Here is a 72,089-nt window from a genome sequence, read left to right as displayed (position 1 = left end):
ACAGTTTATATTTGCTCTCCTTTTTTTCTATTTATAATTAGTTATGTTTTTATTTTCATTTTTTTTGGTTCTCCTCCCTATGAGAGAATTAATTCTTCATCCTTACCTCTTGCCCCACAACCTTCAGTGCCTTTCTATGGGGTGGGTTTATTTTCTTGCTCTGTTGTTACCAACTTTGGCCACATGGCTTGCTTTGGTTAATGAAATTTGAGTGGAGGTTACATGTGCCACAAAGAAACATTAAAAGGCTTTTTTCACCCTCCTGTTATGTTACAAAAATGACATGTCTCAAATGGAGCCTTGGCCTTCAGTCTCAATCCTGGAATGAAAAAGTTATGCTGGGTAAAGCCATGGTCGATTCATAGCCAATCAGTCAATATTTAATGTGAGAGATAAAGTAGGATCCTGAGATTTGGGGATATTTTATAACTACAGCATTGTCTAATGAAAGATAATACATAGGTCTGCACATATTTCCCTCTGGTACTATTAAAGTAAACATCTTAAGGTCAGGCACTATGTCCCATTTATTTTTTGTATTTCAAACTTCTTGATCAATTTCTGATACATAAGAGGTACTCAATGTTTTATGAATAAATGGAGTTTTATTACATAATGCTGTAGCTGTAATGTCTGATGATTCATATCTTTTAATGGTTTAGAATCAGAATAAAGTTACAGCGATATAGAAAAACAACAGATTTGCAGTGGTCTCTTATTGTTCATGAAGGATACATTCCAAAACCCCCAGTGGATGCCTGAAACATAGATAGTACTGAACCCTATATGTACTGTGTTTTTTCCTGTACATACATACTTAAGATAAAGTTTAATTTATAAATCAGGCACAGTGACAGATTATTGATAATAATAAACCAAAACAACTATAACAATATCAGAATGACACCCAATTTAAAACTTATACATTATTTATTCCTTTCTGAAAATTGTTATTTAATATTTTCAGATCACAGTCTACCATAGGTAGCTGAAACCATGGACAGAGAAGCTGTGGATAAGGGGGACTCCTGTATAAAACAGAATAAGAATGTTGCACAGATGCATCCAGGGGCAATAAAATTATTCACAGGATGTTCTGGTCATCTGCAAGTTGAAAAGAAGTCAATTGTAAATTTTTCGATGGGGGTTGAAGAATAAGAGGAGTAGAACTTAAACTTCGAGGTCGAGATAAATTGGGTCCAGTAAAAATCATTAGTCTCTTTCTGATCAATCTAGATGGATTTATAGAGGATGTGGATTTTTAGGGGTCATCTGCAGAACAAAGAGATATATGGTTGTGTTAATAAGAGGCAGAAGGGTTCACATAGTTTTAATGTGGAAAATAAGATATTTTACACATTTTGGTATTACACACAAATGTAAAATGAATAAGGTAAAATAAGATCATGTAATATATTTTTTATCTTTTTCTAGAGGTATTTCACTGCTTATTTTCTAGGTTCAGTACTCCAGCAGAAATGTATTATCAAATATTAATTTAAAAATAAAATTATAGTCTGGGAGCGGTGGCTCACGCCTGTAATCCCAGCACTTTGGGAGGCTGAGGCGGGCAGATCACGAGGTCAGGAGATGGAGACCATCCTGGCTGACACGGTGAAACCCCGTCTCACTAAAAATACAAAAAAAAAAAAAAAAAAATTAGCTGGGCGTGGTGGCAGGCACCTGTAGTCCCAGCTACTCGGGAGGCTGAGGCAGGAGAATGGCGTGAGCCCATTCTTGGCCGAGTTTGCAGTGAGCTGAGATTGCGTCACTGCTCTCCAGCCTGTGCAACAGAGCAAGACTCTATCTCAAAAGTCAAAATAAGTTATAAATCAAGCTTCAATTTTTTAATAAAAAGTATGCACATTTGTTTTTCTCGAAGATTTTTCTAAAGTTGTCTATCTGTATTTTACTTTGTAGTTTATGTATTATCTTTTGGAAAACTGGGGCTCTGTTGTTTAGAGCAGTCAAATGTCCAAATTAAGTAAATATGCTCTCATCTGCTTCTATTTTATTCACTGATTTCAATGATTGATTTAAACTATAATCACTGAAATGTTTGAAATAATGTAGGCATGTACTTATAAGCACTCAATAGAGGATCTGTTCAGTGTGTAGTTTCGCAGATTTCACACTGGGAAACTGTTGTGAAACTTACTAAGAGACATATGTGATGAAAGCTGGAGTAGAGAATGTATTTGTAGTTAAGCCAAACACAGTCTCACCTATGAGCTTAGTTCTCACTCATTTGGGACTGTGCTAAATCAGAATCAAGGCAGTCTGCATGAAGAGTATTGATTTTCATTTTAGGGACTATTGCATGACTTACCAAACTGATAAGAAAAATCATTAGGAAGTGATATAATATGCTCTTAAGAGTCCACTTGTGGAAGTTCCATAGATGGAAAATCATATCTCATGCTTAGCCAACATAACATCATGCTGCATTCCAACAGGCATTAGAGAAGAATCTCTGGGACTTTGATGAAAATCTGCTAGTCATATTTGTAGATACAATCATGTCACTCTGGGCAGAATGAACTGTTTACATATAGACATTTATTTAGAAGTTCTCAAAATTTAACTCCTTTAATCTGCTTGAAAATCTGTATTTTCTTTGCCCAACCACACACCACAATAATTATTTCTGTAGGTGAACTAACTCCTACTCTATATATTTGATGATTTCTAGGCTGAGTAGTATTTACGTGAATTTTAGGAAATCTGGATTTCTTCACGATACACAGCATGGATCATCTGTGATTTGTTTAATAATGTATCATTTGATGCACATATTTCATGCATTGTTTCTCACAACTGTGTTTTTTATGGGTTAAAGTTAGGCTTTGAGACAAAAGAACATTGAAATATGTGAAAAGCGTCATTTCTATTATGGAGGATAATGAGCCACTCTGGTATGTATAGGCATTAAAAATTCATCTGAAAATTTGCTATTGGTTTATATCTCCAAAAGCACCATGGGGGCAATTATGGAATCCTACACATTTCACATTATATTCAATATCTTTATGCCAGATTTTTTAACAAAAAAGAATTAATAGGGAATATAAATTAAATGCAGTAGAGAATATTGCTTCTACTGAAGGAAAAAAGCAAAAACTAAAACACTATTTGTATATTATTAGTGAACTTTTCTCATTGCTCTTATTGTATTAGATATTTCTATTTACTGTCTTCTGAAAAAAAATCTGTTGAATTTTTCTCACACTGAAGTTTCCAAATTTGTTGTTATTTATACAAACATATAAATAAATAAACAAAAACAACAAAACTATATCAGGGTGCTGGACCCCATGTAATGATTGGCCAAAGTAAAACAAACTGACGAAAACTATTTCAAGTATTACATATTATCTGTGATAGGACACAATTTTAGCATCTAAAAAATTGTTGAAATTATCTCATGTTAAATATTAGCATATAATGTACAGGACAGCTAGAAAGTAATTAAATTTCATATAGAAAATTCATATTTAAAATTGTGTTTCCTTTTCGTTTTATATGTGTATGGGGGGTGCACAAAATTGTTAAATTCTTTAAAATGTAAGTTGTTTTAATCAAGTAAGAAGCTTAATCCTATAAAACAAAAAGTAACTAGAGATTTTTTTTAAGTTAGTGAACATTTTCTCATGCAGTACTCAGCCTAGAAGTCATTCTTTCATTGCTAAAAATCAAAGTCGTTTGTACTACACCATGCGCATTTTACAAAACCCTCCACACACAGAAACACATGCACACACACACAGACATACAGTGGGCCAGCAGTTTTGTAAACGTCACACTTGGAAATTGTGGAGCACCTCATGTTCCAATCTTTCTACCAATCTATTCAGTAGCATCCCCTCAAAATAAAGTGAAACACTAAAACAACAAACAATGTAATTACCGTTAAACAATAATTTCATGATAAATCTTTATAATACCTAGGGGACTTGGAGCAATTGCTAGTAGAGAGTTAAGATTTCTTGACTACCAGTGAATCATCATTGATGGAAGGAACTGACCAGATCAATGTAGCATATGGATTGGCCTGGGGCACAGAAAACAAGCAGTGAGTGATGAAAGTGCAGGGTGTTAATGGAAGGAAAGGACAATGACCACATGTTTCCTTTAATGCCCCTGACTAGGGGCTCACTCATATTTTAGAGAGGAGAATTACAACATAACATCTGAAAACCACTCTTGTTCTATGTATATATTATTTATGGGCAATATGATGTACTGCTTAAATACTGTTTTGAAATCAGTGAGGCCTGAGTTTAATTTTGGTTCTGCTATTTACAGTTGTGCAAACTAGAGTACTTATTGCCTCTACACCCTCTTTTCCTTATTGGATGAATTGGCAATAGTAAAATAAACCACACAGCTAGGGTTCATGTACCTCAAACCAGCTCAGGTACACAGCACGTGTACCTGGCTCCTTAAGTGCCCCCAGTCATCCTAGTCATCTTAAGAGATCTAGCTCTTCAGCAAACTGTTTATAATTCATGACATAATTCTATTGCATGAGGTTGATTTTATTTCTAAATCTATTTTTTCCATTTGTGTGGTTGTTGTTATATTATGAGGACTCAAGTTAAATGAACTTCTTGTATTTTTTAAAGAAAGGTAGCTGAACCAAGTAGAAATAAATAATAGGTTAACAATTCCACTTCCCAAATGTAGCAGGAAGAGCACAACTTCCTCAGACCTATTTTTAATATGCCACCGATTATATAATGTGTATATTTTATTTATAAAATACACACAGTCATTTCCAACCTGAGTATCATCTGAATTCAGATTGATGTCAAATGGATATCCTTTACATTCCATATTTCTTATTGACTACATTACAAATCATGCAAATTTAGTCCTAAAGGTATCAATATTATAATTAACTACACAGTTGAACTGTCTTATTGGCTTCAGATTTTTTTAAGACAAAGAATAGAGCAGAATAAACAGACAACCTTCTGATAACTTTTTGTAAACCAAAATAGAGTTGGAAATGGCAGGAGTCCAAACTCATCACACTGGAGATCACACAGATGGGGAGATAAAATTTGCCCCCGTGAGCCCCTTGACAATGCTCAGCATTTTGTTCAGAATCTCAGGTAAGCCACCTGCATGCTGATGACATCACAAAAATAAAGGCCAAGGGCTGATTACTGGCTGGGTGCTCTTTATTATCATATATCAGGTGTCACCTGCAATTTCATGTCTCTGGCAATGCGACAGAATCCATCTGTCATCCCTCCCGTGGATCTTAGTACATTTTCTCTGCTCTTTGGAAACAAGCTCTTACATTGTGTGGGAGTAGTAAGGAGCTGGCCCATTTTCTGAGACTGTCTGTGAAATAAATAAGACAACAGTTAAAGAAAACAAGCTGATGTTTTCTACCCAGTGCCAGCAAAGGAAATGTCCTGTTTCTCTATAGTATTAGTATATCAAACTATGCCTGGTTCAGGACTGCAGGGATGTTGTTGACATGTCCCAGTGTGAGCCCAGACACTCAATGAAGCAGAGACCTTTACACACAGGGGTGTGTAAAAATGCAATTGTATCATAACAAAGCCCGAGAAGCTTTCCTAGTGACACACCTTCTAAGACAGGCTTCAAACAAGACATACTTTATTGGAAGAATTCTGGGTGTTTCACTTTTTATGCACAAGCACCTAAAGAATGGGGGGTGGGGGACGGTAAAACTTACCTTAAGTACAAATTCAGATTCAGATTCTGAATTCCCATTCAGATTCACTGTACTAGAGAGGTACAGAACAGGACCTCTTTCTGCAAAATTTGCCCTGTCCCCACAAAGCCTCCCTTAATAAGCTCATCTGTATACTCAAAGAAAAAAGGCCAAGATACAGAGTTCATGAAATTTCAGATTCTGGAAATGTTCTACTAATGGCTAATTTAAAAGGAAAAATCAGAAGCAAACTACATAGCAGTATGTAGGAAAAAAGAAAACTTCTGTATACAAAAATAGTGCTTTGTAGCCTCTGAACAAACAGGAGTTAATAAATAAAAGGAACCACTGGAATAACGTGGGATGAGTTTTCTATGATTTTTAATTGGGATACCATTAAACACTTTAATAGAAACAGATTTTACATGCTTTTCAAAGTGTGAGAATAGGAGGGAGCCTTGTCTATTCACAGTAAAGGATGATGAGCTCTACTTGGGTGCAGGAGAGAATGTTCATGCAGCAGTCACACTGGAGATAAAGCACCGTTTCCTTTTACAGAGAGTCACATGCTGAAATGCAGAAAGTTATGATTTATCCAGATGAGTTGAAAACTGTTGAGCAAGTTCTGGGATTTCTTCACCATATTGGGCAAGCTGGAGAACTTATTATCAACTAAGTTTTGTCATAGTAGGTAAAAACACACTTTTTATTAAAAGTAATTCAGAATGTGCGGTGGACTCCTCAATTCTGAATTAAAGTGGAAAGTTATGGAGTTGATATTCCAATACATGCCCCATTACAATAGTCTTCACTCTGTAAGAAACTTTAAGTCTCTTTCAATGTCAATTACCAGGCAGGGTTTCCAAACCTGGCATTTGTCACAATTATATTTGAACTTGTTTCTGGTTCATTGGTGGGTTGTCTGAAACTACTCAGATGGTGAAATCCAAGGCGGAAAGAAAAGGTAAGGTGAGGACTACAAAAGATCAAAGGGACTGTTTCACTAAGGTTCTAGTTTCTAGAGCCTATATGACAAAAAATAAATCCTAAGGAGGAGAAGCTCTGGTGTAAGATGTCATAATGAAACATTCAGATTGGAAACAAAACTAATGCTTCAGAGAAACAAAAGTGAAAATCTATTATGGAGATATATTTTTAATTATTAGTAACCAATCTCTTATTTGAACCAGACTGACCATGGTCACTGGTGGCACGTTTTGTCTCTTAATGATGGATTTGATTTTGGATAATAGTAATTTTTTTTGGTATCCCATTTTCTCTTCTTTCACAAAATTCAATATTTTTAAAATAAATGAATGTAGTATTTAAGAACACAGTATTTTGGACTCTAGGCCTCTGATCATTAAAATAGATCCTCTTTTATCTGCCCTGACACTCATGTCCACCATGTGGTATACTGGGGAGAAAAGGGGGGAGGGGCAATGTTGTTGTATTCACTTACTTAAGAACACACACCTGAATCATTATATATTAAAGGTTTGGGCCGGGCGCGGTGGCTCAAGCCTGTAATCCCAGCACTTTGGGAGGCCGAGACGGGCGGATCACGAGGTCAGGAGATCGAGACCCTCCTGGCTAACACGGTGAAACCCCATCTCTACTAAAAAATACAAAAAAACTAGCCGGGCGTGGTGGCGGGCGTCTGTAGTCCCAGCTACCCGGGAGGCTGAGGCAGGAGAATGGCGTAAACCCGGGAGGCGGAGCTTGCAGTGAGCTGAGATCCGGCCACTGCACTCCAGCCTGGGCGACAGAGCGAGACTCCGTCTCAAAATAAAATAAAATAAAAGTTTGGATTTTTCATATGTGAATTCTCAAAAGCATGGTTGTCAGAGATTTTGCAGTATATCCATGTGTGATGAAAATACAATATTTATACGTAGTGCATCTAGGGCTTGTTTCCCCAACCCCCAGCCTAGTTAGAGAAAGTTTTCACGAATCACAACAAAGCCATTAGTTTCTCACTACCAGTGCGAGTGCTAGAAGCCTAAACCCCTCTCTGCCTTTGGCCTGCTCCCAGTATCCCAGGGCAGTGTGCTCCTGGCACGTCTTTGAAATCCATCCCTGTAACTTCCTGCTTTTGTCAGCACTGTGAATTGTGCAGCACCAGGCCCAGCTTAGGATCTCAGCACTGGGGGTCCATGGGAGAATTCTTCACTTCTACTTGTTTTCTATGGCTGCTTTGGGTTACTGTCACCACGTTCGAGATTGCTGCTGTACACTATCAAGGAAACTTTTGTTTTGCCTTGAATTCAGAAACTTCCTGAACTTCCAAGATGATGGCACCATCTTTTCCATGCTAGGGAAAAATAGGGCAGCCTCTTTTTTAACCAAGCATTATTATTTACATGACTCATTCAGGGACGGGACTGTTTATTGAAACAGAGCTAGGGCTACCTCTCCTTGGCTTGGCTGAAGCAAAGTGTAAGAGCTTAGAGACCCCACATTGGCAAAGACATTGGATTTAGTCACTCAAGTTGTTTTCCACTCCCTTCATCCCTCCACCATTCTGGATCAAGATTTCTCCCATCTTGTATCTTGGATTTGACCTCACGTCTACCCTTTAAAAGAGACAGAGAAAAGGAGAGACTTTTATAGACTTAAAAAGAGGGAAGGCAATTGTTTTCCTCTAAGAGCATTAACCTTCAAAGCTGATTACCACTTTCAGCTGTAAATCATTTTTTTTCTCAAGAGTAGATGTTACTTTACTAGTGTCTATTTTTTCCTCTGTTGTTTTCTGCAGTTGTGAGGTGGAATTCAAAGCATATATCATACTGTATGTTACCTTAGTAAAGAAGTCATATTTATTAATTAGCTATGGTACTGCCGGTTTTAATACTATAAGTAGAGCGACTACTTTAAAAAGTATTAACACATTTATACATATTACAAAATAATATATTTTGTCATTTTATTGAGTAAATAGAAACAAAAATGCTATTCATTTTTTATGGTACCCATGAATAAGAGTCTATGTCCTTTTGGCCCAGCAATTTCACTTTTAGAAATCTATCTTACAGGCATAGTCACATAAGTGGACATAGATAATATATTAAAAAATTCTCATTGTGATATCATCTGCATAAAAATGAAATATTAGGCAGCCTAATGGATAATACAGGGTAGACCTATAGATCTATACATGCTTTCTTAGAAAGAAGTTTAAGAAATATTATTTGCAAAAAAAAATTGCAAAACCTTTAGTGTCATGATTCCATTTGTGTAAGAAAAGTATGAACACAAATACACTTACATATATGTAGAATATTTCTAAAACCGTATGTATATAAGATGTGTTCTAACATTCTTATAAATGGTACTGGATAAATAGGGAAGACCACATTTACTTTTATTTCTACACTGCTTAAATACTTTATTATGGCCTTGTACAATTTAATAATAAACATTAATTAAATAAAAACATAATAATCTCAATTCAGTAAATGCTGTAGTAAAACACTGGGAAATCTCCCTATTTCAAGGCACTCTAGAGAAGAACATTTTGTTTTGTATGATATACCTCTGGTCGAGTAAGTTAATTTATTTCATTCACTTGTGATAAATGTGAATGTAGAGAGGTTACCTAATAGATATTAGGCTGGTGAAAAAGTAATTGCGGTTTTTGCCATTTTTTTTTTTTAATGGCCCGCAATTACTTTTGCATCAACCTAATATTATAATATCAGTGGTTTTCAAACTCTTCTATCTGGGATGCCTCTTAGAATTCCCCCAGTCCTTTCTCTTACCTGTAAGTCACCTTCTCCCTTACCCAGCTATGATTTTTCCCCAATCAAACCTTTTTAAAGATCACAGAAATTGCTAAACAAAGGGAAAAAAATGCTAACGTGGGGGGAAAAGATTGTGAACACAAGCTGGATTTTGCTTCTGCCCCCACATTTGAATCATGTTGCGATTACTTGCCAGTTGCCCCCAGATCCCAGAACTGACCTTGATCTGAACCAGGAGGAGATTTTACTTGAGTCCTACTTCTGAAACTCTGTCCCTCACCCATTGTTACCTTTGAAAACAACGTTCCCATCTTGCTGCTAGCCCCAGGCCAGATTTCTGCTTTGGTTGCTGTTGTGTAGATTTCTTTCTAATGCCCACCCAGGTATCCAGGTTTCCTTTAGGACTGAGGTCCTGCCTTCCTCTACCCAATCCCCAGGCACCAGATTTCTATTCCAATGACTAGGGTCTTATTTCCTGTCAACAAGTTTCCAGACACTACAGGTCTGCCTCCTGTCTTTCAAGGCATCCATTAATCACCTGTTGTACTCTGCTTATCGATTGAGATATTTAATGCATGGTCTGAACCCATCTGCTACCAACTGATCTGTGACACTCTCTCATTTACTTATTCATTCATTTATTTGTTTAATAAATATGTATCGAATGCTCACCACGTGCCAAACACTATGTAACACAGGGGAATTTATTGTGAACCAGACTCTCCTGTTGTCAAGGAAACTAATTTTCTTGTCATATTGATCATCAAGAACAATAACTTATTTTCCTTCCCTTTCCCCTTCCCCTTCTGACTTTTCCCTTTCTACCTCTTCTTTCTCTTTCTCCTCCTCCTTCTTCCTCTTTCTGTTGCAACAGAATTATATTTTTTCATCTGCAGTCTAACAGAACTCCAAATAAAAGTAAAGGCTAGAGTCAGATTGTGAGTCCACTCTGTTCCTCCTCAATTTCAAGTCTGTCCTGTAGCATTCTAGGGATCCCTGAGTTAATGTTCCCTGGATCTTATGTGTTTTCTGCCAGACTCAGTTTCCATTCCTGCAGGGCCTCTTCCGGGTTCCTGGCCCACTGCAACGGTCTTGATTTAACTCTCTGCCTGTATCCACACCAACCTTAAGTTCCTGCTACTCATATCCAGTCATTCCTGGCTGAATCCAAACATGTGGCATCCAGGTCAGAATAGGAAATTAAGAAGGATTTAACATAACATCAAGAAAAAAATGTGCTTAATGTCTCGAATTTAGACAAATTTTGCAAGTGGACGGGGTGCAAGAAGCTCGTAGTTTTAGAATTGACTCATACTCTCACTCCTGGTATCAAACCTGAGTCAAATTTTGGCATATGCTTCCGTTATTTTAAAAATACAAGTATAAGAATGTTTTTTCTTCAATCAAGAACACAGAGGTTAAAAAATATGTAATCAAATGCAACAATGATCCAAAATTCTATTCTAGGGAACATTTTTGTGTATTCTCTTCTCTTTTACATTTTTCAAAAACATACTGAAAAATATAAAAGATAAACGAAAATGCTTTTTCTATTATAATGCTTATCTCTCAGTCATTACTCTTTTTCTCCCTTGAAACAACCTTAAGAGATCTCTTAAGAAAAACATAATATCCTCGTCAGGCCCAACAAAAGAGAAATAAAAGCTGTAGCAATGGCTTGCCACTGGCTGGGGTAAAGAAAAATGAAAGCTCTTCATCACAGCTCAGCTGTTTTAAACATCACCCTCTTTCTTATATTTCCATTACACCCTTGGGTTGCCTGAGTCAGGACAAGGTAGTCTCCAGAGAAACTTCAACTTTTGGGGGAATGGGTACCACAATCTGGAATGGTAGTATATTTGTCTTTTTTTTTTTTTTTTTTTTCCGACAAAGCTTTGTCTAACATCTGAGTCTGAGACTAGAAATAAAAAAAAATCCGTAAATGTAAAATGAAAGTTCCTTTTGATTGCTTGAACATTATTTTCTTCTATTTTCTAGTTATTTTCTGAGAAATGGTTGCCACTCTGAAAGTAATTCTGAGTTTAAACTATTAAAGCCTTGCCAATAAAGGAAGACAAGGTAAAAAATTCAATTTCCAATTAATATTCGTAGTAATTGTGGTATAATTTTGGATGCTTCTAGTAAATGGGGAACATAATCACAAAGATTAATGAGGGTTAGCAAAGGTGGAAAATCCAGATGCTGGCCACATTCCCATTCTCTAAGTTACAATGAAAATAGCAGAGAAATATGAAAGTAAATATGATAATTAATAGAAAGGTCATACTCAGTGTCCAACTTTGAATTTATTTTTTAAAGGTGATAAACTTCTAAATATGTTCTTAGAATTTAGAAGATAATTCAATCATAGACAAGCTTATAGAACATTTGTTTTTTCTATTTGGCAGTGAGCTAGGTGCCCAGAGATGCTGGATAAGAAGAGGGCCCTGTTTCCTAATCTCAGGTTGCTTATAATCTATACAGGGAATGAAAACCTATACATACGTATTGAATGTTATTGATCAAGACAATACAATGCAAGTAAAGCCCTAAGTTGGGTGGAATGAACATAAATTCCTCAAGTCCTGGGCCCAGAACTCATCTAACAGAACTTGGACTGCCTTTAGATAAATGGTGACAAATATATGTTTAAAAGAATGAATTATGATAGCATGGAAAATAATGAAGATTGGGGAATTAATTGGAAGTGAACTGTTATAAAAAGGAAGAGTAAGTAAACAGGATAAAGAGAGAAACATATTCCTGGGAAATAATCCAAAAATACAGACATGGATTCATAGGTAGAGCACAGACCAGCCTGATTCAAATGGAATTGTGCTTATTTTTGTTTCAAAAAAATGTAATACTGTGGATTATATTTTATAGGTGCTGACAGTATAGAAATAACCAAAGAAAGCTCTGCTTAGGTTAAGGTACCCCTGCTGCACCCTCACCAGTGGGTACTTAGCAAGGAGCTTTGAAAATAAGGTTGAAAAGGCATGGTAAATTCAAACGAAAGAATCTTCAAATTCCAAACCAAGAGTTGATGTTCCATTTAATCTGATCTTTTTAACAATGGAAATATTTTGTCAGCATGATAGAAACATAATGAAAGATGATGAATATAATTTCTAAAACATTAGAATGATAAGAAAATAAGGAAAGAATGACTACTGCCATGCCTACCTTAGATATACAGTTAATATTCTTACAATTTTGGTTCACATACTTGGGTCATATTACAAACACTGAAACATATATGGCACTCACTGTGTCTATTCAGTACATACTTCCTGTGTGAACTGTGTAATCCAGGAAAGCAATGAATATTTCAAACAGGAAATGTAGACTGTCTTCCATTGGCACACTGCTCCATGTGGATTAACATCTGAGTAGTTTCATACAGCACCTGAACCCATTATTTTGCTACTCAGTCACCTTAATAGGCGTTGCAAGAATAAGACAAATGGTCACTAAAGCACTTTGGATGGATGGTACATTGGTATTCCATGAATGCAAAGCCTTCTTATTTTGATCAGAAATTATCATTTGAAGCAATCTCTGGTTTTACTTTACACTTGTTTGGTAGGCAACAAAGCTTGCTGAAGTCACTTGCTGTAATAAGAATGCTTCAGTTTCTTCATCTCTAAATTGCTACATTAAAAGAAAAGTAGAAAACTTTCCAGGTTCTCAGGGTTATGACATAAAATAGCAAATTTTATTCTATCAAAATTATTTTGAAAAAATAGAGACAGAAGCAATATTCCATGGAAAGGAATTAACAGATGTAATTAATATAATAGATTATACACACACCATCTAAATTGGTGCCTCTCCTTGATAGTCACACGTAAATCCTGGGATGGCTAAAGTGAGAACTGGAGCAATGCTACAGTCCATGGACTTACAGGCCTATGTAGCTCTTCCTGTCTATTCATGATTGGTAGTCCCTGTGCCTGGCATTAGCAGGTACTCAAGAGCATGTGGCGTTATCACAATATTGGTGGTGTTAGGGAAAGACATAGCAAATTAGGAAAATTTACAGATGGGCCTGATACTCCAGATTATCAGCACACTTGTGTTGTTGTTAAATAAAATATTCTCCAACTGTTTCCGTAGCTCTTTTGCATTACTGTTAAAGAAAAGGGTATTCTATAGGCTCCATTTTAAGCCCAGCTATTATAATGACAGTGGTTTATTCTATTTTAAAGGTCAATTAAAAGTGACAGATGACACTATACTGAAAATATTAATTCATAAAACAAATTATTTAAAATTAAGCGACTTTTTTTTCTTTATCCATTTTCCAACTTCTAATGAGGTTTACTTGAAATTTGTTATAATTCTGTTTTTCTTCTTCTTCAAAGAATAGTCACAGCCAGGTATGATTTAAAAAGAGATATTAATAACTTCAAAGATGTAATGGGTTTCCTTTTACATCTAGGTAAGCTGAAGGCATATTTTCCCAACCTCTCTCATGTCCCTCTTCAATATTACTGAGGTTTTAAAAAATACAACAGGAAGATAAATTGATCTGAATCCTATGAAATCCACTTTACTTCAAATCTATAAGTTTTTATGGTAGACCAGTTCAACAACAAGAAAAATTTAGTCTCGCACCTGGAAAAAAATTCAATTTTGTGGCGCACTATTGACTAGAGCTGTGTAACCAACGGCAGTGGTAATTTGGATTTCAATATATGTAAATAAAGGTGCTACAAAGATTTTATAGCATAGTTGGGTGTATCCCTTCTTATATCTCTGAAACATAAACATGGTAGCTCTTCCTGCTGTACCTTTTGTTTTGCCACCAACCCTGAATAAAAGAGTTTCTAAGTTGAGTAGTGGTTTCCTTTGAAGTAGTCATGATAGATAAATCTTACCTTCAAAACTGATCAGGGCTCTCCTTGGTCATTCAATAGTTATCAAGAGTACAGTCTTTTCTTGGCAAGTGTGGACAGAAGGACATTGATCTTCAGATGGCAAGGGTTAGTTATTCTCTGCAAGCTCCTATTTTTTTCTTACTATGACTTTCAAAATTAATGAAAAACTGACATGCAGAATGAAATCTCTGATACTAAATCTTTTACTGTGGGCAAAACTATGGAAATGTATATTACTTCTCATGATAAGTAGAAAAAGTATACATATATATCATACATACATTTGATATATATATCAAATATATACTTTATCTCTTTATGTCTGATGGGTCTCACATTTTAAAATGGAGAAATTTTCTTTTAATTCTGTGACTCCTTTCAAAATTGATGTTTAAAGAAATTAATATGGGGCCTGGGTGCGGTGGCTCACACCTGTAATCCCAGCACTTTGGGTGGCTGAAGCGGGCAGATCACGAGGTCAAGAGATCGAGACTATCCTGGCAAACATGGGGAAATCCTGTCTCTACTAAAAATACAAAAATTAGCTGGGTGTGGTGGCGCGCGCCTGTAGTCCCAATTAGTCTGGAGGTGAGGCAGGAGAATCACTTGAACCCGGGAGGCGGAGGTTGCAGTGAGCTGAGATCACGCCGCTGCACACCAGCCTGGCGACAGAGTGCAATGCCATCTCAAAAAATAAAATAAAATAAAATAATAAGTTAATATGGAGAAAAATACTCCAGTAAATAATCCTGTAGTATCAGGTAGCTATTACTTTTCTTGGGTAAGAATAAGTTATGTTTTTACCTTTGAATCACACATTGTTTTAGATTTTTAGAGAGTTTTGCTATCAAGTATCCTGCATTTGAAATACTATTTAATTATGATTTGCTTCCTTGGGGATTATATCATCATGTGATTTAATTTGGTATCTACCCTAAGGGAGAACATATTTCAATTATAAAATATTTCCTCCAGAAACAATAATGACTCAATGATTTATTTCAGGATGCTGTTATTAAATGGTTTATTCAACTAGAATTTGAATGAAATTGAGTTTTAAAATATAGCATGAGTACCCCCAAATGCATGAGAAATAAACACAAGTGCTTTGGGGCTCAAACATAAAAATTACATTTATATATTTTTCAGTCTTTTTATAATACTTCAATTATTATATCTTAGGAAAAGAACTTGCTGAGAGCTATGAAACATTTATATTATTATCTCTTCAAAAAGTTCATTTTTGGACAAGTATCATTTGGATAGGGATTAACTTAATCAGAGATTTTGAATCTTCTCTACTTTAATTTTAATCTCTTTTTAAAAAATATGTCTGAATCTTTAAAAGACCTAAACCTGTAGTCACAAAGCACTGCTTCAAAAAAGGAAAAAAAAAAAAAAAAAAAAAAAAGAAAAAAGAAAAAAAAAGAAGGGAAAGTTTTTAAAGCAGCCACCGGCTGTAAGAGAGATAGTGCAGGCAGCAGATTTGTGACAGAGTGGAGCATGAAACCCATCAGCTGATGAGTGAAAATCCCTGGTTTCTAATTAATCGAGGTACACAGGCCAAGGGATGAAGAGGATCAGGGAAATGAAATCAGGAAAAAGATACCATCAGTCATTTCTGCGGCCCATTGTCATACTTCAGAATCTGCTGTAATGAATCACTCAGGCATTCCACAGATACATTCAAATGGTGAAGAAAATTCATTGTCCGGTGAAGAGCGTTTGATAAAAATCTTTCTTTTCCCCCCTCTTTGTCAGAAGCCTATGATCAGAAAAGGAAATCCAGACAGCACAACAGGTGTGCTTTTTGCAAGCCTGGTGAAATCTGCAAATGAACCAAGTATGGAAGAATTTTTTGTATTAATTTTTTCTCCAAAATGTGTGTGGGGAGGGTGGTGGGATGGAGCATTCAGTAAAGGGGGGTTTTGTCATTAAAAAGGATTGCAAAAAAGTGTAAGATTAAGAGAAGCAGGGGAATCTCTTCCTGCATGGAGAAATGAATGTTCCTGTAACATCTTAACTAGGGAAATAAGGGACAACATTGGGAACTATAGTAATAGTTTATTTAATTGAATGTATGAAGAAAGACATTTCCTTTGAAGGGCAATTAGTCCAATCAAGAAAGCATTATGCATTACATCCTGGCTGTGATCGGAAAAGAAAAACCTCATCCACAAAGTCAGACATGCTCTTAGGCCCATGGTGTCTGAGGTTTCCTAGAGAACGGCCTTCCTTTAAAGTCAGTGAGAGTTGCCCACGATGAATGCTCATTTCAGCCTGAAGGTTTTGTTCAAAGGTTTCCTAATTCAGGCAGGCCTGCATTCCTTCTGGGTGAGAGCTCACTTTTGTGGTGGCCATGTATTTTAATGGAGAAAATATTCATCGTGGCACCTAAGACACAGTGTCTGTGTATTTAGACTAGGCAGCAGCATTGTGACCCAGAACAATCCCTGGGAGCAGCTCCAAGTGCTGTCTGGCATTAGGTGACATGCAAAGATAATTGTTTTCAAATAATCAGGTACTATACTGAGACATATAAGGATGGCTGATTCATTTTAAATTTAATTACTATAATATAGGGTTTTGCTGTCTATATTATCAATCACCAAGACACTTTGGAGTTGATAATATTAAAATTGTAACAATAATGAGGATTCTACTTCATGATGAAAATAATTTTAATCATGGGTAGATTACAAATCCATTTACAGTTACGGTTACTGAGAATTCTATTATCTACCTTCTCTTGTAAAAGATGTTAAGACATGTTTTCAGGAAAGTATAAAAGATTATAGAAGTATGCTGCATCTATAAAGTTTCAGCACAGGCTTTCAGAAAACCTTGAGAAGTCTTCCAAATTATCAAGACTTATGGGGCGTGATGTAGGGCAGAGAAGACAGCTGTGACGACAGGTGGATGTAAAGCCTTCTGTCTTTCTGGCTCCTGTTTGCTTTATTCTTTCAATCAAGAATTATTTTTGAGAACCCTCTACGTAACAGGCACTGGGCTAGGTGCTGGGGAGGCAGGAGACCAAGCAGCATGGTTCCTGCCCCATGTTGCTCATAGCCTAGTTTGCTTTGATGACTGACTGCCCTAGTCTTGAAGATATTTGGTGCTTTAAAGGGACTTCAATGCAGGGCAATGAATGAACCTAGCCAGAATGGTCCTCAACTCTGGCTGCACATTAGAATCTCCTGGGAAGTTAAAAAAATTATATATCTGGGGTGTGGCTTAGGCATAAGTATTTTTAAAAAGCTTCCCAGAGGATTCTATTGTGCAGCCAGGGTTAAAAAAAAAAAAAACACTGGACCACCCAGCGAGAACCACATCTAAAGAACCACCTGTCGCTCTGGATATTAACTGAGATGAGTCTCTGCTCATCTTGTAAGCCTGGAGTACGTTGTTTTCTAGTGTCTAACTGAATTGAACTAGCTCTTAATATTTTGATCGTAGAAGAATATAAGTTTCTCACGAGTCCAAGAGTTCAGTAATTTATTTTGCTAAGAAAACAAAACTTTACATAATAGTTTAGGGTCATCTTGGGAAGCTAGCTCTGACTATCTGTCTCCTTCTAATATAAAAAATCACCAGATTCGGTCTGATAATTGGTCCTGGCAAGAATTATTCATCACTGCTCATGGATTATTCAGTATCATTTATTCATTCATTTTAATGTTTCTCTTTTGACACAGGGTCTTGCTCTGTTGCCTAGGATGGAGTGCAGTGGTAGAATCATAGCTCACTGTAACCTGGAACTTCTTGGCTCAAGCAATCCTCTTGCCTCAGGCTCCCAAGTAGCTCAGACTACAGAGACATGCCACCACCCCTGGCTAGTTTTTTTATTATTTATTTTTTGTGGAGACAGGTCTTGTATGTTGCCTAGGCTGGTTTGGAACTTCTGGCTTCAAGCGATCCTCCTGCCTCAGCCTTCCAAAGTGCTGGCATTATAGGCATAAGCCACAGCACCCAGCTCCTCAGTATCTTTAATTTAGGAACTTCAAAGGGGGTAGGTTTTATCATAGTAGGAGTGCACTTAAGAAGCTAGGTCAAAGAGATGCTAAATACGTTTTCTGGGGACTAAATGGTAGGAAGGTGGTAGAAATTAAATAGTAATGGATGGCCAAATTATCCCAGCTGTATTCCCCTGATTTGTGTGGCTGTGCTCCAAAATCCCTAGAAAATTATATTCTGCTCTGAGAAATCTGCGGTTTCCTTATGCACTTGGATAACTCTTGGTGTAGGGATATACACTTGAATTATTTTCTATAGGTTCCTATATATATTTAATATCTTACATGTATACATTTATACAATAACTAGACATAAAAATTATAATTTTGACTGTCACAATGATAATGTTCTCTTCCTCATATTTTTATTCTCTTGTTCTCTTTAGTGGGATTTTCTGTCTTTTCTTTCCCTTTCTTCACCCTTAACCCAACCCCCATTTGAGTATTTTTTTTTCTGATTTTATTTTCCCTCCGCTCTCAGAAACTAACAAAGTCCCTAATCATAAATATCTCTAAACATTTGCTCGATCCTTTACTCAGTGTTTGTGTTTGATAATATTCATATATACCAGAGTATGTGTGTCCACATGCATAGACATGGAAATAATTAGTTTTAAAAAATCAGTCTATTATCGTCACTGTCACTTAAAACATTCCCACAAGCGTGTAAACTGCGCCCCACACTGGTTCCCTGCTTTGGTGGAACTCTATGAATAAATTACATTTCTAGAGTCTGCCAGCTTTCTAATTCAGTTTACTGCACTTTGGAACAACATCTTTCCTTCATGTGTTGTATAATTTTTGTCTTTCCAGCTTTACATTTATCTTTCTGTTTCTCTAGCTCACCAATAACTTTTCAGTAAGAAATGGCCTCTCTCATGGCCAGAGAGCTTCTTCGGGCTTATGTCTGTAATTAGGTCAAATTATTTGAGTGACAATTACAACAGCAAAACCTACTTCAACGGCATTCAGTCAGGAGTATCATTATTTAACATATGTGTTTACATTTTAGTTTTCAGAATTAGAAATCACATGAATGCAAATGTAAGATTCAATTTGATTTTCTTTAAAGCAATAAACTAGGTTTATTGTAGTCTTTTGGCATTTAGAGAAATACAAGGCATTGAGCTGTCAGATTTTACAATGACAATACAGAATTGTGAATTCTGATTTTGAGGCGCAAACACTGCAATCATTAACTTACGTTTATAAAACGAGTTGGCAAAGGGAATAGAAACAAAAAGTTGTAGATAAGTTAAATGATTTGAGAAGATAGCACGGCCGTTTCACAGCCACCATTTTAATCCAGTCACTTTGCAAAACGAAGGCTATTTGGACATGTTTCATCAACAATGAAACTGACCAGATAGTCCACAGGTGATCAGTTCCAAAGCCTCGCCTGGAGTCAGCCCTCCAAATATTTATCATATATGTATGTATGTTTGCTTGGATCATGATAAGGTACCAATTTGGGATTTTTGGAAACCGAGCTAGAATGCCACCTGAGACATCTCTCTGATTTGGACTGGGTTCAGAAGCAAAGTGCCTGAGAGGCCAAAAGAGAAAGAGACGGTGAGCAGGAGAGCAAGCCGGAATGGACAGCCCGTGTCGCCAGCTCTAATATCCCAGTGCAATTATTTTGTGGACATCCACTCTTTGCCTGCACAGGAGATAGGGCTATAAGTGTATGTTATTTTTTAATTACAAGGGGGTAGAAAAAATCCTGATGATGGGCTGGAAGGTGCCATTGCATTGTTATTTTTTCCTCTCCCTTCGTTTGCTGATTATGTGAGCCGGGCTCCTTTGCTAGCCGATGATAAGCAGAATTTCCATGTTCTCTGCATAATTAATCCATCTCTGCCTCTCTTCATGCCAACTCGCCCGTTATCGCCGGCACATGCCTGAATTGCAAAAGAATCCGCTCTTCAATTGGAACTTATTGATATTCTAAGAAAAAAAAAAGAGAGAAGGGGGAAAAAACTGAAAATCCTTAAGTTTAAGCCGCAGATTTTTAAATGGATTAATTTCGCTGCAATCGCAGCCATCTAAGGCGGGAAGGCAGGCAGAGCAAATTGAAAGCGTCTCCATGTTTGCAGAATTGGGTCCAGAACGCTGAAATGTACTGGCACAGCTCTCTTTTAAAGTCAGAAAATTACCATTCATTTACATCACATGAAATACTTTTTTATGCTAGAAATATTCAAGAGACGTTCTTTAAATGCCTGCTAATGCTTGATAACATTTCTAACTTTCAACGTTTTGCTAGACTTTGATATGACATGATAGGAATGCCTTCCAGTAGAGAATATTATATCTCTCTTTATCACATATTAGATTACATCATCTTTTTCTTAATCATTCCCAAGTAGTCTTTAAACAATGAAGTCTGTCATTGGCTGTGTAGGATTTTGTGTGCTGATGGAGGTCAAGGTTACTCAGTTATTTTTTGAGTCTACCTACAAATGAAATGTTTGTTTTTGTTTAATCTTTCTTCTTCAAATGCCTAGAGACCTTGGGCAAAAATAATAACAATATAATAATCATAATATTTTCTCAGTAGTCATTGTTTTGACTATTTTCCTCAGTCTTACGATAAACTCTTATTTTTTAGAGACTTGCTTCCTTCTCATTTTAACTTGTAAATAGTTACACTTTGAAATCCCCTTTGACTTAGAAAAGGGTCAGTAGTGGGAGTCATTCCACCAAGTGTGCAGTTCAAAAAATCACAAATATAGCAGCTTTCACTTTCAGGATTCTTGCAATTTCCAAGTAGAATTAATAAATCTTGCTTAGTTGTTAATGTCTTCTTTTAAAATTTTGAAATAAATATATTCTGTGCTAATTCTCTAACTCCTGGAATAGAACACTGGCCAGCACTGAAAGTCTTCTTAATAGTCTAGTTTAGCTTCAGCAGTGCGTTCTTCCTGCGGTTAGATGCTCACAAATCTGCAGTTTATGCTGGTCTGCATGACAAGGCTGATGTGCTTTCTTAGCTTGGAGAAGAGTTGCTAATATTGACCAGGATAGAAAATGTGCATTTGAATATCTAAAAATATTCACCATTAAGTAGTTTTTATTCATTTTGAATTCAGCAGAACTTCAAAAGGGAAAATAATAATAATTTTTAAAATACCAACTAAGTCGGGTGATGCATTTCCTAGGGAAAATGAAGCAGGAAGCAGTGATATTCTTTGAAGACATTTGTTTCAGTTACAAAACAAGGATCTCCATAACTACAGGTCATCTTAACATAAAATATTGGCATTGATGTGCAAAGGTAAGCAATTAAATATTGACATTGTAGTTTTTCCTCAGAAACAAACCAAAACAAATAAAGAGGTAAGAAACACATTTAAGAGGAAAATATTTTGTAGTAATAATAAAATAATTTTAAAAATGACGATTACTATAAACATGAGAACAATCAAATCATATGATTTTAAGTTAATCATCTTAATTGTAAAATCTTACATAATTCCTAGGCTACCTAGGCTTGTAAATGGAGTAAACTGCTAGTTGCACATTGAGTAATTTTGTATAGTCAGCTAAACAGTTTAAACCAATTTTAAAAAAGAAATGAAAAATGACCCTTCTTAAAATAGATGTAGCAAAAACATTTCAACCATAAATAACGATTTCACTGACCTTGTATACTCAACCATTTCATTTAAAGGCATGAATTAAAAGGACTTGAAAATTGCAGGTATATTTAGGGAAAGGAAACTTCTCCTGGGTATTCTGTTTTGAAAAGGAAAATTTTGATATAAAACTCAAATATGCTACAGTATGCATTTAGTTCATATTTTCAACATTCTATATAAGATAGTTATAAATATGTCAATTGTAAATTTGTTTTCATAAAAATTATATTTTATACTTATGCTCTGATCCCCAATCATTGGTGTTTTATCTATACATAATTAATAGCTGTAACGTAGTTCATGTGGTTTAACACAAATTTTTTCTTGTGACATATGAGTTATGCTGTTTTCACTATTATATTCTAAATTCACTGAGTATTTTAAATAAATATAATGTATCACATTCCTAATTATGACCATATGTGCAGATCAGAGCAAGAAGAGTGATGCAAATGGTTCTGAGATGTTCTGTGTCAGATGACAGGCTAAGTCAAACAGCAGTGATTCACTATGAAGTGGTGACTACAAATACGATATGAATTAGCTATTTCACTGAAAAAACTAAGACACTGACATGGATTCATAAATGATGAACTGACATAATAGAAACAATTAAATGGGGTTTTTTCTTTTAAATTTAAGGATGAATTGAAAAGTGAAGAAGGCTATTACAAATGGTTTCCTTGGTGTCAAAAATTACTAAATAGTTCTTTTTTTGACATTAGGAAAATGAGTGACAGGCCTTTATTTGTATTGTGCATGATGGATGGATTCCTTCATCACCCCTGTTCTCCTTCCTCTTTTCTTTGTAATTGGATGAAATTTACCACCTCCAAGTTGGCTTTTTTCTCATCAGATGCCACCATATTCTAAAACTTAAACCTCTCCTACACTTGCAAAGAGTCAGACGTGTCAATTGCATGTTTCTCACAGATGTAGAGATATCATGTACATCTTCAAAAATGAAATATTTAATGATTCTTTCTCTATCCATCGCGTTTTCTTGCTCTAACTCCACGAGATTTAAACTTACTCAGTCCTGGAGAAAACATACTTGAACGCTTTTCCCCTTTCTGTTAATTGCTCTCAGGTCAGGTGGTTCTTTTGATAAGGAAAAAAGGTTCAAAGCGCTTTTAATTGTTCATATTTTGTGCGAAACTCTCCAATATATTGTTCCTCACAACAGCTTCCCAAAAGCTGTCACCATGGGTCACTGAATATTGGCATTCATCAATCTAGAGTAGCCATTGAGAATCTTCTATTTATCCTTACACTGCTCTGGGCACCAAAGAGGGATCATAATTTTGTTACTTACCTAAATGTGTTAAGTGGTCTTTCCTGGGCAACAGTTTGCTGTAAAATGTCCACATTTTGGTTAACTCTAACAAGATACATTCTATTAGTATCCAGTTACTCTTTCATATGAATCTAGAGTTCATTTCTTTGAAGATACTTGCAGACATTTTCCAAATTGGTAATTCTCAAGTATAAACAGCTTAACCATATCTTTGATATCAGGTACCCAAAATTTTACATGTGTAGTGTAGACACCTATATTTAAAAATAGTTGAATTAGAGTCTCTCAGGGAACATCAAGTTGTGCTTGAAAAAAAAGGGCAACTGGAACAAAAACGCCTTCCCAGATACCTGGACTGGAGAATGATACTTAAACCAAATAACGTTCCCCTATCTTCAAAATCTCCCTAGAAAATCTTCCACAGCCTTTTATGTAATAACTGCAGTCTTTATTAATCAAAAGAAGTTTAGGTGTTTTCTCTACTAAGGAAATAACTAAAGAAAAACAACTGTTGTTTCTAATTGCGACTGATCATACATCATCTTTATGATGTTAATAATAGAGCTTGATTTCCTCACTTTTGTAATTACAAAAATAATACTGACATCCAGGAGTTACGATAATAGTATATTTCCTGAAGCATTGTCATGAAGTTAGTATTCTTATGTGTTGACATTTGGTCATTATTTTATAAGAGACTACTACTGGAAGAAGAGAGGGGACTGAAAAAAAGATTTGTGTGTGTGTGTGTCTGTGTGTGTGTATTGTATCTTACATATGTTAGGTATTTCTATTCAAACACTTGGTAGTAATAAAATTTAATTTTTTTTATTTTTCTCAGGTTCTTAAATAACCACTGTAATCTTCTAAAATAGTCTCTCTATATTTAATGCAAATCTCATAAAAGATTTAAAAATTAGAGGAGAAATAATTTGTTGACACTGCTGCTTTCATATAAAATGACATACAGTCATCAAAACTTCTGGTTCTTAATTTGTAACCTCTATAGCAGCAGACTGGAAATAGGGATCAAAACTATGATTTTGGAGTACAGGTAAATAGTTAATTTAAATCATATATATTTTATGAATATAATTTTGAAAGATAGGAGAAGGAATTATTAAGGAAAACTTAATATAGTGTTTAAAAAGATGTGTCACTCTGAAGTCCAGAATTAAAAAAAAAGTTAAATCATTTTTATTTTCTAAAATGTTCATTTATATTTTAGAAAAGTATACATTTAAATAAACACTTATCCTGTGTAAAAATAAAAGCAAAACTAATGCATGGTTTTTGTTTTTAAAAATACTTCAGCTGAAAAATTAAAATTGTATATATTTATGGTATACAACATGATGTTATGAAATATGCATATACTGTGGAATGGCTACATCAAGCTAATTAACATATACATCACTTCATATGTTTATTTTTTGTGGTGCGAACACTTAAAATCTACTCTTTTAGCAATTTTCAAATACGTAATATGTTGTTGTTAACTATAGTCACCAGGATATAAAATAGATCTCTTGAACTTATTCCTCCTGTTTAACTGAAATTTTGTACCCTTTGCCCAATCTCTCCCAATCCCAAGGTTCCTAACCCCAGCCCCAGATAGCCACCATTCTATTCTCTGCTTCTATGAGTTAAAGTTTTTTTGGATTCCACATGTAAGTCAGATCATGTGATATTTCTTTCAATGCCTGGGTTATTTCACTTAACGTCCTCCAGGTGTATCCATATTGTCACAAATGACAAGATCTCCTTTGTTTTTTAAGGCTGAATAGTATATATATATATATAATTTTCTTGATCTAATTTCAAATGCATCTTTTTGTTGTTGTTGTTTTAACTTTTATTTTCATTCTAGGTTCAGGGGTATACCTGCAGGTTTGTTATATGGGTAAATTGCATGTCACAGGGGTTTGGTGTACAGATTATTTCATTACCCACATAATAAGCATAGTACCTGACAGGTAGTTTTTCAGTCCTTACCCTCCTCCCACTCTCTACCATCAAGTAGGCCTCAGTGTCTGTCATTTTCTTCTTTGTGTCCATATGTAGTCAATGTTTAGCTCCACTTATAAGCTAGAACATGCGGCATTTGGTTTTCTGTTCCTGTTAGTTCCCTTATCTATCTCTGTCCATGTTGCTGCAAAACACAACAAATGCATGCTTTTATTTGTAAATACTTGATTCACATGCAATGAAGGGCTTATTAAGGAAATGATCAATTAAGATTCCTCTAGTTCTTGGTTTGTATTATTATTTTTATAACTGATTATATCACATATTATTATTAAGCACTTATTGGTCCAGATTATTATAAACATTGATTACATTCTTAGAAACCTCTTGGTATTAGGACCCACATCAGAAACCACTATTTTCTTAAAAATATGTAACTAAAACATAATAGATTTTTTATTTTAAATGTTTATGATAAAACAATTGAAATATTAATAACTTATTTAATGAACAACTACCATGTGGAAATCTCTGTGAAGATAGATAATTATTTATAATCTAATTATACCATAGGAAGAATATGATAATTTCCAAGTTCCATGACAACACAAATTAATTCCAACTTCAATGATATGTGTTACTCTGAAATACTATGGAATTTGCATCCCATTTCCACCTCACTCTATATTTGTCTCTGGGTTTTATTGAGTCTGACTTGAAAGAGATGGACCACTCACCAACATTTGAGTCTCTTTGGTCCATCCACAAACATCATCCCAATGACATTGTGAAAATAAAACTTGATCAATATAAACAAATAAAAATACCAAGTCCATGTTGAGGTAATACAAAGTAAAGACAGGGTCATGGCTGATAGGGTATGGCTGTGTCCCCACCCAAATCTCACTTTGAATTGTAATAATCCCCATCTGTCAAGGCCAGGTGGAGATAATTAAATCATGGGGGCAGTTTCCTGCATACTGTCCTCCTGATAATAAATAAGTCTCACAAGATCTGATGGTTTTAGAAATGCGAGTCCCCCTGCAAAAGCCCTCTAGCCTGCTGCCATATAAGACCTGCCTGTGCTTCTCCTTTGCCTTCCAAAGTGATTGTGAAGCCTCCCCAGCCATGCTGAGCTATGAGTTCATTAAACCTCTTTCCTTTATAAATTACCCAGTCTTGGATATGTCTTTATTAGCAGCATGAGAACAGACTAATACAATGGCTAACAGGAATTATAAAAGTAAGCCTTTCCAGAAAGGTACATTTTGATTTGAATTTTTCTAAAGAAGAAAGAGCCATGGCATGGATACACAGGCGCATAAGTAAGAATGCACAGAGGGAGAAAGACTGGGGGAATGTGGAATGTGGTTCTTAGCTAGAACCTTAAACCAATATTAGATATTTGGGTAAAGGAAACAATAGAATATATATAAGTTGATGCCTAGGAAAAATTGAAAGGGAGTGAGAGATTTGAAGAAATTACTTTCACTTTGGATATAGGAAGGAGTAGAGATTAGAGGCTGGCAGCAGGGGCACTGTCAGACTGTCAGTACCAATATCAGGATTCAAAGGTGGTTCCGCACTGCAACCACAAGACAATGCTTCTGAGATAGATAATTGGATGAAAGATGCCACAGCAGATAAAGACTATGTGGACACAGACTTTCATTTTACTTAAGTGACAGGCTAATTTAATAGATTTAATTTGAAGACTGAAAATAAAACGACATAATTTTCTAACATTAAATGAGGAAAGTAAACACACATAACCCCATTTTACAGATGAAAAAGTAATCTTGTCATTACGATGTATTTATTTGTTGCATAGCTGAAAAATTAAGTCCAATTATTAGGAAAATATTCCTAGCTTCTGGACTTATAGCATATTGCTTTAACTAAAGATAAATAAATGTGCATGTTTTATTTTAAAAAATTTATTCCTACAAGTAAGTCAATATACCTATTGAAATACTTAACATGAAAATTCACTTTGCAAAATTTTGAGATCTCATTAGCAATTTTCCCTCAATTTTTTCCCTGAAAATGTATTATTTCTTAGTTTACTTCTATGCTTTCAATTCTCAGTCTTAAAGTTGTGACTTAACTACAGGGTCTCTGGTGCCAGACTGCTTGGTTTAAATCCCAGCTGTACCACCTACTAGCTGTGTGATGCCAGGCAGATTACTTACCACTCTTTGGGCTTGTTTTCTCATCTATGCAATAGAGATAATAATGGAATGTACCTTAAAGAATTGTGGGGAATTGCTGTGAATCATTTCATACATATGAAGCAATTAGAATGGGGCCTGACATATACTAAGCACTTAATACAATTAGCTTTTATTATTAGCCTTTGCCCTTAAAATGTCAACTTCTTCCAATAAATGCTAATAGGTGTGATTGTGTGTGTGTTTGCGCGTGTGTGTACATGCATTTTTTGGTGTGTCTTGTGATATATTGGGTGGGGGACCCATGCAAACTGCAGACATTTAGAGGGTGATAACATCTGTTCAGTAAGCTGTGCTTTCTGTTTTTCTTCAGTTTTAAATCATAATGTCCCTAATAAAAGTGACTTACCTGGTTTTCATGATGGGGTAATTATTAGTATACCCACCCCAAAAGAAATGCCTATTTGTGTCATCCTCATTAATGTTATTGTCATGCCAGCCCCACCTGTTTTTGGTGTCTATATTCCAGAAGAAATATCCCAGTCCTTTTCACTGAGAGCTGTAGTTCACTCATCTCACTTCTGAAGGGTGCTGTCCAGAACTGAAGTCCCGGTCTGGTCTGACCACTGGACAACCTCATGGGGCTATTTTGTCCCCTGTTCTAGGCACCAGTATCCCATGCCACTTGCATGCTGATCATGTTTTTGGTTTATGTTTCACTGTTAATTAACTAAATCCCTTGGGTCTTTTGTCACATTGAAACTGTTAGCCAATTTTGACATGCCACCCATCCCTAGTTCATCTCTTCTAGTGTAAAGAATTCAAATGGAAGAAACAATTTAACAGGCATTATAAGTTGGTAACATTTTAAAAGGTATAATGTCTAATTTTTGAACATGAAAAGTGAAATTAGTGATACACTAATTCTGTATTACTTAAAGTAACACCAGTTGCTGTAATAAACAACCAAAAAAATATGCAATGATGGGAAGATGAAAAAATTTTATTTCTTATTCATGTAAGGTCCTTTCTCTAACTGATGATTCAGGTCTCAAGATCTTTCAATCTTGTAGCTTTATCATTTTTAACTTGAGGTTTTCAAAATTACTCCAAGGTGAGAGAGGGAAGTGCATGGAAAATCACACATGGGACACTCCCATCTCTTTCATTCATTTTCCAACGCCTTTAACTTAGTCACAGAGCTGCCTCTAGCTGCAAAGAAATGTAGTCTAGCTGTGTGCCCAGGAAGAAAAGGAAATGGACGTATTTTGCAGCAGTCAGTCTCAGTCAGTCTCTGTCATACATAAGCTGTTTGTAAGAGTATAAGTGAATTTATGCTGGGTAGTACTAAATGCTATGTTGATGGAAATTTAGTGACATGACACTCTATTCATTTTTAGATTAAATAAGCATGTTACAAAATAGATTAACATCATAACTCAATTTCATTTAAAAATATTTTCACATATATATGTACTAATTGTACATGAAGCATGTATACATATGTGTATGTATTATGAAGACATTCAGATCTATACATGTGATATAAAGACTAGAAGGTTGTGGCAGGATTAAAGATGATATTTCATTTTTTATTTTTGCTTTGTCAATTTCTGATCTGTCAACATAAGTATATATTATTCTAAAATAAAATTATACTTGTAAATGTAAATAGTATTTAGCTTGATCTCTTAAATTGTACCATTTTAATTTAGGTCATTTGTTCCATTTCTCTTTTGACTTGTCATCCCACATATTTGTATGTCCTTCTAACTTTGTTCTATCTGGAGTACTCAAAGTGTGCCATACATTGCATGTAAGTCACTGATTAAAACATTGAAAGGACCAGGGCCTCTTTGTCACGATACTGAGACCTTTTATCTTTCCATCTCTGTGTCCCTAGTGCCCACCTCAGGGCTTGGTACATACTATGTACTCAGTTAACACTTATTTAAATAAATGAATAAATGTTGCTGATAGTAATTCATTAAGGATCAGTACTTTTTATCTATTTGTGTTCATTCAATCCACACAAATAGACATGGTTTAACTTATGATTTTTCAACATTAAGATGGTTTAAAAGCAATATGCATTCAGTATGCTCCTAAGCCTATGATGGTGTAGATAAGCCCATTGTAAGTTGATTTAGGATATCTTGAATTTATGATGAGTTTATCGGGACTGCATAATAAATCGGGGAACATCTGTATACATATTTGCAGTTTCCTAAACTTTGTTTCTCCACTTTGTCCTAATTTGCAACATGTTATCAGTGATAATAAAAGTTAACATGTATTCTCCTAATTTTGTGCCAGATACTATTCTAAGTTCTTTATAGGGAGATTCATCTAATCTTCCCAACAAACCCATGATATAGGTTCTATTATTTTTTTCATTTTTATATTAAAAAGGTACAGAGATGTTAGGTGATTTGCCCAAAGTCACACAGCAAATGGCAAAACCAGACAGTCTAGCTCCAGAATCTATTCTTTGAATTCATCATCTTCTATCCCCTTAATCCTCCATGAGGCTCTTAATTGTTTTATACAAGTTTTTTCAAAATTTTCACATTATGTGGCCATCTACTACAAGTTGGTCTGTTGGATTTATGTACACAGTCACACAATTAGGAAGTGAAAGAACTGAAATATACTGTTGTGCTTTTTCTACAATACTTACGTGCTAACAGAAATTCCATTAGTGGTGCATAGCTTATTCATGATGAACCTCTGCTGACTCCTAATGACCATTGCTTTCTTTTCTAAATGTTTTATTTTATTTTATTTTGTTTTGTCTATTTGTTTTGAGACAGGGTCTCACTCTGTCATGCAGGCTGGAGTGCAGTGGCACAATCACAGCTCACTGTAACCTAAAGCTCCTGGGCTCCAGCAATCCTCCCGCCTCAACCTCCTGAGTAGCTAAGACTGTAGACATGTGCCACCACGTCCAGATAATTTTGTTTTTGTTTTTTTGTAGAGACAGGGTCTCACTCTGTTGCCCAGCCTGATCTCCAACTCCTCCACTTAAGCAATCCTCTGCTCAAAGTTCCTCAGCCTCCCAAAGCAGCGGGGTTATAGGCATGTGCCACCGTGCCAGTCTCTAAATGTTTTTTAAACTAATTTCATAATAAATCCTAGAATTTTTAAATGTATAAAAATCAGCTTCCCACTGTCTAATTTTACCCCCTCTAAATTTTTTTTGACAATATTTAGCTGTTTTGAGCTTCCTCGCGTCCCTTCCAATGAGAACTGCACAGAGGTTACTAGTGCTGTTTCATGCCTACACCTGAAACATCCTCTAGTGCTGTGGGAAAAAAAGTCTTTCTAGGCTGAGAGACTGGAACTTCTTTTTACAGCATCTCGGCACTTGGCTATCTGTTCACCTATCTTAGGTTTCAGTTCCTTCAACCATGTTTATTCTACCTTTCCCAGTTTAAAAGTCATTCTCTTTGATGGAAAGTAGGAGTAAAATAGAAGTGCATTCATTTTCTCTCATTTGTTAACTTTACATTGTCTATTGCATGAGGCGGACTGATTCCTTCTTGTTCTTCTTGCCCCAGATATATGTAAAAAGGCCATTTCTATTATTGTTAGCATTGCACTGTTATTATTAGCATGAGCATTTTTGAAAGTCTCTTTACCTCTGGTTTTATATTTTCTTGAGGCAATCTTTAGTTCTTCATACAACTTTTCTGGAATGCATTTGTGTGTGTGTGTGTACATGCCTCTTATTCCATCTTTTATTGCTATCATTTAAAGCCCAAGTTTGTCAGAGATAGCCATAATGAATCAGGCACACAAATGTCCATTTTAAAGAGCTTTCCTCTGTTTTTTAACTCAATGAACATAACTAATTATTTAGGAAAGATGGTTTGCATTATCCTTTACAGATGATACAGTATTTACATAGGAAAGAACCTACTGCTTTGCTCAATCAAAAATCTAGCTACTTTGGCCATTTCTCAGTTAATACCTCATTATATTATTCACAGTTGAGACCTATGTTGAAATGTATTTTAGTGGTCTAGAAATACTTTCATATTCGTCAATGCTCTTTTGGATTTTCTCAGTGTTTCGGTTTGTTTTGTCATTTTTGATCAACCAATTTATTGTTTTAGCTTTTAGTACAAAATATACTTCTAGCTAGATAATCCATTTATCATTAAAATATCTGCAAGGAAAAAAGTTTATTATGATGAATCTGTCACTGTCTAGGGCCTGACCTCTTCTATTTTCTCTAAAACGATTATGTTTGCAATACAATTTTTTATAGCTAAGAGTTTAGGGGAAATGAAACCATTGTGTTGTAGCCAAACAGATGGTAACTAATGTATTATCAGGGAACAGAATCAGATTTTTGGGGGATACTTCTCCATTTCTCTAATACTGAGATTATTTGTATTTGTGATTTTATAGTTAGAATTTATTTGATTTAGAATTTTCTAGCATTATTGAATTATATTTCTCTAAATAAATGCTGGCTATGAAACTATTGCTATAGTTTGATCTGAGCAATGTAACTTTACCCAGTATTTTTCTCAGTATTTTGACCTTTAAGAAAACATCATGGTAAAGTCTCTTCATGTCTCTATCACGAGTACTTGTCAAAGTGATTCATGTTGGTTAAACAGTCTCCATCAATACAAATTAGGACTTGTTCATGACAAGTAACTCAAATCTTAGCAAACAAAGGAAATATTTGGCTCCCTAACTGGAAAGAAGAGGGGCGAGGTTAGTATCAGGCATGCTTGGCTCTGATGTCAGCATCAAGGGCTCATTCTCTCTTTTCATGGCCTGGCTCCACTTCCCTACTCAGGCTCCATTTTCAATCAGGCTTTCTCAGGTGGCATGGAAGATGGCTCCTGGTACTCTTACAACTTATGATGAGAGAGAGAGAGAGAGAGAGAGGGAGAGAGAGAGAGAGGCCGACCCTCTTTTTCCAAGTCAGAGAAAATATTGGTTAGTTCTGCCTGGGTGACTTGCCCATCCTTGATCCAATTTTTGTACTATGGGGGGATGCAGCACTCTTCTTAGCTAGACTGAATCATCACCTTACCCATATGGCCAGGGGTTAAAGCACTAGTGACAGCCCAACTCAAAGTACATGGTATAGAAATTTGTTAATTGCATATAAAGAACAGTAGGGTGCTACCACCAAAAGAAAGGAGAAACAATGCCATCACATGCTAAGATAAAAGGTATCTCCTTGACTTGTGCTGACTCTTTAATCTTCTGGTTGAGAGTATAGCACAGCAAGTCCAGGTGCCTTGCTTTATCAGAATGCGGTTTCCAAGTAAATTAAAGTTGTTTACATCCCTACTATGAGGTAAGCATTGTGCTAAAACAATGGCTTATCCAAAATACAAGTTTCCTGTATCCTATACACTGTTTTTAAACAGTTTGAGTATTATAATCTATATTAGGAAGTATTATTACTCTCCTGCTTAGCCAAATACTTCTTATGAGTGTCTTACTTATTGCTGCGTAACAAACTCTCTTAAAACATAGTGGGTTATTTAGCTCACAAATCTGCAAATTGTATAGGAGTCTGTGACAGTACCTTACCTCTGCTCCATTTGTCAACATCTTGGGCAGTCTGAAGGATGGGTAATAGAATCATCCGAAGGCTTATTTCTCACTCACGTGTCTAGTGGTTGATACTAGTCATTGAATAAGACTTTAGTTTTGGCTGTTGCCTGGAACATTTGCATGTGATCTCTCCATGTGGTCTGGGCTTCCTCTCAATATGGTGGCTGGGCTCCAATGGTGAACATTCAAGAGAAAGAGCCAGGTGAAAGCTATGTTACTTTTCATAACTTAGCCTTGGAAGTCACTCAGGATCACTTCTGCTACATTTTATCATTAAAACACCTACAAAGAGTCACTCAATTAGAAGGGGAAGGGAGATAGAATCCAATTCTTTGCTGAGAGGATTGTAAGGTTCTGTAAGAACATGTGAGAAAGATCATGTGAAACTGGACATATTTCTGTGGCCATTTTCAGAAAATGCAATCTGCTGCACTGATACCCCTAAGAATGATAATGTAACTTGCTTGCACTTCTTTGTCCTTTATCTTCTTCCAAGGGCTATTTATCACTCTCTGCCCTACCTTCTGCATCATGGATCTAATTTTTCTCCAATAAATGTGAAACATATATTTACTGTTGTAAAACACAAGGAAAATACAAATATAAAAGACTGAATAGCTAACTTCAGAGAGTTTACCTATGCCTGACCTCCTATATCAGAGGAAGAGGTATTCAATGAGAAATTTCTTCTAATTTATAATATCATCATTAGAATGAAGACCATATTTTTGCCTTCTTAAAGACAGCAGTTTATATTTCTTTTTTTTTTTTTTTTTTTTTTTTGAGACTGAGTCTGGCTCTGTCGCCCAGGCTGGAGTGCAGTGGCCAGATCTCAGCTCACTGCAAGCTCCACCTCCCGGGTTCCCGCCATTCTCCTGCCTCAGCCTCCCGAGTAGCTGGGACTACAGGCGCCGCCACCTCGCCCGGCTAGTTTTTTGTATTTTTTAGTAGAGACGGGGTTTCACCATGTTCACCAGGATGGTCTCGATCTCCTGACCTCGTGATCCACCCGTCTCGGCCTCCCAAAGTGCTGGGATTACAGGCTTGAGCCACCGCGCCCGGCCAGCAGTTTATATTTCTTTATTCACTGTATCCTATGCATTGAAATTTAAGTGCATAAATACAAATAACTTGTTTCAAAATTTCTTTTCTACTTTTTTTCTAAGGAAATACTTCTTTACTACATTTTTCTGTCTATCACACAAGTTGTCTATGGCATAGAAATTCATACTTTTATTCAAATCACTCTTCAAGTCGAAATTCTTCTAGATAAATACGTCACTCAGTCTTTCTTATTTTCTCATCTGTAAACATTGCCATTTTTGCTCTACAAATTCATCCCTTCTGTAAATATATCTTTCTTAACAAACACCATTTATCTACATTTGTCAACATCATCCTGTTCCTATGCTGGTTAAGCTAAAGTATTAATAATGAACAACTCTGCTTTCTCTGTTTTCTCTGTATTAAGAACTTCAGAAGACTGGGTGACCAATTGCGCTGACTCAGAAATAAAGATTTTCACTACGTGGCAGGTGCCATACTCTATCAAAAAGGTATACAATATCCTGATGATACCAGAAACATTTTCATATATGTCAGATTTTTAATAGATATTATAAAAAACCATTTTTAAAGTCCTGGTTTATTTGATGGCACAGGGCGGAATGTTTCACAGAGCCATATGCAGCTCTTTCTTTGAAGCCTCTTTTCCAGATTTTTCTCCCACCTGTTATGCTGTGTCTTCAAAATCCTGCTTATTTCTATACTTCTACTTCTTCCTTCAAGGGTCACAGGAGGGTCACTGAACACACCTTCATACTCAGCAGTCTGTAATTTTATACATAATTTAGTACAATTATCAAGGTCACCCCCATTCAGCCCTTTTAAAGTTACCCCCTCTGGGTAGACACAGCCTTGCAAGGGTAAAGGCATGGAGAGGTGCACACAGATTGAATTTCAGTCCTCACTACCCTTGTCAGGCCAGCTAGAAGGGGCAGCCCTGCGTCTCTGGTGACTCCTGCAGGGCTAGAACCCTGTGAGCATTTCAGAGCTGTGAAGTGTGCCAGATCCAGTCTGTAGGCAAGGACGGCTATAGTCTTTGTTCTAAAGAATGTGTTTTAGGAAATCATTTATGTCTTTCTCTCTAAACCCTGAGCCAGCACAATATGCAAAACTATCAGCTGAAGGGAAATCTTATTTTTGAAACTACGTTTATTATGAAAACCAAACCAAACCAAACCAAACAAAAATCCCCTCACATCAATAAAGGATGGAGCCAGAGTGCAGCCTTTGGGTGCCAGATGTTGGTGAAATCTGACTGGTCAGCTTGCCTCTTTGGAACGGGGAACACACAAACCTGCTGTTTGAGTTAAAGGGATCCATTACTAAGCAGATAATGGGCCAGAAAGCAGAGAAGGAAAAGTACTGACAATTGGGCAAATAAAAAAGGGGGGTGCAATTCTCAGAAGCTTAGGGGAAAACTTACAAGCAGGTAGTTTATTTCATGTCATTGTAGACAAACATGGATAGTGTTAATTTAATAAATAAATAAATAAATATACAAGATGGTACAACCGAAGCCCCTCACCAAACTGCAGAATTTAATATTTGATGTATTTGGAAAGAGGGTGAGGGATGAGCTATTTTGCCAATAAAATTCAATCTGGGAAACTCTCTCTTGTTAATCTATAAAAGGTCCAATTCTCTACTAATGACCTCATTTCTGCATTTTTATGCTAGTTTTTGTGCAGTACCAGCCACCAAAGAATTCAATGCTGCATTCTAGTTTGAAAATAAAAAAGACCTATAACTTTATTTTAGAGTTACAAATAACGGTAAAGAAATCATAGTAGCTATTATTTGAATGTTTACCATGAGCTGCACATTGCACATTACATTTGTTATTTCATTTAATTTTTACAACAAACTTATAGATAATTTCCAATTTCAGATCAGTAAACCACAGCTTAGTGAGTCTAAGAAACTTGCCCAGGGTCACTCGGCTGATAAGTGAACTGGGATTACAACTCAATTTGGTCTAACACCAAAACCCATGCTCTTTACTTCTCTTTGCTTCCCTTACTGCATTGAGATTCTTTAGTACCAATCCATGTGATTTGGTTTTAATATTTTTGCAGTCTTACTCAGTTTGGATAATTTGCAGGTCAAATTACCTACTGATGTGTAGCTAGCTGATTGAAGAGTTTGAACTCAGTAGGGTATAAATGATTTGCTTCCTTTTCATCATTGCTTTCACTTGTACTGTGTGGAATTGCCCTGTCCTGTGTTTTTAATGAATTTCTTGGGCAGATTTCCTAACTTTCTGGTCATTCTTGGTTATTAAAATTTAATCCAGTCTACTTTATACATTTCCTGTTCAATGCAGTTTTCCTCTCCCCCATGCTGATCAAGTTTGTCATTAAAGGATAGGATTCTGGAGGGGCAGTTCTGTTTTACTATTTCTCCGCCTCCTCCCGCAACTGGCCCACAAAATCTTTTTTTTGGGCCCAGCTCCTACATAGTTGGTAGCTGAAAGCTACATCATCAATATGGAGGTTTCCTCTGCCTGGCTCTGCCTCCCTCAGGTTCTGCTTAGGGCTAATGTGATGTATAATTTCTTTAGATCATCCAGCACCTTTCATCACTGAAAACTCCCTCTAAAAGCCATTTTCTCCTTCTGGTCCCTGCCAGCAATTCCATGTGGTTTACTCCCGTAACAGTGAGAGGACAACTCCTCTTGCTCTCTGGGCCCCACCACATGCATCAAGGGCCTTCTACCTTCCTACACTGTGTTGCAGTTCCCTCTCCTCCTATGGAAACACTATCAGCATCTCTCCTACTTTTAGGACTATCCAGACAGGGAACATATGTTACTTCCTCAGTCATCTCTCTCCATGCTCAGCTCCCTTCTAATGGAGTCAAGACCTCAGAAATACAAACATGCAGACAAGGATCAAGGCACAGTACCACCTTCTAGAATTTTCTACTTCACTTGCTCTTTGTGGGAGATAATGTACCAGTAAAGAGGAGAAGAGAGAGAAGAGGGCAGGAAAAAGCTTCTCGGCTAAACTCGGCGCTCACTCCCCTGGCTCGTCACTCTGAGAACTCTCTCTGTGTCTGGAAGGTGGTAGGTGGGAGGGAATTACGATTGTGTTAGTGGGCTGGTTCTTTTGCATCTTCTGTGAGTTGTGAGGAAGGTTCTGGCTCCAGCTTTCAGTAGCTTAGTAATAGTTTTTAAAATATGTGTGACTTAAATTCCCCTCTATTCAACTTTGGGGCAATTCAGCTTTGGAGCCACCACAATTTCAACAGAGGAGAAAAAAAAATCAGATTCAACAATGTATTAAGACATAGAGAAAGTAATTGAGAGTGGGAGTGGGTGTAATTTTTTTCATCAATAAATATTTTATGTTTTAAAGAAAATAAAAAATTATTCTAGAAGTGCTAAGTAAAAGTGCTCACATGTGTAATAATACATCCCTCTTAAGTATCTTAATTTACATTTTTGAATCTCAACAATTCTGTATTGGAGATGAAGTATCATTATCACCATTTTACAGATGAGAACACTGAGGCTTATACTGGTAAGCAATTTTTCTAAAGTCTCACTCTTAAACTGGCAGTGCTGGATATGTGTGTGTTGTGTGTGTGTGTGTTTTATTATACTTTAAGTTCTGGGATGCATGTGCAGAATGTGCAGGTTTGTTACATAGGTATACATGTGCCATGGTGGTTTGCTGCACCCATAAACCCGTCATCTAGGTTTTAAGCCCCACATGCATTAGGTATTTGTCCTAATGCTCTCCCTCCCTTTGCCCCTCTGACAGACCCCAGCATGTGATCTTCCCCTCCCTGTGTCCATGTGTTCTAATTGTTCAACTCCCACTTATGAGTGAGAACATGTGGTGTTTAGTTTTCTGTTCCTGTGTTAGTTTGCTGAGAATGATGGTTTCCAGTTTTATCCATGTCCCTGCAAAGGACATGAACTCATTCTTTTTTATGGCTGCATAGTATTCCATGGTGTATATGTTCATCCTTTTCTTTATCCAGCACTGGATATTTGACTCAAAGCATTGCTCAGTCTTTATGTACTTATCTTAGGAGGGTTTCCTAGAGCACGGGCCCCCAACCCCTAGGCCATGGACAGTGGCCTGTTAGGAACTGGGCCACACAGCAGGAGGAGAGCAGCCAGCAAGAATGAAGTTTCATCTGTATTTACAGCTGTTTCCCATTGCTGGAATTACTGCCTGAGTCTGGCATTAGATTCTCATAGAAGGGTTAACCCCCTTGTGAACTGCGCATGCAAAGAAATCTAGGTTGCGCACTCCTTATAAGAATCTAAATGCCTGATGATCTGTCACTGTCTCCCGTAACCCCCACTTAGGACTGTCTAGTTGCAGAAAAACAAGCTCAGGGCTCCCACTGATTCTACATTACGGTGAGTCCTATAATTATTTCCTTACATATTACAATGTAATAATAAAAACAAAGTGCACAGTAAATGTAGTGCACTTAATCATCCTAAAACCATCCCCCCACCCCCAGGTCCATGGAAAAATTGTCTTCCACAAAACCGGTCACTGATGCCAAAAAGGCTGGGGACCAATGTCCTAGAGGAATAACCTGAGAAGTGGACTCATGTGCTGGAGAATTAAGTTTTGCTCTTGGGAGAAATTTGTACTGGAATGAGGGAAGCAAAACAGAAAAGGGGAAGAAGTTCAACAAGGAGGTGGTTTCTGGAGAAACCTAGACTCAGCCTGAGCCCAAAGGGAGCACTACAGTGTAAGTTGCACCATAGAGTTTGCTGGCCCTTGACGCAAGGAGCTGAATTTTTCTGCCCCTTACCACTCAGTCACTGGCCAACTGTTACCCTGTAGAGAGTGGACTGGGGGATGTAGTAACTCCCTGGTACCTCAGAGTGAATAGGGGCACCAACAGAGCTGGCTATAATACTACTACTCTGCCTTTCACCATGTTAGTAGTTAATGGAGACATATAAGACAACCAAGGAGAAGATTAAGGGAGATATCTTAGAATAAAATTCAAAAGGTCAACAAAAATGGCAGTATTGTTATATTGCCCTTTGTTTGAATAAATACATTTACTCTAGCTTTACCTGGTATTTTCAGTATAGATAAACCGATCATTAAAATCTGTTATTTCTTAGAAAGACTTTTTGAAACGCAACTCAACTAAATTACAATGAATGCGTTCGTTCAAGGAAAACACCCAATTTTATGACTTTCTCTTCTAAATTAGGCTAAGAAGAGTTCAAACACAAAGCAAATTATGAGAATCAAGGCTATGTCTTTAATGAAAAGGCAATTTTGGCTCAATAGGGTGAAATTACATGGTAAGTTTGAATGAAAATTTATTATTCTTTGCTTTAAATATATTCTGTTCATACACCTTAGCCATTATCGCTAGGTATTTTTAATAGACAAAAAATTAATATGATCAACCTTCTTTAAGACAATTATTCATGTTTATTTAAGGCACCTAACCAAGTCCCATTACTTTAACTTGAATTCATGATAAATAATGTTTTAAACTACTTCATTCAAACAACCATTGTAGTATAATTGTATCACAACATTAATTTTTAACACATATTGATAGCAGGTCATGTGGCAGGTAATATTCAAAGTGCTGAATCTGTCATAATTTATTTGATCTTTGTAACAGTCACGGAGAACGGGTACTGTTATCATGTCTCTTCTACAGATGAAGAAACTGAGGCAGATTCAATAACTTACCCAATGTCATATGGTTGGTGGGTGAAGGAGCTAATATTTGAACTTAGGCAGCATGGTTCTAGGGCCCTGCACTGAGTATAAAAAATACTGAAATACAGGTTATTGATATTCATAAATTTTGGTGTTTATTTTTGCCATATGCTGTTTTGACTCCATTTATAGATTTTACAAATTAAATATTTAGAGAAAATCAATAATACAGTTGACAAAAACAAAACATAGAGGATCAATAAGACAATAGACAAGGACAAGGTACATGGTGATTCTAAAAAATGAATGATTTTATTATGTAATTGTATTTAATCTTAGATGTTTATAATTCAAATTCCATTGCTCTGTATTTTTGTTTTTATAATTTTCTATAGTTTATGAAAAGTTATCAGAGCATGAATTTTTAATTGTTTGATTATAAAATATACCCTTATTCTTTCCTATGTTTCCCAAATAGTTCCTAGATCCTACATCTGCCCTTCCTTACAAACCACACGTGCACATACACACACATAATTATGTACGTGTATGCAATTACAAGTTAACAATGAAGCCTTAGTAGAATATCTGACTTGGGATGAAGTGGAAAATGGTTAATTTACCCCATCCTGACCTCAGCTCAACAGTTTCCTGTAATGTATTAGATGTCTTTTGGTGTCATATTTTAAACTATATTGTAACAATCCATCCATCCCTTTTCCTTCCCTCCCTCCCTTCCTTCCTTCCTCTCTCCCTTCCTCTCTCCCTCTCTTCTTTTTTCCTTCCTTCTTCACCACTTAATGAGCTCATGCTCTACAAATACATGTAAGACCAGGGCATATGAATTATATTCTGGGCTCCTAAGGAATATACAGCCTAACACCTGGAGGGCCTTAGGTGTTTGGGCCTTGAAGGGTTCCTGGCTGCAACTGATTTGTGTGAAACTAGGACAAAGCACTTTTGTTTTCTCTTTTGGAGACTGAAGTGTTTGGATGGCTTCTAAAGTCTCCTGAAGTTTTGAAAACAAAAATAATTTTTCATAATCTAAGAATAAACAGAGAATGAGAAATGTCAGCAAAGTAAGTAAGTATAAGTCATGATTAATAAAATGGTTAATAAACTAGTTTTCCTATTAATGTAGGAGATTAAGCCAAATGCAATAGGTACTATCAGGAAATTTGAAATGAAGACCCATAGTGAATGTGAAAAGGTGGATATATTAAGAATGGACAGTAGAGATTTGCCTGAAATATATTTATTTGAACTCTATTCCTGGATTATTATAAACCCTATCCTAGTTTCCCACAGGTCCAATTTCACATGCAAGTCAACCCCTATTCTTAGTTTGTCCTTTTGCCATATTATTCTACCACACACAAAAAAGATGTTCATAGATTATTTATAATATTATAGCTTTGCAGAAATGTTTTCAAACATCTTTGGAGTACCTTATTCTGTAACTATTATTGTAAATATTTTCCATATAAAAGTTAATTTTGAAACATATCTCTTATTATGTAATTACAACTGCTTTACTTTCATAACAAAGTTTACATTGATTGTGGAATGTATTGCTACTTTCTTCCCATAAAGCATATCAAGTAAAAATACAGACTTTTTTGTATTACCAAATTTCATTGACAAATACAAGACTTTTTATAAGTGGCACTGGCATGCTATATATTCATTTATAAGTGAGACTTGTATTCCACATATACATAATATAAAAAGTTAGGAATATGTTTTAATCATTTAATGACAAACTCGCCTAAAAGGTCTTTTTTTTTTTTTTTTTTGAGACAGACTCTGGCTCTGTCTCCCAGGCTAGAGTGCAGTGGCGCGATCTTGGCTCACTGCAAGCTCCGCCTCCTGGGTTCACACCATTCTCCTGCCTCAGCCTCCCGAGTAGCTGGGACTACAGGCACCCGCCACCATGCCCAGCTACTTTTTTGTATTTTTAGTACAGACAGGGTTTCACCGTGTTAGCCAGGATGGTCTTGATCTCCTGACCTCGTGATCCACCCGCCTCGGCCTCCCAAAGTGCTGGGATTACAGGCGTGAGCCACGGTGCCCGGCCCTAAAAGGTATTTTTACCAGTCAAGAAAACATTTATATTGCACAAGGTATTTTTATAAGTTTTGGCATAGCTTATTTCTTCACAGTGTGTTTTAGGGTTTATATACAACTTGAATTGTAATGTCCTCACCTGAAATTTCATACATTGTTAACCAGCTCTCAAATCAGGGGATATTTAAGGGATCAATTGCATTTGCTTTTTTGCCAAAGCAAACAATGCCAAGGTCTCAGTTTATTAATGATGAAAGAGACTAGAAAGCCAGAACATGGATATTTGTAATAATGTTTCACAATACTGATTTTTGTTAAATTGTATCATATGGTGTAGCATATATTTAGTTTGAAAATGAAAATGAATTGAAATTCTTTTCATGACAAGGATAGAAAAAAGATTTTAAAGAAAAAAAAAAGGAAGATTCTTCAGGATTTCTGAGACCAGTCAGGATCTGGGTCCATCTGTGAATGAGCATCATTTTTCTGCCAGGAGTAATGATTGAGCTGCATTTCTGCAAGACTTATAAAAATTGACATCAATGTTTCGAACTCAAAAGTGAGGTTACAGTTATTGGTGACTCCTTGATTTTTTTTAATGGTGTTGCAGTTTTTTCAATTCATTTTACATTTCCAACTCTGTGTCTTCCCGGGCACTGAGGCCTGTGATGCAACTCTGCATCCAGACATATTCTAGGCTATCGTCATTTGCCAGGGTTGCCTCTCACACAAGAAGAGAAACTCATGTGTTAAGTTCCCTCACATTAGACTCTATGGATCTGATTCCTCATAAAACAAAAATGATGAACTTGGAATGGTGATACCCAGTGACTAATATGAAATATTAGTATCTTTCAGGTTCCCTTCCAAAGAGATGATTTTGAGGCTGTCATTTTATTCTAGTCTACTAAATGTACAAGATTTTGTAATAAGAACCAGGAGTGGTGGCAGAGAGGAACCAGAGATGAGTCATTAGAAGATTGGAAGGGTTTCATAGGGGATCTAGCCCAATCCTAATTTTAGAGGGTCAAGCACAGGAATAAATGATACTTTTTATTTACCTTAGCATTTCCTTACTTTGAAAATCTTGTTTTCTAATAGATCATTCTCTTGTCAGTAAATTACTGTTTGAGAGTTGAATGTAATTTAAACAGCATTTTCATGGCACTTTAGAAATAAGGAATGATAATTTTAAATCCTTTAGAAATGAAACTAGCTTGTTATATTTTGATCCCTCTGAAAGAGGCATAAGGAGGGATTTATTAACATCAATTTTCCACTTTTGATGCCCTCTGTAGGAGGTGCTAGTAAAATTCAGATATGTTCCCAATGCCTCAATTTGAGTGTCCTACTGAATGACTTACTCAGATGGAAGTGATAGAACTGTCCTTCCTCATCATGTGATAAGTGAGATTATTGAGGATTTATGCTAAATAGAGCCCTTGATTATAAAGAGAGCATTTTAAACTCTTTTTAAAGTTTCCTGCTCATATGCAACCATGCTACTGAGGTTCCCTGACATTTCTGGTATGGCCAAGAACGTATCTATTGGCCACTCAGGAAAGATACTTCCTTTCAGAAGGCCCTTTTTAAAGTGGTAGGCTGTGTTGCTCCTGGCTACCGTTAATTACTCAAATACTTTCTATATCTTGAAATTGATGTTGTCCTCAGAATCCAGATGGCATGGAACACATTTTCGGTACATCTAAGATCAAATACGCAGTTAATAATTTTTTTTTTCAGAATAGACCAAATTGTCCAACTTATTAAATTTATTAATTTCAATAATACATTGGCTAGTAGGAATATTACATATTTTGCATCTGAGAAAAATTTATTAGTATTAATAAGTTTATAAGCAATTCATCACCTACTCAGATGGTATAATGTAGCAATTTATTGTATACTATGTGAATTTTGTCAACAGGGAATCCCCTGATGAAAAAAATAGCTTAATATTAATTACTAGCACCATCTGTGCAAAACAATAGAAAAACCAATATTTTAAAATACAATGACTTCATGCATGTCAGTTATCTTCAACATTAAATGCTACAGTTTTGTTGATGCAGTTTACCTGTCTATTAATTTAAATAATGCATGTCCTTACAGAGGTTAAAACCATGAATAAATGAATTAAAATTAAATATAATGAAACATTTAAATAGGTGTAACATGAATCTGATTCATTCTTCAGGAATATATCCTGTATGCATGTATTTATATACACATCACTGTACCATCTGCTAGGTTTTTACAGGTTGAGTATGAATTTTCTTTCCACACCTGAAAGGCATATTGTGAATTCCTTGTAGTGAAGAGATTATTCAGTTGAAAAGGTTGAGACAATTGGTGTAACTAATGCCTGGCAGTGGTCAGACTCAAAGAGTACCTTCAAAAGACAGGGGCAGGGGTCATCGTAAGAAAGATCATTTTCTATTTAAATCTTGAGCTCTCAAGCTAACATTTTGCTAATTATGACAACGGATGCTGCTCCAAGCACCAAGGGACCCCCTTTCATCCGTCCTTTTAAACTGCCGTAACCTGCCACCTGGTATGGTCTTTTTATATCCACTTTATGTTCTGGCTTCAATAAATATTTATTGAAAAAATTAATGAAATATTCTGGAAAAGGGAATGGTGAGCAAAGAGGCTTTTCTTAGCTGTTAGTACAAGTCATCCCTGTAGTTCGTTTATTTAGACAGTTTAGTACCTCACACTGCCAAAATTCTCATACTAACCAAGGCATAGAATTAAGAGCCTCAGAGTACACAAGGCATGGCTGGTAATCATTATTGCTAGAAAACATATGGACAACCAGTAGACTTTTCATTTAGGGAGTCTCTTGGGAGATAGTAACCAATTAATTCAAACTTTTCATTAAATAACACTGAGCAATGCAAATCAAACTCCCTTAGTTTACCGTGTTCTATCGCAGCTAGGAAGAAATCCTCAGGTCTGTAGGCTCCACCAACTTCTCAGATAGTAAAATTCTCTGTGGAGAGGGGAGGATATTGACATTCCACTATGAGTATTTAGCTCTAACTCAGAATTGTCATTTATTGTTTAAAGCTGTATCTTATATGTATGTTTCTTTAGACATTGTTTTGGGATGAGCTTTAGTGGTGGCTTCACTACACAGTGCAGTGTTTTTAGAGCACAGGTACCATACTCCTGGGTGATCTGACTCAAAAACTGATTTTTCAGTTTCATAATTGTGTGACCTTAGACATAATTTTCAAATTACTTAACTTCAATTTCTAACATGTAGTCATCCTTATACAACGGAAATGGGACTGCTTACCTCTCACTAATTATATGCTAATATAGAATGAGATAATATCGTGACATCATTAATTATTATTTATTGCTCGTCCATTGAGGTAAAGAAAGTAGAAGATTAAAAAGGATATTGGCCTTTTAAAAAGTGTGTGAATGGGCAATCACAGAATAAACATTAATGCAAATATAGATGCAGTTTCCCAAAGTCATCAGTAGTAAGCAAAAGTAAAATTAGAGACCATAGGATAATTTTTCTCCCCAAATTGTGGTGAGAGGTGACAATGTGCTAGCAGCCCTCACCCTCAGTGCCTCCTCAGCCTCAGCGTCCACTCTGGTGGTGCTTGAGGAGCCCTTCAGCCCGCCAAGGCACCGTGGGAGCCCCTCTCTGGGCTGGCTGAGGCCGGAGCTGCCTCCTTCTGCTTGCTGGGAGGTGTGGAAGGAGAGGCGCGGGTGGGAACAGGGGCTGCGCGCCACGCTCACGGGCCAGTGCACGTTCCAGTGGGCGCAGGCACGGGCGCGGGCGTGGGGTCGGTGGGCCCCCGCACACTGACCAGCTGACTGGCCCCGCCGGCCCAGGGCAGTGAGGGGCTTAGCACCTGGGCCAGCAGCTGCGGAGGTTGCGCCAGGTCCCCCAGCAGTACTAGCCCGCCAGCGCTGCACTCAAATTCTCACAGGGCCTTATAGCTGCCTCCCCCCGGGGCAGGGCTCGGGACCTGCAGCCGCCATGTCTAAGCTTCCCCATCTGCGGTGGGCTCCCGGGCGGCCCAAGCCTCCCCGAACCGCCCCCTGCTCCTGGGCGCCTAGTCCCACCGACAGCCCAAGGGCTGACCAGTGCAGGTGCCCCTGGGGACTGGCAGACAGCTCTGCCCGCAGCCCCTGTGCAGGATCCACTAGGTGAAGCCAGCTGGGCTCCTGAGCCGGATGGGGACTTGGAGAACTTTTATATCTAGCCAGAGGATTGTATGTGCACCAATCAGCACTCTGTATCTAGCTAATCTGGTGGAGACTTGGAGAACTTTTATGTCTAGCTAGAGGATCTTAAATACACCAATCAGCACTCTGTGTCTAGCTCAGGGTTTGTAAATACACTAATCAGTACTCTGTGTCTAGCTCAAGGTTTGTAAATACACCAGTTGGTACTCTGTATCTAGCTAACTCTGTAGCTAACCTAGTGGGGACTTGGAGAACTTTTATGTCTAGCACTGTGTCTACTTCAAGGATTGTAAACCCAGCAATCAGCACTCTGTGTCTAGCTCAGGGTTTGTAAATACACCAATCAGTACTCTGTATCCAGCTCAAGGTTTGTAAATACACCAATTGGTACTCTGTATCTAGCTAACTGTATCTAGGTAACCTAGTGGGGACTTGGAGAACTTTTCTGTCTAGCACTCTGTGTCTAGCTCAAGGATTGTAAACACACCAATCAGCACTCTGTCTAGCTCAAGGATTGTAGACGAACCAATCAGCACTCTGTCAAAATGGACCAATCAGCTCTCTGTAAAATAGACCAATGAGCTCTCTGTAAAATGGATGTGGGTGGGGTCAGATAAGGGAATAAAAGCAAGCCGCCCCAGCCAGCAGTGGCAGTCCGATGAGGTCCCCTTCCACAGTGTGGAAGCTTGTTCCTTAGCTCTTTGCAATAAATCTTGCTGCTGTTTACTCTTTGGGTCCATGCTGCCTTTATGAGCTGTAACACTGACCGTGAAGGTCTACAGCTTCACTCCTGAAGCCAATGAGACCACAAACCCACCGGGAAGAATGAACAACTCCAGATGCGCTGCCTTTAAGAGCTGTAACACTCACTATGAAGGTCTGTAGCTTGACTCCTGACAGCAAGGCCACGAACCCACCAGAAGGAAGAAGTTCCATACACTTCTGAACATCTGAAGGAACAAACTCCAGACACACTGTCTTTAAGAACTGTAACACTCACCGCGAGGGTCCACGGCTTCATTCTTGAAGTCAGTGAGACCAAGAACCCACCAATTCCGGACACAGTAGTATGTGGTATAGCCAAAGGTATGAGGCAGTAGGCACCCTCAGGCACCATGAGAAGGCAGGTTTAATGACTCGTGTTTTGGGGGAGAGAAATTTAAAAGCACCTCAAAACTATAAATTTTGAAAGCATTAGGTTTTTGACCCAGAAATTTTACTTTTAGAAAAATCTATTTTAAGGTGATTTTTAGCCTCATGTGGAACAAATGTGGATGTCCCCTTAACCTCTCAAACCCTTCAGAAAAACATGATAAAAAAACATGCTAGCACAAAATAACAAATACATAATAATCAAGTTCAAAAAGACATACACAAACACACAGACATACGCATGCACATAAGTGAAATAAGATAGCCTCAATTTCCAAAATTAGAACTAAAAATCCAGCATGAGAAGTGGATAATGGCCCATGTGAATTTTGATCTGGGAGCATTGAGGTTTTTATTCTCACTGATGCACAGACTACTTAACTTCTGGTTAAATGAGACAATGGGCTGGAACAAAGATTCTGATATAACACTTCCAGCTGAAAGGGAGCCCTAGGAAAAGTGGATAAGAAAAACTCTATCCATTTTGTCCTTTCAAAGAGTCCAAAGAACTCTTTGTCTTTTCAGTGTAGTCAGAAAAAGAAAGAAATAAATAAAAGAACAGAAAAAACTCTAAGGGCTTGGAGGCAAAATCTACAGTATCAGCTATTTATATTTTAAATCCTGACTCCATTGATGGAGATTTAAAAACCTAAAAATGTTTTTAAAAAAACCTAAAAATGATTTAAAAGCCTAATAATGTTTTCAAGTTTCACTTAATCAATAAACTTGCTTTTCTTCTTATAAAATTTATAGCCATATAACCAATTATATCTCTTATTTTGGGGGAGAAATGAAGATGAAGCCAAGAGAGACCGTTTCCACTAAATTGTAACAGTTGTATGGAATTTCATGACCAGGTTAAAAATCTAACCTGTCTGGCTCCAGAGACTTTTACCTAAATCATTTATGAGAACAACGCAGGCTGAGATGAGTTAGCAGATGCAACAAAAATTATAGTAGTCTCAAAACCAGGAGAAAACTAAACAATTTAAAAGAGATTATTATTTTAAATATTTTTAAATGATTGAAGATATACAAGAGGGCATAGAAATATTAACAAAAAATGTGATACCACAAAAATTACTAGACAGACTTGAAAGAAATGAGGTAGAACATCTGAAAGCAAAAAAATATAAAATTAAAATAGAAAATGCAATGAACTGCTTAAATAATAGCTAGACACAGCTAAAAAGGGGGTGAGAAAATGGGGAGACAGATCTCAGAAAAAGCCCTAAAATGCAACCAAGAGCAGTAAGAGGTTGGACACATGAAAAACACTTAAGTGAAGTGGACAATCAAATGGAAATATTGAGCATTCATCTAAGTTTGTGTGTGTAAGAATGGAGAGGGAAGAAATATCTTTGGGAAAAAAATAGCAGCAAATATCCAGAACTGAAAAAGACATGATTATTCAGATTGAGTTCTGAGTAAGAGAAATAGAGCAGAAGTCTTCTTCACTGAGGGAGTTCTCTTGACTTACTCAGTAACTCAGCTAATCAGTGGGTTTTCTCCATTCTCTCTTGCCAGTTCTTATAGTCACTTACAACTAGGCAGTGACTATATGGTACATCAGTGCACTCTTGCTCCCACCAGTTGAATTCTATTTTATTTATTTAATTTAATTTATTTATAGTTTTTGAGATGGAGTCTCGCTCTGTTGCCCAGGCTGAAGGGCAGCGGCGCAATCTCGGCTCACTGCAACCTCCACCTCCCAGGTTCATGCCATTCTCCTGCCTCAGCCTCCTGAGTAGCTGGGACTACAGGTGCCCCCCACCATGCCCGGCTAATTCTTTTTTGTATTTTTAGTAAAGACGGGGTTTCACTGTGTTAGCCAGGATGGTCTCGATCTCCTGACCTCGTGATCCGCCCGCCTTGGCCTCCCAAAGTTCTGGGATTACAGGCGTGAGCCACCGCGCCTGGCCTTGAGTTCTATTTTTAAAAATTCAATTTTGTTTTGTCTCTGTTAAGATGAGTTGCACATGTTATTTTTATTATCCAGACCAATAAAATATCAACATAAAACAAAAAAGTTGTGTCAAGTAAAGCTAAATTGAATGTTTTGGGAGAATTCCGTAAAGGTATGCCACTTAAATAAATTAGCTCTAAAATTGGGTTTTGGAAGGAAGTCAAAAGTCATAAATATCCGGAATATAGTGAACACAACTGCTTCCTACAATGTCTTTTAGTTTCTTGCATTCACTGTAGAGAAACTGGAATTGGAAATTGTAGAGAATGCATAATGCACGTAGTTCATGAAGGAAAGATAACATAAAAATGAGACCAGTAGGCCTGTCTCAAAGGAAGGGACTTGTCTATTTTAAAACATTTCCCAACAGTATAAATTAAATGCTTAAGATAGCTGGAGTGCAATGGCGCAATCTCCACCCACTGCAACCTCTGCCTCCCAGGTTCAAGCGATTCTCATGCCTCAGCCTCCCAAATAGCTGGGATTACAGGCATACACCACGTTCAGCTAGCTTTTTGTATTTTTAGTAGAGATGGAGTTTCACTGTGCTGGCCAGGCTGGTCTCGAACTTCTGACCTCAGGTGATCCACCAGCCTCGGCCTCCCAAAGTGCTGGGAGTACAGGTGTTAGCCACCAAGGCAGGCCTAATTGTTGTTTTAAATGATTCCCATCTTTTAAAAATTTTCCATTTCTCCAGTGAGCTAATGCTATAATAAGAGATCTTCCTCTAAAAACAAGAACTACAGGATATCAAAGTCAGGAACAAAAAGGAAATTACTTACCAAGAGGAAAAAAAAAATTAGCAGAGTTCAAATCAGCAACTGTATCTATGATTCCACTGCCAAATCTAAGGTCATGATTTCCCCTATACTTCTTCTAGTAGTTATAATTTTTAGCCCATGTATTTAGGTTGTTTACCAGCACCATTTGTTGAAGACTGTTCTTTCTCCGTTGAATGGATGTGGCAACCTTGTCAAATATCAATGGGTCATAGATTTATAGATTGATTCCTGGACTTTGAATTCTTTTTTCTAAATTTATTTTTTATTTCAATAGGTTTTTAGGGAGCAGGTGGTGTTTACTATATGAATAAATTCTTTAATGATGATTTCTAAGATTTTGGTGCACCCATCACCCAGGCAGTGTACACCGTATCCAACATGTAGTCTTTTGTCTCTCACCTGCCTCCCACCCTTTCCTCCTAAGTCCCCAAAGTCCAATGCCTCATTCTTATGTCTTTGTGCTGTACTCTCAATTCTATTCCATTGTTTTATATGTCTGTTCTTATGCCAGTATCACACTGCTTTGATTACTGTAACTTTGTAGTAAGTTTTAAAATTGGGAAGTGCGAGTTCTCCAACTTTGCTTTTCATTTTTTAATGTTGTTTTTGCTATCGAGGGCTCCTTGCAATTCCATATGAATTTGAGAGTCAATTTTTCCATTTCCGCAAAAAAGGCTATTGCAGTTTCAATAAAAATTGCCCTAAATTTGTAGTCATCTGAGGTACAGACTAATATCTTAACAACATTAAGTCTTTCAGTTCATGGACACAGGATATCTTTCCATTATTTTAGGTCTTCTTTAATTTATTTCAGCAATGTGTTACGGTTTTCATTGTACAAGTCTTTCACCTCCTTAGCTAAACTTATTCCCTGATATATTATTCTTTTAGATACTATTGTAAATAAATTTATTTTGTTTTCTTTGTTGAGTGCTCATTGCAAGTATATAAAAATGCAACTGATTTGTGTCTATTGATCTTGTACCCTATAACTTTCTTGCATTTGTTTATTAGCTCTAGTAGCTTCTGATGGATTATTTGGGATATTCTTTTTGTAGGATTATACTATCTGTAAATAGAAATATTTCACTTTTTTTTTTAAATATCTGGATGCCATTTACTTCTTTTTCTTGTCAAATTGCTCTGGCTAGAACTTCCAGTGCAATGTTAAATAGCAGTGGTGAAAGAAGCCATCCTTATCTTGTTCTTGATCTTAGGAAGAAAGCTTTCAGTCTTTCATCATTGAATCTTTCATTATGTTAGCTGCAGGTTTTTCATAAATGCCCTTTATTATGTCGATGCACTGACATAAAAATATAACACTATTTGGGTATTTTTAAAAACAGAAGAAAAGGTCAGAAAACTCAGATATTTCAAAGGAAATTGAAATTAAATTATTCCAATATCCTCAGATTTTTCTGAAGGAGATAGACAATTGATCAACACTTGTAGACTTTGTTACGTATTCTTTTAGTGCTTAATTTAAGTGTTTAACATGCTCACTTGACTTATCAGAGTCTATATAAATGAGGAGGAAAATGCAGGAAATAAAAAATAAACATTACGCGGATCAAAGGAATTTTTACAAAGAGAAATTCTAAGATTTGCTTTTTAAAAATTCAATAGCATGTAACTGAATAGTATATAATTATGAAGGGGACATCTGGAATATATTGAGAAAACGTGAGTTAAATAGATGAAAAAAATGTACTAGGAAAATAACAGAAAAAAAGTTGTCCTACAGTTTTAATAACAGGCACAATGGGCCTTATGGAATTTTAGTCTACCTGATATTGGAGGGATGCAGCTCCCAGAGTCAATGACAGCAGGAAGAGGACCACTGGGAACACCAGGAAAAAAGGAAGCTCAGAAGGAATTCAGGAAGCAGGAAACATTGCAACACGCTTGGGCAGGAATAGCCTGGTCAGTATGTTGCCACAGCTGCTGCTGCTGTCATCACCTCTGTTACTGCTGCTACTGTGAGGATTCTGGCCTTCAAAATTTCTAGATGTCTTGTTTCACTCACGTACAGTTCAGAGTCTCGGGAGCACACTATAATGGACTGGTATGAAGGCTTGGATTCTATGGTGGAGGCAGGCAGTAGGAATTGGTCTCTGGCCAACATGATCAATTGTGGAAAGCAGAAATTCACCAAAAAGTAACTGGGGAGACCTTATGAAGAATAATATATGAGAATTTTTTAAAGTGTCTGGAAAGAGATGAGAATTAGAAGCAATTACTAATATAGAAGGAAAAGGATAGACCAATCAGAATTTTAAAAATTCTACACATTTATTTAGATTTATGCATATTTTATGATAAAATTGCACTCATGCATGGCTTCTGTATTCTTTAAAAACAGGTCCTAAATTATATTTAAAAAAGAACTTTTGCCTTTAAGAGTTGGAAGTATCTACTCATAGCACTTTTAAACTTTCATGGGAATAATTGATGAAAATCCTGCTTCAGCAAAATTCAAGGAAGAAGAAATCTTCCTGGGACTGTACAAATTTCACTGTTGGCTAATCTACTTTTTTTTTTTTTTCCTTGAAATGCATTGGCTTCATCTACCTTTAGAAGTTCCTTCTGTTGAAAACTCTAGATGATTTTTTTTTCCTCCCTCTGAAGCCAACTAGATACTTTGTAGTCAAATAAATTGTCAGAAAAATTGCTGAATCTGGAGATTTTGCTGTAGTGAAAATGTGGCCACTGCCTTCTCAGAGTAGCTCACCATTTGGGATTATATATGAAAACCCATGTAAAATAAAAGCTGTCAAAATGACAAAAAAATTATGTCATGCTCGAATTATCATTTTTCTGTGGAAATTTTGTTTTATATGTGTGTAGGGGTGTTGTCTGTGTCTATGTCTGAGAAAGTAGGAGCAGGGAGAGAGAGAGAAACAGACAAAGAGAGAAAGACAAACAGAATGACTCACTTCAACTCCGTAAGGCCGATGTAGCTATTTGTATTTCAGGATAAACAATCTGGAGTATAAAATGGACTTCAATATGTACCTTTACTAATAATACTTATCTAACACTCTAACTGAAGTTAATTATCTATGACATAAATCAGGAGAGTCACATCTTGGAGGTTTCTTCTGTGATACTTGTGGATCCATTCACTGGTATTTGATTCATTCATTTATCCCTTTAGCAAATCTCCTTTAAGTGTCTCTTGTGTGGTAGTTTTTTTTTTTCTTTTTATTAGTGGTTTTTTTTTTTTTTTTTTTTTTTTTTTTGAGACAGTCTCGCTCTGTCACCCAGGCTGGAGTACAGTGGTGCAATCTTGGCTCACTGCAACCTCCGCATCCTGGGTTCAAGCGATTTTCCTGCCTCAACCTTCCAAGTAGTTGGGACTACAGGCACAGGTATGTGCCTCCACGCCCAGCTAATTTTTTTGTATTTTTAGTAGAGATGGGGTTTCACTGTGTTAGCCAGGATGGTCTTGATCTCCTGACCTCGTGATCCACCCGCCTCAGCCTCCCAAAGTGCTGGGATTACAGGCGTGAGCTACTGTACCCAGCCGTGTGATAGTTTTTATACTAGACAATAAGGACCAGAGTGAATCAAACACAGGATGAGGAGAAACACACAAGAAGCCAGGCAATCAATATAGGACAATGTGATCTGTGCTAGGATGTTCAGAAAACTTGGGGGGCTCAGAAAGAAGACAATTACTAGATGAGTGAAGATTTGGTAAAGGAACATGTTAGGGTATGTCAAGAAATAAGCGAATGGAGTCTAAGGGATAAAAACTCTAGTAGAAAAAGTAAAGAAATTTTAAGTAACATTAATTGATAGGGTATGATCTCTGGGAGATTCTGGGGCAATGAGGCAGAGTATTTTAGGAATATCATTATTTCTAGTGGGTAGGACAGATTTCTGCTTGTAGCATATGTGATTCTGGGTTGATTAGAGGGGAGCTGTAATGGCCATCAGCTGTTTTCACTGTCCAGTGTCTATTAACCTTCTTTCAGGGAACCTTAACCTGAACCCCATTCCATTTGGGGAATTAGCTCCTTCCCCACTTCCGGTCCCTTGGGTTTTGTAGAATCTGACACACATCTTGTACAAACATGTACATAGACGCATATATGCACACTCACACTCTCAGCCTTCCTGAGGGGAGCACAGGATCTTGGACCAACCACTACTGTTCCTGCTTTCAACTGTCGTAATTGGTCTAGACATGGTGTGTGACTTAATCAGAACTAAAGTAGAACTTATTTGGTAATTTCCAGGGAAGAGGTATTCACTTTTTTCTGTTAGGCTTGAAGCCTGGAGAATGCTGGGGCTGGAGCTCCAAGCAACCCCTTACTGTCATGTGGCACTTGAAACTGAAGCCAGTATGACAGAAGGCATAGTAAAGAGATGGAGAGAAACCAACTCCTAATTATATTTTCTGGGCCCTGAATCCATTCTTGTCATTTTATGTGAGCCAATAAATTCCCTTTTTTGCCAGAGTTTAGTTGTATTTTCTTTCACTTGTAACTAAGAATCCAATTGATGCAGCCCCCAAAGAGGAAACAGTAGGGTGGAGAATGGAAGAGAACAAGCTAATATTTATTAAGCAACTATTTTGTCCCCACCATGTAAAGCTAAGTACTGCTACTTTTTGTTTTTCAATGAAGTTCACAATATTCCAGCAAACTAAATGACAGAACCCATTTTAACCCAAAGGTCTGCCTAATTCCAAATTCTATTCCTTTTACATAACACTGTGCTATCGGTTTGGGCTTTACTCCAGGCCAGCATTTCCAAAACTGTGTTTCAGGGAATGCTAGTGTTCTTTGAGATGTTAATAAATGTTATGTGGGGAACAATTCTATTTTTGTCTTAGAAAGCCTTAATATAGAAGAAAATATCAAACATCTTTATGTATTGATGTTTTTGCTTCATATGTCTGAGGTGAATCAAATGGTTTGATGAGACATCACCCACAGAATGAATTATGGATGGCTAAAAATTATACATTGGTGCACAGGCAATGTTTTCAAAATATGCAGTTGATATGGTTTGGCTCTGTGTCCCCACCCAAATCTCACCTTGAATTGTAATAATTCCCACGTGTCAAGGCTGGACCAGGTGCAGATAATGAATCATGGGGGCGGTTTCCCCGCTCCTGTTCTCATGATAGTGAGTGAGTTCTCGTGAGCTCTGATGGTTTTACAAGGGGCTTCCCCCTTTGTTCAGCACTCATTCTTTCTCCTGCCACCCTGTGAAGAGGTGCCTTCCACCATGACTGTAAGTCTCCTAAGGATTCTGCAGCTTGAGAACAAAGTAACACAACAATGTACTGATTTATAACTTTTATATCTTTATTTGAGGACTTAAGTTGGTGCGTCCAACTTGTTCTGGGGATCTTATTCTATATATGCTATTAGAGGTTTATACCACACGTGGCTATGTGGCTGTCAAAGGGAAGTTTTGAATAAAAAATCAAACTCTAATTGTTCTCAAATAAAACAATAAAGAAAACCAGAATTATCTAAGTGAATGTGATTAATGGCAACTATAAACCCACCCTAAAAATTGTGAGGTGAACTTTTTAAGTAGAAATAATTACATATTTTGGAAACTGCCATTTTTAAGCATTAAAACACTAAATTTGCGTTATTCTCTTTGCTACAATTTACTTTTGAATAATAAGAATTTTGGAATATCCTGGAAGTTAGAGAAAATATTGGAATATATTTGATGCTGTGCTGAAAATGGAGATCTGACTCAGGAATATTCTTACTATGTGGTAACTGCATGAGAAAAGACATAGAAATGCTGTTCTGTTACAAAGGATGCATAATTTTATGCCATGTTATGTTATAAAAATGTATAAATATGGTTTACTTCATGTAGATATTTTAATTATTTTTGTTCTTAACTTTTAAAAACAATTTAGTATCTTTAAAGGCACTTTAGTTCAGTTATAAAATTTTGAAGACATACAAATAATTTATCTTTCTTATAGAAATTATTTCACCTGAGACCCTTTTGGTTGTCTTTTACAATGTAAGGGAGACTTTTATTTTTTGTATCTATTATTCGTTTTGCAAGTGGAAGGAATTGCGTGATGATTTTTCTGCCCTTAAAAATGTGAGGAGGTTGTGTAGGAGGCTCCTTATTCTACTGCCACATCTCTGGACAGTCACTGCCCTGCCCTCTATCAAAGGGACTTATGAGAATCTTGTGCTGTGGACAGCTTGGATACTTTCCTCACAGGCTCAGTTGAAAGACAATGGAATACAGTCTTGTCTGCTGGATGATCAATGTGAAATGGGTTGCTTCTCTCTGAGAGGTTCTAGACAGGGCAAGTTTCATGAACTTGCCACCTCTGCATTTCATGTAATGCTGAGCTGCTGCTGTCTTGAGATTCTTAATAATTTTGAACATGGTTCCCTGCATTTTCATCTTGCACTGTGCCCCATAAATTATATAGCTGTTCCTGCTTATAGGAGCTGAGTGCATATAGTAAATAAAGTGGACAAAGAATTGTTGTTTTCATGAGATTTACATTCTATTATAGGAGAGAGAAAATAAACAGCATAAAGAAGTATGAAATTTAGAAGTTTTTAAATAGGAGACTAAAACGTGTGCATATATATGGGTAGAGTTTGAAATTTTAGACAGGGTGACTAAGAAGTCTTTAATGAGAATGTGATATTTGAATAATGACCTGAAGAAAATGAAGGAGTAAATCACACTAAGATGTGATAGAAAAGTCTTCCAGGCAAAGGGATCAGCTTGTGCAAAGCCTGAGGGAAGAGGGTACGTAGAACAGTAAGCTGACCAAGGTAACTGGAGAAGATAAATGAGCAGAAGAGTAGTTGAAGATGAGGTCAGAGAAGGTAATAAAATCTCTGAATTTATTCGACGTGTAATGGGAAGCCACAGAATGGTTTGGGCAGAAGAATGACATAATCCAAAAGAATCACAGTGGCTGCTGTGTTGAGAATAGACTGAGGGAACAGAACTGACTGGATAAGAAGAATAGCTAATGGCACCGCAGTGAAGACGATGTAAGTTGTCCACTCAATAGAAACTACACAGTCTGTGGCTCATACGCTCCTAGATGCTGTTGAATCATGAATCTTGCTCTAGTGGGTGCTAGAGTAGAGGTGGATTTTTCTAGATTTTAACTTGACTTCTGTCTTCTGGTCAAGTCATCTTATCTCAGGCCCCTTGACCTTTCTCCTTCTATACAACCTCTCTATATCTTAACACTCCAACTGGGAATCCTTTCCAGTCTGTAGGCAGAGAGAAGTTGGGTCCTACCAAACAGTTTACACATCCAAACAGTCTCCTACTCGAAAGTGAGCTGGCTACTTAACCCAAGCCTCACTAGTGAAAGCTAGGAATAGAGCTGTGGGAAAAAAAAAAAAAATAGGTCAATGAGAGCTGGGCATGGTGGCTCATGTCTGTAATCCCAGCACTTTGGGAGGCCGAGGCAGGTGGATCTTCTGAGGTCAGGAGTTTGAGACCAGCCTGGTGAACATGGTGAAACCCTGTCTTTACTAAAAATATAAAAATTAGCTGGTGTGGTGGTAGGCACCTGTAATCCCAGCTATTCGGGAGGCTGAGGCATGGCCGTGTTTCCTGTTGTGTGGGAATGTACAACATATTAGCAGGATACCACAGGAAGGGCATATGCATACATGATTCCAATGGGCTGGAAGTTCATGAAAAGATCCCATCTCTTCCCCTTTGTATTTCCTGATCACCATTGTTTTCTGTACATTTCTTCTTTTTTTTTTTTTCTTTTGAGATGGAGTTTCACTCTTATTGCCCAGGCTGGAGTGCAATGGAGCGATTGTCGCTCACTGCAACCTCTGCCTCCCAGGTTCAAGCGATTCTCCTACCTCAGCCTCCCAAGTAGCTGGGATTATGGGCACGCGCCACCATGCATTTCTTTACCCACCAGGCTGCCGTGGCACTCACCCAGGCATTCACTCTATATTTTATCAAGCTCCAGTGCTCAGTGCACATTTGATAATTGTAAGTACAAGACCTCAGTTTAAAATTTCTCATAGAGAAAACTTGATTGACCAAATTTGGGTAAAATTTCCGACTCTGACTAAGAAAGTTTTAATCATTGGGATCAAGATCAGCACAGCTTTATGGGAGTGGTGGGTCATATAATTTATTTTTTAAAAGTTTTGCCTGAAAGGAATGCTGAGGTTCCCTAGATTACTGTCTAATCATTTTATGCATTCTATTGTATACACAATAGAAAAAGGTATTTTAGAACCTATTCTACAGTTGTGGAGTCTATACAGTCTAGGGATATACATGTAGAGGAAAAGTGATTTTTAAAATTTTTTTTAACTTTGGATTATGGCAAAGACTAACTCACTCTATAACTCTGTCTTGACATTGTGATAAATTTCACTTAAAAGTAAATCAGCTGCTTAGATGACCACATTAATTAACATGATCAAGTATTCTTTTTTAATCATATACACTTGGGAGCAAATGTTTTTCAACTTTTATTTTAGATTCAGGGGGTACATGTACAAGTTTGTTAAAATGGCATGTTGCATGATGCAGAGGTTTGGAAGACAATTCACTCCATCCCCCATGTACTGAGCATGCTACTCAAAAGTTCGTTTTTCAACCTTTGTCTTCCTCTCTTCCTCCTGCCTCCAACAATTCCCAGTGTCTAATATTTACATCTTTGTGTCCCTGAGTACCCAATGTTTAGCTCCAACTTATAAATGAGAATGTGCAGTATTTGTTTTTCTGTTCCTGCTTTAATTTGCTTAGGATAAAGGTCACCAGCTGCATCCATGTTACTACAAATGTGATTTCATTATTTTTATGGCTGCATATTATTCCATGTTATATATGTATCGCATTTTCTTTATCCAATCCACTGTTAATGGGCACCTAGATTGATTCCATGTCTTTGCTATTATGAATAGTGCTGTGATGAACATACGAGTGCATGTGTCTTTTTGGTAAAACAATTTGTTTTCTTTTGGATATATACTCAACTATGGGATTGCTGGTTTTAATGGTAGTTCTGTTTTCTGAAAAATCTCCAAACTTATTTCTTGGAGAAAAAAAGAAGTCTCCAAACTGGTTTCCACAGTGGTTGAACTAATTTACATTCTCATAAACAGTGTATAAGTATTCCTCTTTTTCCATAACCTTGCCAGCACCTGTTATTTTCTGCCTTTTTAATAACTATTATGACTGGTTATTATAAGTCATAATAGTTGACTTATGATGGAATCTCATTTATGGTTTTGATTAGCAATCATCTGGTGATTAATGATGTGGGGCATTTCTTCATGTTTTTTGGCCACTTGTATGTCTTCTTTTGAGAAGTGTGTTCATGTCTCTCTCGTTTTTCAATGGGATTTTTTTTTTTTGAGTTGTTTAAGTTCCTTATAAATTCTGGTTGTTAGACCTTTGTTGGATGCATAGGTTATGTATATTTTCTTCTATTCTCTGAATTATCTGTTTACTCTGTTGATGGTTTATTTTGTTGTGCAGAAGCTCTTTAGTTTAATTAGGTCCCACTTGTCCATTTTTTGTTTTGTTGAAATTGACTTTGAGAACTTAGTCATACGTTCTTTCATAAGGTCGATGTCCAGAAAGGTGTTTTGCTAGGATTTCTTCTAGGATTCTTATAGTTCAAGGTCTTACCTTTAGGACTCTAATCCATCTGAAGTTAATTTTTGTATACAGTGACAGGTAAGGGTCCAGTTTCATACTTCTGCATGTAGTTAGCCAACTATCTCAGGACTCTTTATTGAAAAGAGAGTCCTTTCCTCATTGCTTATTTTTGTCAAATATGTCAGAGATCAGATGGTCATAGGTGTGTGGCTTTACTTCTGAGTTCTCTATTCTTTTCCATTGGTCTACATGTATGTTTCTGTAACAGTACCATGCTGTTTTGGTTACCATAGGCATATAGTATAGTTTGAAGTCAGGTAATGTGATGCCTTCTGTTTTTTTTTTCTTTTTGCTTAGGATTGCTTTGGCTATTCAGGCGACTTTTTGTTCCATATGAATTTTAGAATAGTTTTTTCTACGTATAGAAAAATAACATTGATAGTTATATAAGAATAATGTTGAATCTCTAGATTGCTTTAGTATAACCATTTTAATGATATTGACTCTTCCTATACATGACTATTGAAGATTTTTCCGTTTATTTCTGTTGTCTGTGATTCCTTTTAGCAGTGCCCTGTAGTTCTCCTTGTAAAGCTCTTTCACCTCCTTGGTTGACTGTATGTCTAGGTATTTTATTGTTTTATGGCTATTGTAAATGGGATTGCATTATTGATTTGACTCTCAGCTTGGTTTTTGGTGTATAGAAATGCTACTAATTTTTATAAATTGATTTTGTATCTTGAAACTTTGCTGAAATCATTTATCAGTTCCAGGAGCCTTTTGGTGGAGGTTTTAGTATTTTCTATGCATGGAATCATATTGTCTGCAAAGATAAATCATTTGAATTCTTCTTTTACTATTCAGATGCATTTTGTTTCTTTCTCCCGGGTGATTACACTGGCTTGCACTTTCAGTGCTATGTTAAATAGAAATGGTAGGAGTGGGCATCTTCATCTTGTTCTAGTTCTCAGGAGAAATCCGTCCAGTTTTTGCCCATTCAGGATGATGTTGGCTGTAGGTTTGTGATAGATGATTCTTATTATTTTAATAAGATGATAAGATGGCTCTTATTTTCTTATTATTTTAATAAGATAGTAAGATGGCTCTTATTAACTTATTATATCCCTTTGATGCCTAGTTTCTTGTGGGTTTTTATCATGAAGGGATGTTGGATTTTATCAAAAGCTTTTTCCTTGTCTATTGAGATGATAATATTGTTTTTGTTTTTAATTTTTTTATGTGGCGAATCACATTTATTGATTTGCAAATATTGAATCAACCTAGCATCACAGGAATGTAGCCTACTTGATCATGGTGAATTAACTTTTTAATGTGTTGTTGGATTTAATTTGCTAGCATTTTGTTTAGGATTTTTGTGGCAATGTTCATCAGGGATATTGGCCTGCAGTTTTAATTTTTTGTTGTGCTTTGCCAGGTTTTGTTATCAGTGTGATGGTAGCTTTGTAGAATGAGTCATGGAAGAGTCCTTCCTCCTCAGTTTTTGGAATAGTTCCAGTAGAATTGGTACCAGCTCTTCTTTGTATGGCTGTTAGAATTCGGCTGTGAATCCATTTGATGAAGAGTATTTTTGATTGGTGGATTTTTTATTACTACTTCAATTTTTGAACTTGATATTGGTATGTGATATAGTTTAAATATTTGTCTTAGCCAAAATTTCATGTTGAATTCTAATCCCTAGTGTTGGAAGTGGGGTCAGATGGGAGGTGTGTGGATTATGGAGGTACATCTTTTATGAATGGCTTGTGCCATCCCCTTGGTGATAAGTGAGCTATTGTTCTCAGTCCACATAAGATCTGGTCATTCAAAAGTGTGTGGCACCTCCCACCCGCTCACTCTTTTTTGATCCCGCTCTGGCAATATGACATGCTTGCTTCGCGTTTGCCTTCTGCCATGATTGGAAGCTTCTTGAGACTTCCCTAGAAGCTGAGCAGATGCCAGCATTATGCTTCCTGTAAAGCCTGCAGAACCATGAATCAATTAAACCTCTTTTCTTTTATAAATTACACAGTCTCAGGTATTTCTTTATAGCAATACAAAAACAGCCTAACACGTTCTGTTTAGTGTTTCCATTTTTTCCTGATTCAATCTTGGGAGATTGTGTGTTTCTAGGAATTTATCCATTTCCTCTATATTTTCTAGTTTCTGTGCATAGAGGTGTTCATAATAATCCTGAGCGTCTTTTTTTATTTTTATAAAATTGGTTGCATGTCATCTTTGTCATTTGTGATTATGCCTTTTTGGATCTTCTCTCTTTTTCCCCCCTACTGGTCTACTGATCTTGTTTATCCTTTCGAATAACAAACTTTTGCTTTTGTTAATTCTTTGTATGGATTTTTGGATCTCAGTTTCATTCAGTTCTACTCTGATATTATTTCTTTTCTTCTGCTAGCTTTGTGTTAGGTCTGTTCTTGTATTTTTATTTCCTCTAGTTGTGATGTGAAATCGTTAATTTAAGATCTTTCTAACTTTCTAAGGTATGCATTTAGTGGTATAAGCTTTCCTTTTAACACTGCTTTTGCTACATCCCAGAGATTTTGGTACATTGTGTCTCCCTATTCATTTATTTCAATGAATTTGATAATTTCTGACCTAATTTCATTGTTTACTCAAAAGCCATTCAGGAGCAAATTGTTTAACTTCTATGTAGTTATATAATTTTGAGAGATCTTCTTAGTATTGGTTTCCATTTTATTCCACTGTGGTCCAAGAGTATGGCTGGTATTATTTCAGTTTTTCTGAATTTATTGAGACTTGCTTTATCACCAAGCATGTGTTTGATCTTGTTACTCTGTGTGCAAATTAGAAGAATATAATACTGTGGTTGATGGGTGCAGTATTCTTTAGATGTTTATTAGGACCAATTGGTCAAGTGTCCAATTTAAATCCAGAATTTGTTTGTTTTCTGCCTTGATGATCTAGCTAATACTGTCAGGGGAGTGTTGAAGCCCTCCACTGTTATTTTGCAGATGTCTAAGCCTTTTTGTAGGCCTAGAAATACTTATTTTATCAATCTGGATGCTCCAATTTGGGTACATATGTATTTGGGATACTTAAGCCTTCCTGTTGAATTGAATACTTTATCACTATGTAACACCCATCTTTGTCTTTTTTAATGTAGTTTGTTTAAAGTCTGTTTTATCTTATATAGGAATCATAAACCTTGCTCTTTTTTTGTTGTTTGTTTTCTGTTTGCATGATAGATCTTTCTCTAATGCTTTACTTTGAACCTGTGGGTATCATTACATGTGAGAGTGGTCTACTGAAGACAGTAAGTGGATGAGCCTTTTTTTTTTAAAATCCAACTTGCCACTCTGTACCTTTTAAGTGAGGCATTTAAACCATTTACATTCAAGATTATATCGATATGTGAAGTTTTGATCCCGTTGTTAAGTTGTTAGATGGTTATTTGCAGTTTTTATTGTGTAGTTGCTTTATAGAATCTGTGGGTTAGGTACTTAAGTTTTGTTTTGTTTCCAAGTTTAGAATTCCCTTAAGTATCTCTTATAAGGCTGATCTAGTGGTAACAAATTCCCTTAGCACATGCTGGTATGAAAAAGATTTTATTTCTCCTTCACTTACGAAGCTTAGTTTGGCAGGATACGAAATACATGGTTGGAATTTCTTCTCCTTAATAATGCTAAAAATAGGCTCCCAATCTCTCGCAGCTTGTGAGATTTCTGCTTAGAAGTCTGCTATTAGACTGATGGGGTTCCCTTTGTATATTACTTGATTTTTATCTCTGTCTGTGAGATTTTTTTCTTTCGCATTGACCTTGGAGAGTCTGGTGACTCTTTCTTAATGATGTTTGTTTTGTGTAGTATCTTGCAGGTTTTCTCAGGAATTCTTTTTCTGGATGTTAATCTCTCTAGCAAGATGAGGAAAATTTTCTTGAATTACTGCCATGTGTTTCCAGCTTGTTTACTTTTTCTCCTTTTCTCTCAGAAATGCCAATAATTCATAGATTAGGTAACTTTACAAAATCTCATATTTCTTGAAGAGTTTTCTTCACTTCTAAAAATTCTTTTTCTTAAATTTTTGTCTGACAGGGTTAGTTCAAAGGACTGATCTTCAAGCTATGAAATTATTTCCTCTGCTTGGCCCAGTCTATTAATAAAGCTTTCAAGTATATTTTGATATTCCTTAAGTGAGTTTTTTAATTCTAGAAACTGTAATTGATTACATTTTAGGATGTTTATCTCCTCCTTTATATCCTGGATTGCTTTAGAAGTTTCTTTGTGTTGATTTTCAACTTTGTCTTGGATCTCTTTGAGCTTCCTTGCAATCCATACTTGGAATTCTTTATGTATCAGTTCTGAGTTTCCATCTTCCTTAGGGACCACTGCTGGAGAGCAAATGTGATCTTTTGGTGGTGACACAACATTCAGGTTTTTCATGATGCCAGAATTCTTGTGCAGGTTCCCTTTCATCTGGAGATGCTGGCACTTCCAATTTTTGGCATGATAGATTTTTCTTTTTCTATCTTTCCATATAATATTATTATTTGTTTATTCTTTCCTTTTTCCTTTCTTCCCTCCCTAGAGGGTGTGAACTTAGAAGATGCTGGGTAGGGTCTTTTGGTTTTGCTTCTATAGCCCTGTGCACTGCTGATGGCAACTTTTATATTGGGCTATGCAGTGTGACCTACAAACCAGCAGATGATACTTATAGGGAGAGCTGGCTGCAGTCAATGTGGCTGGCTATATGCTTTTTACCAGGAGAAGCTCTCTGTTACCTCAGGCAATGGGCTTATTTGTGGAGTTCACAGTGGTCTTATCTCCCTGCTCAGTTCTGAGGGAGCAGGGACCAAGATTAGCAGGTAAATCCGCCTCCATGTGCTTCTCCAATGGCAAGGAGAAGTACTAGCACTAAGGGAGAATCCAGTGGGTGGCTACCAAGTGCCCAGAGGTGTGCCTAGACATGGAGCTGGTAAACCTCAGCCCCAAGTTCTCTGCATGGGGATGAGGGGCATCCCAACTTTTAATCCATGAGAGTGGGTGTACCAGATACCTGGACATATGCCTGGGTGTGTAGCAGAGAGGTCCACCTTTCACCAGAATCTCTGCACAGGAAGGGTGGGGCAGTACAGGCTGCTGTTCTGGGCAAGTGGCTGCCCTCCATGCCTGAAGATCTGCCTCAGTCTACAGCAGAGAGGACCCCCCCCGCACCCAGATCTTTGCTCAAAAAAGGCAGTTTTTCTCAGGCTGCTCAGTTAGGTGAGGTGGTACTCCAGATGCCTAGAGATTTGCATGCACATGGAGCAAAGAAAGACTTAATGCACCACAATCTAGGCCCAGGAAGGGCAGGGAAGCTCAGACTGCTAAACTAGGTGAATGGGCACTCTAAATGCCTGGATATCTTCCTGGACACGGAGTGGAGAGGGCCCCAGTGAACCTTGATCTATGTTTATGAAGTGTAGGACAGTCATGCTGATGATTCAGGCAATCAGGTGCTCTAAATGCCTGGACATATGCTTGGGGGTGGAGTGGAGATGGCCCCATTTCACCATGATTTCAGGGAAGCAGGCCAGGGCACCCAGCAATGGCACCCACAGACTGGTTCCGCGTCACTGAACTGGCCCTACCTGCAAGTCTCACTGCCTAGGACAAACTGCAGCTGTAGCAGCTTTCCCCACCCTAGACTTGTCACAAGGAAGAGCACAATTCTAGCGCCACTACGCGGCCCCAGAGCAGGCACTCCAGTGTCTGGCCCGAGACTCAAATGCCTGTTTGAGCCATGCTGCCAGGTTGCCAAAGAATGGCTGACCAGATTATGCAACCAGATTAAAAATGTTGTCCTCCTCTCAATGCCGGGTGTAGGAAAATGTCTGACGTTCTTCCCACTGTCTTTCCCTCATGGCATCTCCAAGCTTCTCCTCAAGTTAGTTTCAGGGTTTGAGAGTAGCAAAGTGCTCTCCCTTGGCCTGGGTTGCTCAGATCCCTAGTGGAAAGGTGAGTCATATTGGGCAGCTCTCTGCATCTCTTACATACTGAGGCTTCACTTAGTGTTGTCAGGCAGATGCCATCATAGGGCTGTTTGTCAGCATTCTCTCTGAGATCTTGGGTGCTTTTCATGATTTCAGTAGATTCCTGTGTTCCTTCTTGAATTAACACTCACTGAGTTTATCTTTATTGCACCATCTATTTCCAAGTGGCTGAGGCATGGTAAAAGCATATAATCTATCATCTTGGGAAAAAAATGGAAGCAAAATTAGTAAGTTATGACTACTATGTTGTGGTAATAATATAGATGTATTTTTGTTTAAAGCCAAACTTTTTTATGTTGTGTTGTCATTGTTGTGGGGTTTATTTGTTTACTAAACTCTGCAAGAGATAAAATCAGATTACAGTATAATATTTGCTGTATGAGATATTTTCTTCTACTAATTGCAAGCTAAAAATAAGTTAACCAGTGGCTCCCTATTAGGAACTTAAAAATACAATTTCAAATATTTCTTATAAGCACTAAAGAGCTGTAAACCTCTCCTTTGTATATAATGATGGCAAACAGCTCAATTTTTTTCTGAGCGATTTTGTTTCCTTTTCTGAATGGTAAATTTAGTATGCTTAAATAATGTACTACAATTAATCTTGAATGATTATATCAAAGGACACTTAGGTTATTTTATTTATTTCCAAGAGTATTTCTTGTGTTTAGTTTATGCTTGCCTATACTTGATGGAACATACATGAATCTATCTATTCTGTAGTACCAACACTGAATAACAAAAAGGGTGTTTGGCAGATGAGTAGACAAATATTTAGAAAGCATATTCTGCTTAAAATTTTAATTTTCATAGAGTCATAAGTAATCAACTCATAACTGACCTATAACTTAATGTCGATGTCCCAAAGCTACAGAGAAGGTGCATAGGAAAATAAGAAAAGAGATGTAAAAAGAAGTACTTCTAGACACATGAAATTTCAGTACGACAAACAGATAAATCTAAAACTTCCTTTAGAATTATTTTCCATCTATAATTTGACTTCTTATCAGCATCACTTGTTGATATCACACAATAAAAAAAGACTTCAAAATTCAGTGGGCAACATATTTAGAATACAAAATTCTAACCCCTGCCTGATACTAATCAGGAGTAAAACCAAAATAAAATATTTTAAGGCTTTCAAATCTTGAATTTACCTCTCATGATCCTTTTCTGAGAATGGTTCTTAATGATATCATTTGTGATAATGAATCACAAAACAGAAACAGAAACTAAGAAAGACAAATTGTGCAATATAAGAAGTGAGGAAATTCACCCTGGAAGCTAAAGAAAACAGACTCTAGAATGACAGTGTTTGGTAAACGTAGAAAATAATTGGGAGTCTTAGAATAGGAATTCAGTGGGCTACAAGACAAATATCTTTAAGAAGAATTAAATGGACATCAGCAAGGTGATTGAATAGGGAGCCCCAGGCTCTCCTTTCTCTAAGGAGAAATGAATTAAACAACAAGACAGATCATTTCCCTTTGTGAGAAATCCAGAAACCTAAAAGGTTCCATCATCCCAGGCAAACACAAACCCAGCTGCACCAATGCCAGTAGGAAGATTCATGGCAAACACTTACCATAGACCCTCTTCCTTAGTGCAGTGCAACTGGGAGAAAACTCCCAGATCTCAGTTTCTCCCTTGGAATGGAAATAGAAGACTGAAATATGTGTCCAATGTTTTGACTTTTTCGGGAGCTGCCTAAGGGACTGTCTTATGTCCTGACTCAATAAACACTGACAGGAAAGGGTGCCAAGTTGAGAACTGCTGGGAACAAAAGCAAAAATTTGGACCCCTCACTGGCCACAGTCCCTTCCTCTGGCTCAGTAAATAAAGAGTAGAAGAAAACCTCTAACTCTTCACTTCCTCCTGGAGAGGAAAAGAAATAAAACCAGCAACCAAATTTCTGGCTTTTGGCAGCCTACCTGAGAGGACTAGTTTTTATCTTGCTATCTCAGAGCCATATATAAGAAGCCCATAGCTAACATCTTACTCAACACTTAAAAACTGAAATACTTTCATCTCAAATCAGGAACAAGGCAAGGATGCCCAATCTTGTCACTTCTATTTAACATAGTTCTCGAAGTCCTAGCTACAGCAAGTAAGCAAGACAAAGAAATAAAAGGCATTCAAGTCAGAAAGGAAGAAGTAAAGTGATCTCTATTAGTAGATTACATGGGTACACAAACAATTCTCAAAATTACACACACACACACACACACACACAAACCTGTTAGAACTAATAATTGAGCAATGTTACAGGATCCAAAATTACCATAAAAATTACTTACGTGGCTATACACTGACAATGAAATATCCAAAAAGAAAATTAAGAAAACAATCCTACTTACAATAGCATCAATAAATATAAAATACTTAGGAATAAACTTAACCGAAGAAGTGAAAGACTTCTACACTGGAAAACTATAAAATATTACTGAAAGAACTAAAAGAAGACACAAATAAATGGAAAGACATCCCATGTTCATAGATTAAAAGACAAGATTGTAAAAATATCCATATTGCCCAAAGAGATCTACGGGTTCAATGGAATCCCTATCAAAATCTCAGTGGCATTTGTTGCACAAATAAAAAAGCATCCTTAAATTCATGTAGAACCATAAGAGAGCTGAACTAACCAAAATAAATTTCAGAAAAAAATAACAAAAAAAAGGCCTCACACTTTGTGACTTCAAAACATATTACAGAGTTATAGTGATTAAAAATACGTATATTGGACTGGCATAATTACAGACATATAGACCAATGTGACAGATTAGAATAGCCACAAAATAAATCTACATATATATGATTAAAAAACATGACATCCTTCAACAATGATGTCAAGATGTCATCCTTGTTGACATCCTTCAACAAAGATGTCAAGATGGCACTATGGGAAAAGGATAGTCCCTTCAGCAAATGGTGTTGGGAAAAGTGGACATTCACATGCAAAAGATAGAAATTGGACCTTTATTTGACACCATACACAGAAATCAATTCAAAATAGATTAAAAACTTAAATGGAAAACTTTAAACTCTAAAATTCCTAGAAGAAAACATAGGAAGAAGTGTTCATAGCATTAGCCTTCGCAATGTTTTATTGCATATGACACAAAAAGTACAGGCAACGAAAGCAAAGATAGACAAGTACAACTACAACAAACTAAAAAGCTTCTGTGCAGAAAAGGAAACAGTCAAGAGAATAAAAAGGAAACCTACATAATGGGAAAATTATGTGCAAACTGTATATCTGATAAAGACTTAATTTCCAAATGTTATCAGGAAATTCTGCAACTCAAAAGCAAAACAAAACAAAAAACCAAATAACTCATTGAAAAATAAAGGAAATAATACATACAAATGTTCAATAGATACATGAAAAGATGTTTAACATCATTAATCATCACGAGAATGTAAATCAAAAACAATGAGATATCATCTTACACCTCTTAGGATGACCATAATTTTAAAAAAAATTAAAAAATAGCAAGTGTTGACAAGGATATGGAAAAAGTAACCCTTGTGCACAGTTGGTGGGAATGTAAAATAGTGAAGCTGCTAAGGAACAGAGTATGGAGGTTTCTCAACAAATTAAAAATAGGACTTCTATCTGATCTAGCAATTCCACTTCTGGTATTTACCCAAAAGAATTGAAAACAGGACCTTGAAGAGATATTTGCACTCCCATGTTCGATTGCAGCATTATTCACAATAATCAAGAAGTGAGAACAACCTAAATGTCCATAGGCAGAAGAATGGCTCTATCTATCTATCGATGTATCTATCTATCTATCTATCTATCTATCTATCTATCCATCCATCCATCCATCCATCCATCTACCTACCTACCTACCTATCTTTCCACACAATGAAATATTATTCAGCTTTTTAAAAAAGGAACATGCTATATGCTACAACATGGATGAACCTTGAGGGCATTATGCTAAGTGCAATATTCCACTCTCAGAGAGACAAATCCCACATGATTCTACTTATATGAGGTATCTAAAGTTGTTAAACTCAGAGAAGCAGAGGGGAGAATGATGGTGGCCAGGGGCCGCAGAAATGGACAGATGTTTAATAGGTATAAAGTTCAGACATACAAGATAAAAGGCTTTTGAGATCTGCTGTATAACAATGTGCATATTATTAATAATGCTGTATTATACACTTAAAATTGGTTTAAAGGATATATTTCTTATGTGTTTCTTTACTACACAAAGAAAGAAGAATGAAGTGAATTCTAAGCAATAGAAAAATTGACAAAAAAGATATCACTGAAATGGTGACAACAATAAATTTTTCCCTAAACAGCGAACCTAAGACTAATAACAACAAATTAGACACTCCAGGAAAAAAAAAAAAAGAAAAATGTATATAAAACTCATTGTCAAATATTAGGCAAATGGAAACTAAAATAGTGCAAATTTTGAACAATTATGGAGTCTCAATAGATATTAGGTTGATGTAAAAGTAATTGTGGTTTTTGCCATTTCACCTATATATTAGAGTCATGTTCTTTTGATCTGCTTGACAGTCTTACTGGTAAACTTATTGTAAAAGAGATAAATCTTAGCACATTGATTACATACTAAATCTTATTTACAGTCATAATATAATTGTTGCTTTTCAACTTAAAAATTTAATGTATGGACAAAGCAGAAGAATGAAATAATGCTGTAGGGCAGATTGTAAAATTTTCAACTTTGATAATGTACGATAAAAGGTAAGGTAAGTTTAGCTGACACATATTGAGAAGGTGAAAGAGAAAGATGAGTGGAGAAAAGCATAGGTGCTTAATATTCCTAACATGGTGTACAGTGAAAAGATGCTGTCTAAAGTTTTTGAAATCTGGAAGATTGAAGTTGGTGGTGTCAAACACAAAAGGCTACAGGATCTACATCTGCAATGTTAATGTGAATCAAATTATAGCATATGATAGAGTCTGTGACATGCAAATTCTTTTCTCCTCTTCTTCCTCCTGACCTCCTTTTTCACTTTGTCTCCTCCTCTTAATCCTCTTTCCCTTGTCCTCCTCATCTTCTCTTTATCCTCTTTCTCCTTTTGTAAACTGGGATCTCAGGCAAAACAAATTTTGACCATGCTCTGGGAATTTGTGACCTATCGTTTAAGTGTATGTGTTGATGCTTTCTAGTAATCCCTTATGCAAAGAGGAACAAAAGTGGCTGGCTTTTCCTGCATAGACTCTACTCTCTGTTTCTTTTAACATTTCCACCTTTGAGTCCCAAAACACACAGCCTTTGCCAGTTAAAAGTCTTAGTTGTCTTGGTTATGATAAAACTCCAAGCCAATAATTTGTCTTCTTTGTTCTCTTTGTATTCTTTTGTATTTTTCCTAATGAAATGATTATCTCAGAGACAACAAATAACACTCAGTTGGTGAGAGGGTAGGTGGAATATCCAAAAAATAGGTTTGAGAGAAAAACAGTAGAAAATATTATAAATATTATGCCACTGAATTTCTTATTTAAAGATAAACAATAGAAAAAAAGTAGTAAAAAACAAAATAGTGAGACAAAAATAAAAAAGAAGGTAGGTTTTATAAGTGAGTTTGTATTTTTAATGTTTGGTCATCAATTCAAAATGCATTAAGTTATTGATCACTTAGTAATATTTAAAGCTAAGGAGACAACCACTAGATGATTTTTTTTAAATTAAATACCTATTTATAAGTTTTTGCTTCATGGAAGTGAGACTGAGGAGAAGAGTGAATTCAGTGAATGTCGTCTTTCATTATAAACTTTTATTATTCTATAATCTTTTGCTATTTATATGAGTTAGTTGACACAATTTTAACATTTTGGATAATGAATAAAAGCTACTGATGGTTTGTGTAAATTGTACAAGGGAGATGCAATCAAATGCATTTTAGGGAAAACACTGCTCCTTTTTGGATAAAACAGATAGAGGGCATTTTTATTTTGCAAAAAGTAGCAAGGCCAATATAAGAATAAAGCCTAAAGACATAAAAATTAAGAAGTTTAGCTGCTAGATCATAATCATCATTCTCATGACCCAAAATCCAGGGTTTACATTAGGCTTCAGTCCTGGCATGTTGCATTCTCAGTGTTTTAACATGTATATAAAGACAACTATTTGTCATTATGGTATAATATAGAATACTTTCACTGTTCCAAACTCCCTCTGTGTTCTGCCTACTCATTCCTCCCTATCCTAATCCCTGGAAATCATTAATATTTTTATGATCCCATAGTTTTTGCCTTTTCCAAAATGTTATATAGGTAGAATCATACAGTATGTAGATTTTTCAGAATGGTTTCTTTCAGTTAGTAAATGCGCATTTAAGGTTCCAACATGTCTTTTTCAAACTTGATAGCTTATTTCTTTTTGGTGCTGAACAATATTTCTATCTATTTTTTGTACATATTAATCATCCTTTATGCTTTACCTCCACCCAAAACCCTTCCCAGCGTCTCATAATCATCCTTCTACTATCTACATAAATTCAACTGTTTTCATTTTTAGCCTCCACAAGTAAGTGAGAACATGCAAAATTTGTCTTTCTGTGCC

The 72,089-nt window shown here is 36.6% G+C and overlaps 1 long non-coding RNA gene across 1 annotated transcript; it reads right to left on the bottom strand.

Moving 5' to 3' along the window:
- Nucleotides 1–19,391: 19,391 nt before the first annotated feature.
- On the bottom strand, nt 19,392–67,374 carry LOC139355657 (uncharacterized). Its single transcript, XR_011606473.1, has 3 exons — nt 67,115–67,374; nt 44,716–44,787; nt 19,392–20,278 (listed from the first exon to the last, which is right to left on the bottom strand). It is a non-coding gene; the product is annotated as an uncharacterized lncRNA (long non-coding RNA).
- Between the last annotated feature and the right edge of the window lie 4,715 nt (nt 67,375–72,089).

Source organism: Macaca nemestrina, chromosome 8, assembly GCF_043159975.1.
Source record: "Macaca nemestrina isolate mMacNem1 chromosome 8, mMacNem.hap1, whole genome shotgun sequence".
NCBI classification, from domain to species: domain Eukaryota; kingdom Metazoa; phylum Chordata; class Mammalia; order Primates; family Cercopithecidae; genus Macaca; species Macaca nemestrina.
The sequence above is the reverse complement of the archived record's forward strand: the minus strand, read 5'-3'. Positions and strand labels throughout refer to the sequence as shown.